The sequence below is a fragment of the Dermacentor silvarum genome, chromosome 8 (assembly GCF_013339745.2).
Source record: "Dermacentor silvarum isolate Dsil-2018 chromosome 8, BIME_Dsil_1.4, whole genome shotgun sequence".
Taxonomy (NCBI): Eukaryota; Metazoa; Arthropoda; class Arachnida; order Ixodida; family Ixodidae; genus Dermacentor; species Dermacentor silvarum.
This window is the reverse complement of record NC_051161.1, coordinates 82,422,593-82,494,681: the sequence shown is the minus strand read 5'-3', so window position 1 is coordinate 82,494,681 and position 72,089 is coordinate 82,422,593. Positions and strand designations below refer to the sequence as shown.

General features: G+C 45.4%; 2 protein-coding genes and 1 long non-coding RNA gene across 3 annotated transcripts in view; 2 read left to right on the top strand and 1 right to left on the bottom strand.

Annotated features, from left to right (window-relative positions):
- The window catches only part of LOC119462726 (uncharacterized), a 14,722-nt gene extending 1,987 nt beyond the window's left edge, over positions 1-12,735 (top strand). Inside the window, exons 3-7 of the mRNA XM_037724012.2 lie at positions 684-737; positions 2,511-2,543; positions 6,284-6,406; positions 8,171-8,212; positions 12,671-12,735. Coding sequence (XP_037579940.1) covers positions 684-737; positions 2,511-2,543; positions 6,284-6,406; positions 8,171-8,212; positions 12,671-12,712 — 294 coding nt within the window. The 3' untranslated portion in view covers positions 12,713-12,735. The remainder of the gene's footprint in view (positions 1-683; positions 738-2,510; positions 2,544-6,283; positions 6,407-8,170; positions 8,213-12,670) is intronic.
- An 8,182-nt stretch (positions 12,736-20,917) lies between these two features.
- Positions 20,918-38,904, top strand: LOC119461498 (blastula protease 10). Its single transcript, XM_037722835.2, has 11 exons — positions 20,918-21,361; positions 22,627-22,692; positions 25,015-25,180; positions 26,431-26,557; positions 31,270-31,336; positions 34,544-34,741; positions 35,164-35,293; positions 35,787-35,906; positions 36,182-36,288; positions 37,314-37,435; positions 38,045-38,904. The coding sequence occupies exons 1-11, from the start codon at positions 21,296-21,298 to the stop codon at positions 38,172-38,174; spliced, it is 1,299 nt and encodes a 432-aa protein (XP_037578763.1). The 5' UTR covers positions 20,918-21,295; the 3' UTR covers positions 38,175-38,904.
- An 11,876-nt stretch (positions 38,905-50,780) lies between these two features.
- On the bottom strand, positions 50,781-59,264 carry LOC125947793 (uncharacterized). Its single transcript, XR_007468486.1, has 4 exons — positions 59,235-59,264; positions 54,788-54,833; positions 52,794-52,822; positions 50,781-50,901 (listed from the first exon to the last, which is right to left on the bottom strand). It is a non-coding gene; the product is annotated as an uncharacterized LOC125947793 (long non-coding RNA).
- Positions 59,265-72,089: the final 12,825 nt, after the last annotated feature.

Below are 72,089 nucleotides of genomic sequence, written 5' to 3'. Positions count from 1 at the left end.
ATTTCTGAGTAATAACTAAATGAAAAAAAGTAGCCGTCCCTACCCTAGAGCGAGGACTCTACGCGTCTCTCATCCTAATTTATTTTCGTTTTATTTCCCCTCCCTAAAAGAAAGAAGCGAGAAAATTAAGCCCATTCTAGTTGTGCGTTATGGAAATATTAAGCCCAGAAATTTTCTTACCGGAACACAAAAAGCAAGAAGAAAAATACCATTTAAGAACTTCGTAGGGTCAACGCGTATCTACTACGTGTGTCAGCAAACAAAAGCAGTGCCTGGGGATTTGAAGTGCTGAAGCAGTGGTCAGAGATTTCAACCTCTACTTTAACCCTCTGCTAGTTCGATCACGCTTGCGTTCCGCTTTATCTCATTTCGTGCATGTTAACTGCTTCCACGTGCCTTTAGTCGATTTTTCCGTAACATATAGTATAAGCGCAATAGGTCCAGATCACGCACAAGCCAACTAGTTCAGACCAGCGCACTGCTGAAAAGGCCGTTCCGATGGCAGTTCCTACAGTTAGCTAGAAAAAAAGAAAAAAAAAGAAGACGCTTCAGTATAGTTTATGGATTATTGCGTGCCTGAGGCATCGAGAGCTGTTCAGTTCAGCTCCCGTGGTTTCTACCATAAAAGCAAAAGAAGCAAGCCGTCATGAGAGGTCTAAGTGTGTCTTCTCTCTTACTCGCAGGACACGGCGATTATGGATGAGTGCTACTCTAAAGGAAACAAAGATATACACACGGTAAGACAATAGCAATGCAGCAGCAGGTTTGCAATGCTCTCGCACCATGTTTTCGCCCTTGCCTGGTAAAGTTTACAGCTGTTTTTTATTACAATTCTATAACTTCTTATCCATGCACTTTCGCTTCGGGTGTGCACCTTTGTTTTGTCACCTTAAGATTTATCTAAACTGTCAACAAAATATGCTCCAAGCAGTTGACCAATTCAGTATTTATGTCAAGTTATGTCCTGCAGTGGACATAAATGTAGGCTGAAGATGATGATGTATCTAACAGCCCGCCGATTCATTAAATCTCACTATACGGTATAGAGGGTGCTGCTTGTACAAGCCAACTCTTGGCTTAATAGTTTAAAAAAATTGGGCATGCAATAATAACATATTGCAGTATTCGCAAGAAAATCGCGTCTTGTAAGCGGTCTATTCTTGTATACGATAGTATTTGCCGGGGACTTGACCCTGGGTCTACACTTTTTTTTTTCCAAGCGCATAGCAACCACGCGTGGGCAAGCTTGGAAAAGCCAACTTGACATAAATACTGAATTCTTCAACTTCTCAGAGCATATTTTGTTGACAGTATGGTGGACTTACGTACCAGAACCGTCTGTTTCGGTTTAGGGACCAGTCGGCCTGCCATTTAAAGTAAAATAGTAAAACCATATCAGGAATCGTACTTTCACTTCTAGCCCCGAATTTCTTTAATGGTGCTGCGCCATTTTGTGTTCTCTTTCTCAAACAGAAGATATATAACGCAGTTCTGAGGCCATGTTGCGATGTACTGCAGCTTGAGCAAAATTACCGTAAGAAGAAAGAAATTACCATAAATATAGAATAGCCAGAAGATTACCTTTGAGTAATTTACCATGAAAAATTACCCTTAATATATACAAGGTTACATAAATACCTGGCCAAAAGTAACAAGACAATGTGACCTTTTTGCAGATTCTGTCTCGAGAAAGAATATTCGCGAAAAAAAAGAATTCAATTGAATTATGAGATTTTACATGCCAAAACCCCGACCTGATTATGTGGCACGCCTTAGTGGGGGACTCCGGAAGAACTTGGACCACCTGGGGTTCTTCAACGTGCACCTAAATCTAAGTACACGGGTGTTTTCGCATTTCGCCCCCATCGAAATGTGGCCGCCGTGGCCGGGATTCGATCTCGCGACCTCACGCTTAGCAGCCCAGCAGAATAGCCACCAAGCAACCACGGCGGGAGAGAAAAAGAGTGAATAACGTAATAGTATAGTAACTTCGACATTACCCCCCCCCCCACCCCACACGCACACACGCACACACCCACGCACTTTGTTTTTCTTGAGCTCGTAGTACCTTTACAGAGACAATGTGTATAGTAAAAAAAAAGAAAAAAGTTATGGGGAATACCGTTTGGCGCCGGAAATTTAATGCAATCAACATTTTCACCACACCAATGTAGTAAAAAGCTACTAGGTAGTAAAAAGCTACTACTTTCTTTTTACCTAGATATATTTTTGTAGTTATAGATGTTTTATTATTATTATTCCGGCGGCACTTATGGTAGTTCGAGCTGTCATAGTCTTATAAAATACATGACTTATGATGCAACTCTTACGAGAAACTCTTAAAGCAAGCGAGTTGAACGGAGCTTTGCCTAGTTTGTTTAGCCTGGTACACATGTTAATCACTGTGATTTCGCCAGATTAAGTGCATGTATAATTCCTTGACACGACTTTATGGTAACTAATAATCTTATCTAAAGTTCACACTAATTTCTCTTTCACCTTTTTGTCAGATGCGAGCATGCTATACCGACACTACTGGAATCGTGAGTATAAAAAAATTATTATAAAGCTATTGCTATAACCTGTAGGCTTTCCTTATAGAGCTCAAAGGCGGGCAGTGTCCTTGAAGTGCGAAAAAATGGCGCCACTTCATTAACGTCGCACAGTAACTATAGCAACATCCTGGTATACTGCCAATACAACTATTGAATTAGCTTGTGCAACGCTGGCTGGTTTTTTGGAGTTTATCGGAGCACCTGCAATATCCCACCTGCATAATAATGCTGTGAAGCTTCCAGGCTGGGACCTAGAATTCAATTCACATACTAAATTGCTGTGTGTTTATGTAGAGGAAGTCGAGACCCCGTCAGGCATTGTCTGCCTTTTTTTCTCGGCCTCCTCCTAGACTATGTCTGAGTAAAAAGGATCAAGTCAAAAAAGGTACGGAAATTCTCAGAATTGTCTACTAAGGCGTAAGCAAATGTTTGGTTCGGCTGTGACTTCGTTTTTGTTTAGTTTTGCTTACTAGCTTTTCCTAGCTTATGCGCGTCTACCCATGGCCTTTCCGGTGGCAAAGAATGCCGAGGCTTTAGTAGACAATTGTCAGATTTGCTCTCCGCATCCAGCCCCTTCAATGCAATCGTACCAATTGAGCCGGGACGCCGGGCAACAGGGCACCTCAACAGAGCAGAGCGGTCGAAAGCGAACACCAGCTGGCGTATTAGCACGTGAGGCGTTGCGTGAGGGGAGAGTGCATCGCCATGATGCCATGTCACCCTCGCTGTCACTCTTGCAAGCCTCTGTTAGGCACGCGTTTCATTGTCCACGCAAACTCTCGCTTACGTTCTGACTGCGCCTCGGTAAAGCCCAATCAAAACGCGCTCGTTTGCCCGCGAGGTGTTATTAACTCGAAGGACGCTCAGCAGCGTTCAAGTGGACATTGGGCCACTCCGAAATCTCAAGTTGGCCCACAGCAACATTTCAAGTTGGCCCACCCTCAAATTTAGGTTGGCCCACCCCTAAATTTAAAGTTGGCCCAGCCCTAAATTTAGGTTGGCCCATCCCCCAAATTTCTATAGTTGGCACACCCCCTAATTTAAGTTGGTGCGCCGCCAAAGTTCAGTTGGCCCACATTCAAATTTCAAGTTGCCCCACCCACAATCTTCATGTTGGCCCACCCCTACTATTAGCTTCCACTTGCATTTTCCAAGGAGCCCTATATATATCTATGGGTATTCCCTTCTGATTGTATTTTCTTCCTTTAAATTGTCCCTTAGTGCTTAAAAGCTACCAATCATCTACATTTACACTATCATAACAATTAAATGTCTTTGGAAATTACGAATTTTTGTGCAGATACAAAGCATTACATGTTCCGCCTGTCAGGGCTGGAGAGCTCTCCAAGAATGCTTACGCCTTGAAAACTGACTGGAATCGCCATAAATTATGCATGCTCTTCTTCTTTCTGGAGTTTTACGTGCCAAAACCAGTTCTGATTATGAGGCGTGCCGTAGTTAAGTGCTCCAGATTAATTTATATCACCTGGGGTTATTTAACGCGCATTAAAACGCAAGTACACGGGCGTTTTTGCATTCACGCTCCTGCCAATGAAGGCGTAGCTAACACCACTCAACCTCACATTCTGACTGGCATTCAAAGCATATGTCCAGGCTTTCCCTCGGGCGAGTTCACTTAACGATTGTCGTGAACTTCTAGGTAACTGAGCAATAACAAATTTTTTTTCTGTATGAGGCTTGTCATACAGAACTGGAAATAGAACTTGCCTGCAAACAAACAGCATGCCGGCGCGTGTTGCTTTCGTAATAGCTTTAAATGTCTTTCAGTCTTTCTGGTGTTTAATTTTTGTTTTTACTGCAGTCGAGAGCTCGCTCTATTCGTTTCATGATCGTTCCTAACCAGGCAAACTCTCTCTCAGGCAAGCTATTGCGAAACTGAGTGGTGGGGAGGGGCGGCAAAGAGTTGGGCACTTTCTCCCATTAGCTCGCTCGCTTGTTCGCCGCACGAAGGCGAGTAAAATAACGCGTGATCCCGATCCAGCGATTTGCTGGGAGGTGCCCAAAAGGGAGAGGAGGATGGGAGGCTGTCACTCGCTCGTTCGTTCGTTCGTTCGTTCGTTCGTTCGTTCGTTCGTTCGTCAGTTTACATGCCTAATTTTTAATGCATTAGCATTCTTAAGGTGCTCCGCGCACTTTTCGGGTGCTATGTATGTTTGTAACCGTTTTCCCGCCTACCTGAGTTGCCGGGTTGTCCATGGTCAAATGGGCAGCGTGTCGGGCTACCGCGCTGCACCACAAATACTTTGGGTCACGTGACGCTTTTCACGCCAACGCTCTATCTAACTGCACCGTAAATGCACAGGGCGTGTGCCGCTCTTCAATAAACCTCTCGCGAACTCGGGTCACCGAGTATATATATGCCGCTGAGTGTGCGGCGAGCGAGGGAAGAATTCCCAACGTTCGCAGGCACCGGAGCGCCACGTGTATGATCTCGGAGACCACGCACGCACTTCTCGGCAATGCCGATAGATGGCGCAGCGTGTCCTGAAAGAAGCGTGAGAGAGGAGCCCGGTCGCCGCATGACGCGTTTCTCAGCGTTCGCACGCACCGGCGCGCCATGCATTTCGGAGGCCACGCGCAGGCTTGGCGGTGGCGGCGCTAGAGGGCGGCGAGTGTACTTAGGTAAACGCGAAAGGGGAGCAATGACGTTGCAGTAGGCGCCTCGTACTTGACTCGTTTCGGTGGTGGCAATGCTTTGGGTCGCTATATTGATTCGATGCTAAACGCACAAACCGTCGGTATAGTCATCGTGAGACGGGTTTATTTATTTTATTTAACACGTCCTTACAGGCCTCGTGAGAGGCATTGGGTAAGGCGGGCATCACAAAAAAAGGAAAGCAGCATACATAATGGGTACATAATATGCGTACACGATTAATAGGCGTAACAATAATGGGTGCTCGTGATTTCCTGCGTAGGTTAGATGATTACGGAAAAATAATTGTGGAGGTGACGTGCTCATTAGAGTATAAAACAAAAGGTACAGTTCCCATAAGAACAGGCAATTCATTGTCGTATACATAAAAATGCAAAAATAGCAGCAACAAAAAAAATAACACTGGACCCATAAACATAAGGATTACGTCAGTATTACATAAAAATATATTGAACTGGTAACGTTCTAATTATAGAAAAAAAGATACATTTCGCACAAGAGTAAGTAGTTCGATGTCATGCATAGTAATACAAGAAAAAGAGCAAAGTGATCCCATAAGCGAGAAAAAGAGCAAAGTGATCCCATAAGCGAGAAAGCTAACAGAATGCATATCATGAGGAAACATAAGAACATAAGGGTTGCGCAAATCTTCTTTTTAAAGTATTTATTGCATTTACGTTTGCTTATAAACGCTATTCCTAAACTGTCTATTCCTAGAACGATTTCCCATGCCTATGAACGCACGGAGACTAATGATTTAATAATAGATTTCTACATAAGGCGCCGCGTCAAGAACTTTCTATTCAGATGGAGTTGACAACAATGTAGTAGCAATGCTGGCTTGAGCACGAATTCTGTCACATAACTTCATTGCAAAGTCCGGACATTATTACGTCGCATCTTCGCCCGGTCTCCTGTCGCTGTACTCCAGTGCATATTCCGAGGCTCCAGCCTTACCCACCATGGGTGTCTCAGATTAGCTGTCTGTAATGTTCATAGCCCGGGTCTTAGTCTGTATGCTAACCTGTTTCCCTCGCCCACGAATTCGCAGTCTGTGAATGGTGTGTGCAACAAAGAAGGCATCGAGAAATACGTCAACAGCCGCATGGGTCACGTTCCCGAATTCTTCCGTGACCTTACCACAGACCTGGTTGGCTGCAGCTGCTTCAAGAAGGCGAGTTTGTTGTCGTATAGCGTTCGCAATAGCTCAACAATATATTGAATTGAAACTTATTTTTAATACTTGCGGAGGGGGACGACGGAAATGCTGTTGAGATAGCTTCGATATTAGTGGCTATGTCCTAGAAGAATTAACATGACAGAACTTCAGGTGTCCTAGCAAGATCCTGGCCACCTCATAGGAAAAGAAAAAAGAAAGTTGACTCATCGTCAAGTGTTCTGGAAACATCAAGGCTAACTCACAGAAGAAGAAAAAAAAATAAGTTTGACGCTAATTTTTGTGTCCTGGCAACTTAGTCGACGCCTCACGGCAAAAAAAAAAAAAAAGCTGTTGAGAATTCAGGTGCGCTGACGACATGCAGCATAAAGATCGTTTTGTCCTAGATAAAGAATAAATCGTGAACAGTATGAAATGCAAGGGTAGTTTTCAATTATAAAATTTCGCTGTGCACATCGTACGGCAGAAATGCATTTGCTGTTGTGCAGCGAAAGTTTAAAGATCGTGTGCTAATTGGGGTTTTGGGAGATAATGACTAAATACGCCTCTCGACCAATTTCAGGCGCTTACTTTCTTTACCAGAGTCCCGAGAGATCGAAACGTGAAAACTTGGAACCAGCATTCAATTTGCATAGGGATTAGGGGCATGATATGGGTTGTCTACGATCAAACTTACATCATAGAAGGTTTTCGTCATGTGCTGAAACAACAAAATGTGCCACAAGGTTGCTATCTGAAGGGAATGCGGTTGTCATGTCAACATGCCATGAAGGCATGTTGCCGGTGATGTGCGGGCAAAGATTAAATAGTGTCAGTTTTTCAGGCTTAACAAAAAAATACATATTCTAACGCTTGAAAGCAACGTCGTGCGCGATGTTTCCCACGGTTTTGTGCCCACTTAATGTGGCTCCGACTTCACATACGAATAAAATGGCGGGAATGTTATCGGTCGCATGTTAGTTATGTCTAACTTGCGTGGGCTAATTAGTGTTTGCAGTAAATGACCGATATGGACACCCCAAAGCTCTACATTCATGTTTAGGAACATCGTAGATTTTTTTAGCACTTTTGGGTTAAATAATCAACCACCGCGTTCACACAGAAACAAGGTCAACAGCTAATGTGCGCAAGAAATTTAAGGTGTGTTGGTTAATTACCGCCTTTGAAGCAAGTACTTATTACAAGAATAGGAAGGGTTATCTAAGCTCCATATGCATGTGAATGTGACACCATGTTTAGGTTTAATTTTTCAGATAATTAAAAATACATTCTAGGATTGGACGTGCCGAAACCGCGATTCCGTTATTTGGCACGCCGTAGTAGGGAACTTCAATTAATTTTGACCACCTCGTCGTCTTTATCGGGCACCAAAATGTAAGTACGCGAGTATTTTGCATATCGCCCCCATAGAAGTAGGGGTGCCGCAGACAGGATCGAACCGGCAACCTTGAGCTCAGCAGTGCGACGTCACAGCTACGGGGCAGTCGCGCTGGATTCGCAGCAAATGTTATCGTTCAAATGACATGTTATCGGTCAGATGCGATATACGGTGTTTTTAAGTACAGCTGTTCAAAAAAATACTAATACAAGTACTTGAAGAACGCAGCTTTGTCGGAAATTCAAGTGATTTAACAAGGTCGCACAAGAATTCCGGTGTTCTGTCATGTTCTTGCACCTCCTCCCGACAACAGTAAAAGTTACCCTCGGGGAAGTTTGCAATGTCAACAGTGCTGTTACCGTGTCATTTCCTTTGCTCCTTAGATGGAAGAGTGGGTCCAGTGTTCGAGCGCAGCTGTTTTCAAGGTGAGTATTGCAAGCTGGAATCGTCGCGGGACGACTTCGAACAGTTGCGCATTCGCTTTCGTGAGACCGCTAGCCTAATCGGCTATGTGTTTAACAATTACCAGCACCAAGACGCAACTTCATTTCTATTTTATACAAAGAAACTATGCCAGCTGTAAGCTTGTGGAAGTACTTTCTTTTAACTCGCTTCGTCCGCGACAATGCGAGTGAAAGACGTTCTTGGCGAGAATAGAGCGGCTACAATGCATCCTGCTTTCTACATTCTATAAATTTTGCACAGCGATACATTCAATAGGCAAAGATAATTGGCCTGCACCACTGTGAAAATGACGGTAGACTATCCTTATCGCGGCAAAAAAAATGCTCAGTATCACGGGAACCCACCTTGCTCACGAAAGGGCATGTTGCAGAAGAACGCAAAAGCGTGCATCGACCAAAATTGCATTACATTTACACATGTATGGCTCTCATGCAGTAATATTGTTCAAAATTCATTAAATGTTACATCTGGTCGTTTCTCATTTGTGTTTCTCTGTCATCTGCGTGAAAGAAAAAATCTCAAAATCGTGTGCCATAAAAAAATGTATTCTAATACCAGATGCCTGTTTCCGTGCTTCCAAGAGTTCCTGTTTTTGTTCGTTTGTTGATGGTAAAAGCTTCTGCGTCAATAAAACTTCTCAGTGTCCGGTTGTTAGAAAGATAACTTTTCTTCACTTGCTCTTGCCATGGCTCAATGAGTTTCGCCTGCTCAAAAGCGGAAGTTGTTCCGCAGACCATCGCTTGTAACAGGACTCTTAGTTTGAAGCAGGAACGATTATGACGTTCAATACGTTTACTCAAACGTTAGCGTTGTGTAAATCACAGCAAATGCGATATATTTGGAAATGTTGAATCGTCAAAGAAGCTCGCCCCTTCAGTAAAAAGGAAACCAGAAAGTGTCTCGCTTATAGGACGCCATGGCTTTGTCCCGTACCTGTGAGCTTTGCTTCTTTCTGAATCGTTAAAATAGTTTTTTTCTGCACGTTTGTTCTTTCCCTTTGCCTTTTTCCATCAACCGTAGCTCCGCGGTCCGATTGCTGAGGTTATTTTTGGGCGCGTGAATTGATGAATATGCGAAGAGTCTACGGCTAGTTTAGGAGTGCTGCTTTACACTCTATGTAGGCCTACAATTTCCGAATTGTTTGGTTGAGACAGTAAGACTGAAACTCGTCTTTTTCTTCTGAAGTTATAAAAAGACTGGTCATATGTGCAAAGTATAGTTTAGTTTAAAATTGTAATTTTCAGGCCGAGAGAAAAAAAAAAGGCCGGGGGATCCCACGCCCTGTGGGAATCGATGTTATGCGAAGAAGTGTGCCTAGGGATTAGGAGCATGATATGGGTTGTCTACGATCAAAACTTAAATCGTAGAAGGTTTTCCTCGTGTCCAGAAACAACAAAACGTGCCACAAATGTGCCATTACTATGGCCTACCATATTAACGAAACGACCATCAGAGCACCAAGATGTAGGTGGCTGTTTCATGACCTACACGACACGCATGTCATGTCATTCATGACATGAGTCCTGAGGATTCCCTTTAGCTAGGCCTGAGAGACCTTATAAGGCGAAAGCCTTAGTCATGCTCATGACTGTGACTTCGACCATCAATCATTAACCTTCTTCACATAGTACCCCATCCGCACCCATTACATTGGTTTTTCAGTGTTAATCTTCTTTTGCTGAGTCATGGTCATGACTATGGTTTCTATCACCATCCTTTAAGGTTTCCCTGACTTAGTAACCACGTGCGAACCAATTTCAGTGGTTTCTGATTGTTAATCTTTTGTCGCTGAGTCATTGTCATTTTTGCTGAGTCATGCTCATGACTATGGCTTCTACCACCATCCTTCAGTGTTTCCTTCACTTAGTACCCACGTTCGAACCCATTTCAGTGGTTTTTGAGGGTTCATTTTTTTCCTGAGTAATTGTCATTTTTGCTGAGTCATGCTCATGACTATGACTTCTGCCATCATCCTTTAGTGTTTTATTCACTTAGTAAACACGTCAGAACTCATTTAGGTGGTTTTTGAGTGTTAATATTTTTTGCTGAGTCATTGTAATTTTTGCTGAGTCATGCTCATGACTATCACTTCTACCATCATCCTTTAGCGTTTCCTTCACTTACTACCCACGTCAGAAGCCATTTCGGTGGTTTTTGAGTGTGAATCTTTTTCGCTGAGTCATTGTCATTTTGCAGTCATGCTCATGACCATGACTTTTAACATCATCATTTAGTGTTTCTTTCCCTTAGTACCCACGTCAGAACCAATTTCAGTGGTTTCTGAGTGTTAATGTTTTTTTCGCTGGGGCATTGTCATTGTCAGGAGGCTGTTTCAGGACTACATGACACGCATGTCATGAAATTCATGTCATGACCTATCATTTATGTTCGTCATACACTGTTGTCATACTATGCCAGTTTTGGTACCTACCAAGTGAACGAAACCACCATGAGAGCACCAAGACGTAGGCGGCTCTTTCATGACCTACATGACACACATGTTATGATATTCATGACAAAACCTATCATTTATGTTCGCCGTACACTCTTCTCATACTATGCCAATTTTGGTAAATACAAAGTTAACGATACAACCATGAGAGCACCAAGACGTAGGCGGCTACATAGATAGATAGATAGATAGATAGATAGATAGATAGATAGATAGATAGATAGATAGATAGATAGATAGATAGATAGATAGATAGATAGATAGATAGATAGATAGATAGATAGATAGATAGATAGATAGATAGATAGATAGATAGATAGATAGATAGATAGATAGATAGATAGATAGATAGATAGATAGATAGATAGATACTGTCACAGTGGCAAATGTTCGCCAAGAAATGCTTCGCTTAAAGAATGGTGTGGAAAAAATCACCGCATATCCACGAAGTGAATGATAATGAGTGGGCGAAGCACCGGTGGATCATTCGGTTAACTTAGGGAGCCTACATGCAAGCGCTGGTAAACAGCGCTTGCATATAGCCTACTAGGTTAACCGTGATTCCCCCGACGCCGCCAAGCGGACCCAGAAGTGGCGGCAAAACGCCGGAAGCGTTTTCTACCTGCGGTTGGTGGCGCCGATGCTCGGTTCAAGCGCGAGCTTCGCGAGCCCTCAGCTCCGGGTCCGCTTGCCGGCGTTGCCGTACTGCTGCAGCTTTGCTAGCCCTCAGGTCCGGGTCAGCATCCCGGCTTTGCCGTTTTGCTGCAGCTTCCCGCACCCTAGACCACGGGTCCGCTTGTTGTCTGCGTCGGTGCTGCAGCAGCTTCGGGAGACCTCGACTCCGCTTGCTGTTGAGCCACCACTCTCGCCTTTTCATCCATAGAGGGCGGGCCATTATCAGAAGCGACCGTTATCATCCATGGCTGAAGAGAGAAAGAGAGCGCGCGTAGGGAACGAACGCCCTTGTGCACCGCAGCGCTCCTAGCGGACTCCATGCAAACCAGAGCTATGGACAAGAGAGAAAGAAAGACTGCGTCGGGAACGAGAGAGAAAGACAGCGCGCGTAGGGAACGAATGCCCGTGTGCACCGCAGCGCCTCTAGCGGTCTCCATGCAAACCAGAGCTACGGACGACGGACGACGACGAGGGACAAGGCACGGTCCTAAGGTGCTTCGCCCCTAAAAACGCTGAGCTTCGGTCAGGCTCTTCAAGCAGGCCATCTGTCAAGTCGATGGGTGGGCCTGTATTTGTTGAGGAAAATATCGATTCATTTTGGCTGGACCATATAATGTCTCTGCGGCTTGAGGCAGCGTTTTTTCTTCAAAACTTAACCATCGCTCGAAGACAAAACGAAAAATATGGCAAAAGTGCTCTAGCAAGGATTACCCTTTACTGTTAACGGTACCTCACATGCCCCCACGGCAAGAGCACGCCGGTCATAGTGTATTTTTTAATGTTTAATTGGGTACCTACATTCGCCCTGAGGCATTGCTGTCTGTTGAGACTGGAAAAAGTACCAAACAAAGCATAGTCATTACATGGAACAACGCATGGGTAGGCACGAAAATACTGATGCAATACATAGTGTGATTGCAGTGGCATACATATAATCAATGTACACAGTTACAAGTCAGGATGAGCTGTACGCAAGTGCTGCCAGAGCGCAGCCGAAAAGATTTCACTAAGCGCATACACTATAGTATCAGGCAGGGCGTTTAACTGCGTAATTGTCTGTGGGAAAAATTACGCCAGATATGTAGTGCGCTATGAATACACTCGAATTTTCTTGCTGTTGTCCCTTCTAGGGATGTACGTATAAATTTTGAGCAGGGCTTGAGACGCTGCTAGTCAGTATGGCTTCCAACGCAACACACATTGGATATAACAATGTTTCGCCAGCAAGCTGTGCAAATGCCATGTACCGAGAACGTGACTTTATATAAAGTTTTGTTTTCGTATGTTGCAGATGCTTCACAAGGCCTGCAAGATGCTGCCGGAAACAAAATAAAAATATTCAGCTCCCTTTGTCTGACATACTGTGATTTTCGTCTACGAAAAAGGGCCCTCAGGCCACTTCACTGGACCATAAAAACTCCGAGTGTCAGAATGTTCCATAGTGTCCTGACAAATGACTGGTTAATGGTGTTCGTTACTCAGAAGCTACATGGAATCAACGAGGGACGCTGCAGAGGTGACTCCGTACTTGTTTTGGACACCCGTGCTTTCGCAAACTACACGGATATCTGATGGGCACGTTTTAGAGCGATAGCTGTTGTGGGCTCACTCCCCTAGTCACCTTGATTTCCGCAGGCGTCGCCGGTGTCCGTCGCAAAAACCACGTAGTGTTTTGTGACAAGAATATAACGAAAAAAGAAAATCTGCAATGTCCCTCGAGAATTCGACCTCCAGCCCACAGATTGTCAATCAGAAATTTAATCTCAGTCATTTCAGTGATGCTATAACACTAACCATCTCCGCTGGAAGGGGACAACGAAGGTAGGATTGTGGAGCATGGGAACTAAAAGGCCACAGCGAGACCTATTGTCTCGAGAAAGTTCAGAAGTAAGTCAAGATGCCAAATACGGGAAAGCAGGTGCACGGGAAGCAGGTTGGCGGAAAAGGGGGTTAGGCGCGGACAGATAGACAAACATACAGGAAGACGTGCTGCTGGCTGGGACGAGTTCCCAAAGTATGCCAATTGAGTTAATAGACCATCTTGGATGCAAATGAGGCGCTTTATTTTTTTTAACCCCCCCCCCTCATACTAGTGCTGTATACAATGAAAGGAAGTATAAATGTGAAGGTTGGTTTGCTCAAAGAGAGACTGCAATTAATACACTTTTGCAGGCTTAAGCCTTCTCTCCCCCCCCCCCCCCCCTTCCTTATCATGGTGTGTATCTCACCATGTTCACAGCAAGCGGGTGGGTAACGGAACCACGGTTGGCGTGGTAGAAAAATCAAAGGCTTTGTTACAGTCCTTTCTGAATCATATCTTTTTAAGCATAATTTTGCCATGCCGTATGTCTCTTACCGTGCACTTAGTGTTTTAAGTCTTCACTGCCGCTAAATCCCCGCTTACGTTATCATCGTTCTTGATCCTACCCAATTGTCCAAACAGTCGTTACACACTCCGTATAGCATAATTATTAAGTGGTTCAAGCGCTTGTGACGGGTTGATATTTCGTTACAAACCTCCAAAAGAGTGGTAAATTGATCAAGTCTATGTTTCTTGGGCTGCCCCATAATACTTATCTTTCTATCTCTTTTGTTCCAAATACAAAGTCGCAAAATAAACGCGCGCCTACATGCGAGTCAGTGAACTTACTATAGCTGTATGTTAAAGCAACCAGGTAGTGAAATCAAGGCACGTATTATACACACCATACACTATAAAACAAAACCGGTAATAACAGCAAATAGTGCAAACGACAGGAGATAGAAAAAATTTGCAGTGCCTTAGCTCGGCTATGCCAGTATAGACGTGGCGTGCGCGAAGGTTTAGCTGGTTATTCTTAGCTTTCCTGGTTTTCAATGACACACACACGGTATACGCATTATGTGACATATAAATATATATATATATATATATATATATATATATATTGCTCAACGTCTGGTTGCTTCTCTATTGCCACAAAGACGGCTCGGTGGTCAGTGTAGTAACACGCTGCCGTCTCTATGGCCCCAACGCAGTATTTTGAATTGATTGTCTGTCTGTGATACACAAGATCAATGGTGGTTCCCCATTGGGTCGTCTGTACAGTTGGAACATTGGCTAAGTCCAGGTTAAACGTGTCCTTCAAGGGAACACCAAGAGAGTCTAGAGCACGATTGAAGTCACCAGCCACCACACACAGTTCACTTGCCGCACGACTAGGTATGGACGTAGCCATTACGTCTATAGTGTCTTTAACTGAATTGTTCGGCGACACGTACACGGCTTCGATGACCACACCACTTTCGTAAAGCTGAACGGCACAGGCTTCACCCTTGGGCACCGCTACGTTTGAAAGTTCCCATGGCAGCAATAGGATCTGAACGAAGGGAATACGTGGCGAACGTGAATGTTCGGCCACATCGTTCAGAACCGGTAGACCTGGTGGCATGGGCGGGTAACAATACACATTGGTAACGCTAAAGAGTGGAGTCTTCTGCTTAACGAGAAAATTCTTGCACGTTGTACAAACCCGCGCCACGGATTCACCCCACTCAGGCGGCGCGGCTAAACTCAACATTTCACGCATGGCACTACTTACCGGCGTCAAATATTTCATGTGCTAGTCTTTCACACACGTAGGTCGCACACATATCCATACGGATTGTTTACGAAGTCCGTCTCGAAGGTCCGAGTCGCACTGGCGCTGTCGCTAAGTTTCACCGTATAGTCAGTCAATCAGCGAGCCTTGACGTCATCGACGGGGTCTTGTTGTTGCTGCTGCTGAGATGGTCGGGCAAGTCGCTCAGCCTCCTGGTGACGCCGCTTTGCTAGACGTTCCCCCCTTTGCTCCGGTGTCTCCGCTGCACGTTTTAGTCTTCTTCTGGTCGTTCTTCCTACGCTCAAACGCTAATTGCGAGGCAACTACTTCGGAATCCAATGAGTTAAGCTTGTTCGCTCTTCTGCGCCGCTGAGCAGCAATTTCGCTCTCCTTCTCCATGGCTATACCACACTGGCAAACGCCCAGATTAAACGATCAAACGCCCAGCGCAAACGATCAAACGCCCAGCGCAAACGCCGGGCAAATGCCCGGCGCGCTAGCGGTGCGCCGTGTGACGTCACTGCTCCTCGCGCATGCGCAGCACGGCTCTCCAGGAGCCACGCGAAACTGCTCAGCCTCGGCCAGTGTAGCTCACGCTACAAAAAAAAAAGACAACACCGCATATCCACGGGGTGAATGACGATGAGTGGGCGAAGCTCCGGAGGGAATCATCGGTAAACTGTGAATCTACCGTGTAATTCGCCCAGTCTCGCCGCACTAAATAGAACGATTGACTTCCACAAATGACACGCGCCATATGTGACGTCATTCCGATTTTATAACAGCGCCCTTCATTATAATTGCACCATCTCCAGCTTAAGGGGACGCTAGCACAAACGCGTTAGAAACGTGCAGTACTCTCTAGTAAGGGGGAGAGGCCACAGCGTCGTATACGCAGGCCGTTTACACATGCCGGAACGTGCACCGCGTTTGCCGACGCCATCACATGACTGCTGAGAGAGTATAACCCCCGTATTCATAAACGCTCCTCGACTTGAACTTGACTTGCCACCAGGGGCGTAGCCAGGGGGGTTGGGCGGGTTCAAACCCCCCCCCCTCCGAAATTTTTTCCGCACCCCCCCCCCCTTACCCACCCTTTGTTCGCGTCGCTGCGCGCTGACATAATTCATGAAACCGGTGCTACTATCACAATTTCATTCCTGGGCGCTACCGTTTGGGTTGGTGATTTGCAGCAAATCATGTCTGCATATGGAAAAAACTGTCACAGTTTTTGTCAAGGCTTTGACACACTGAAGTTTTGGGCGAGAATGTGGCGGCCGCATTCTTAAGCAAAAAATGTGCAACAAATGCGGCAGCCGCATTTTAGATGATGGCAAAAACGCTCGAGGCCCGTTTACTTAGATTTAGGTGCACGTTAAAGACCCCAGGTGGTCGAAATATCCGGTATACATTTCCGCCGCTTCCCCTCAGGTGCCGGTTAGGCCGCGCTCGCGCCGTGCGGACTGAATTCTTGAACTCCTGAATTCCCCTGAACGATACTCGCTGTAATGCGTCTGCATTTCCGGAAGAAGTTCCTTCTTCGAGATTTGCCCCGGCCCCCGAGCCACGCCGAGATCGTCTTAGGCTACGTTCACACTTGGTCTCGAAGCTGTCGGAAGCGGCAAAATCTTGCAAAAATCCTCCCGCCTAGGCTGCAAAACAGGCAGAAAAACAGGCTGCGAGCCAAATCGGTCTCGGGCCGAGTTTTTCGCCATGGCGAAGCGGAAACGCGGCGGAAAGTCGTTCTGCTTCACTGAAAGCTACACTAGCATGAAAAAACCGGTCGTAAAATTGAACATGGCACCAAAAGCGTAGGCTGTAATGCTGATCGACGCGATCAACAACCAGACCTTGCTCTACGACAAGAGTGGCACTAAAACGTACTGTCAGCAATACTCGCGATAGTATTCAACGTCGCGCGACCGGAGGTGCGGCAACGCAGCCTTGGCGTGACCCAACTTCTCGCGCTTTTGCAAAGCCAGGCGAACCCACCACCGCCGTTTCCGAGGTGTCCGCGTCTTCCGTTTATTCATTGTCCATTTCTAGAAAAGAAGTAGGTAGAAGTATAAAAGCCATTTCTTCTTCCACTTCCACGGCAGACAATAGTTAGGCAGGTTCCTCGTTGGCGCTCCATAATTCTCCTCGCACGTGTACGGTATGTTGCAGAAGTCGCGGGGTACTTTTCTCGTCGCGATGATAGATTGGGAGCGTAGGTCTCACGTAGGACGCGCAGGCTTTGGAAAGCCCCAACCCAAGAGCCAGCCCGGGTTTTAGCTGTGGTGTTCCCGTTGCCCTTTGGTGTCCTGGAGGCGCCGACAATACGAAATGATGAAATGTTATTACAACTTGTAAATAAAAGCTATTAAAGAAATATCACGCCTAGGCACCAGCCTGTGACTGAGCGCTACCGCGCCCGTGTGAGGAGAATTACGGAACGCCAACGAGGAATTTACCGAAGGTCGCAGATGGCACGCGAAGTTGCGTAAAATGATCACTTTTGATGACGGTACGTGGGTCAAAGAATGAACATACCGCTCGAAATAAGGCGATAATGAACGCCATCACGCCGACAAACGTACGCAGACGAGATGGATCTGGACGAAAACGGCAGCGGCGGCCGCGGCGGTAGCAAAACAAATGTGAACAACTTGGACAGGCGCAGAAAAAATTTTGCGCCCGCTTTGGCCTTTCCGCCCGCTTGCCGCTTCCCAAGTATGAACGTAGGCTTAGTCTGCGCGAGAAACTTCTCTTGTTTGCGATTGCGCCCCTACGGAAGGCTGGTGATTACTGTTGTGTTGTTGAATCCCAAACCATCAATTGCGGAAGGCTGGTATAGTTGCTGTTTTGTTGTGGAATCCCAAACCAGCAATGTACACACAAAGGGGTTGATGACAGCAGTGAAATTCCACCGACTCGCAACAGAATGCACGAAACAGACCGCTAACAAGCATGAATTACTGCTGTGCGCAGTACAGCGTAAGTAACCTCTTGTTGCAGGCGCTGGCAGTTCTCGTCGGAGTTCACGCGTCGTGAGAAATTGATTATGTGCACTATGCACTCAACAAGACCGGAGTTCATTCCGGCATCACTAGTACAATAATTAGTCGAGATTCTGTAAGGTACAAGGCCGCTTCCTGTTTGTACCGGCGTAAGTGAAGCAGAAATGAGTTGCACGCACTACTTTAAATGCGTACACATGCTATATCTATGCTATGCGGTGAAATAGTCTGTACAATTCTGAATCTGTTGACGTAAAGGCAAATGACGGCTGCACGCTCGCACACAGCGGAAGACACAGCGGCCCATGCACTTGCCGCAGGAAATGCAACACTCTCCTTTCAGGGAGCAGGGCGACGAAAGCTTGGAGAAAAAAAAAAGCATTGCGCGTTTTTGCGCGCATTTAAGTTTGCTAGTGCAAAGACGCAGCGAACAAGCTATTGCTATGGGAGTATAGGTATAGCCTGGTCACACGTGCATTTTCACGCGTGTAGCCGTCCTTGACTTCGCCCCGACGAGGACGACGCCATTTACGCTTAACGGAAATGAACAATTAATGATGTCTTCTCCGATCGCACGAGTATTCTCAATGATGCGTTTTCGAAGACTGGTCCATTCAGTGGCGCGATGAGAGACCGTTGCTCCAAACGCCGACTGTACCTGTCGTACTTACCGTATTTACTGAGCTTACTTTACTTTTTACTTAAGTTCTTCACAAGCACACGTACACGCGAGGGGTTGGGTCCCATGTCTTTGATATACATGTATAGGGTCTGCTTAAACTACGGGACATATATTAGCGATCACGTGACGTAAAAGAAAGCAGAAGTTTGCCCCCTCCCCCCCCCCCCCCGGTCGGGCCGGTGAAACCCCTCCCCCCCCCCCCCAAAAAAAAAAAAACGAAAAAAATTTCTGGCTACGCCCCTGCTTGCCACCGCCTTCAACGCGTTTCGAACGCGCTGCCCAAGGCGGTGGCAAGTCAAGTCGAGGAGCGTTTGTGAATACGGGGGTAAGGCGGAGAGGCCACAGCGTCTTACACCAGCTTCTTACACGGGCCGTAACGCGCTAGCACAAACGCGTTAGAAACGCGCAGTCTTTCGTTAATGTTGGGTATTTATTGTCATCGTGGTGCGTGTGTCCATGCGCGCTTCGTGGCGTAGTGGCTAGCGCCGCGCGTTGGGGAGTGAGGGGTCCCTGGTTCGATTCCGCGCTAGCGGACACAACTTTCGGAATTTTTTTTTTCATAAAAGTAGACCTGGCTACCTACTACTACGACGACGACTACTACTACTACTACTACTACTACTACTACATACTACAGAGGAGGGCCAGACCCACACCCTAAGGAGCTTCGCCCCTAAAACAATCTGTGAGGCGCGCCCTTTCGGATAACGAACGCGCATGGCATCACCAACGAGGCAACGCGCAGAGGTGCTGCCGACGCCGTCCGTTTTTCCCCATGTTCGATCCGAGCACGCGCGGTGTCCGTGACTACAGCCGATGCCTCTCACGGCGGCTCAGCAGGTTTCGACCAGAGAAAGATAGAGAATTTTTCTCTATGAGAGAACTGGACACTCGTCGAGTAGCGTCGGAAGTCGCTGCCTCTTCTCGCCTCGCAACGTTTCAAATGCAATGGTAAAATCGGCGGTATATAATGCTGTTCAAACCTCAGTTCTTTATTATGCAGTTCCACTCAACATGAAAGCTGTGGAAGTGCAGAGCAGTGATACGTACGCCGGTGTTTCCCTTGTGTTTATCTTGTGTTTCTGTTGTGTTTATCTTGCTTTATCCTCTCTTGCACTGCGCCGGTATCATCCGGACGTGTTAGAAGCGATTTTAAGAAATTTCTGTAAATAATTCGATTAATTCATGAGTATTCTTCTATTTGATATTATTCTAGTTAGTTTAATTTTACCCGGTTTTGCGCTGGTATTGGCATGGTGTGAGTGAGTGAGTGAAATATATTTATTTAGGTCCAGAGAAGACGCAGGGGAGACCCCGTGTCACCCGGCTATAGTCCCACGTAGGGACCGCCAAGCCAAGCTTGTGGCAGGGTGTGGCCCAGTTTTGCGCTTGTGTTTTCTGAGCGTGACGACATGACCCATGACACATTAGACGCCAACAGCCCGGGCTACTTAAGTGCTCCGCACTTAAAAGGAACTCTCAGTGGTCATTTATAGTGCTCAGGAAAAGTAGATTGTACGACAGCATTTGACTTTTTCATGGCGTGGCGTCTGAAGCGACGTCGTGTTTGAGCGATGGGCGTTCTGCCCGCTGGCTTAGCCATTCAGCGTCCGCTGAAAGTGACATCCCCGAAAGTGATGGACCGAGAATACGGCCTGGACGAACGCTGCTTCAACTGCCAGCTGTCACAACCTTTGATTTCTTTTTTTTTTTCTGGTTGTTCATAATGCAGCAAAACCAGACACCCTGCCTGCCTCAGCCGCTGGCACCAGCAGAAGGGCCACCACCACTTTTAGATATGGGGCACACGTGGCCACGTGCACGCTACGAGGGGGTCAACTCCGCGTATGCCGTGGCTCAGTCATCAACGAAAGCGTTGCAGATTAAGGGTGTCAGTCACGGTGACCCTCGACGCTGAACTGAATGCTAACTGTTTCTCGCTGAAACCGGGTCGACGAATAAGCTCTCGCCAATTTTTTTAACTACAAATGTGCGACCACTTTAAGCAATAGAAATACCGCACCCACCACCCACCCCCGAGGAACCTGGACGGCGAGCGCGGAAGCCGTCGGGGCTTGGTCCCGAGTGTGTATGCCCCGACATGGCACCTGACTTCCGCCTCCAGTTCCGCTCCTCGCCGCCGCCTTTACGCGCCGCTTTCCACAGGATGCCCGCCGAGCTGCTAAGGTGTGTCGCGGTTTTATCGCTTTCCTTTCAAAATGTCGCGCCGTAGCAGTAATACCCCTTCTCGTCCCGTCTTTCGCAGCCGTATGCTTGTGGATGCGTCCGCTCTGGCCCGACGCTTCCTGATAGAAACTCGTATAAGCTCGGCAGCGTTCCAGTGGTGCCGGTGCCCTACACGTGCGCAGTGCCGTTTCGTCGCCGGGACGTTAACCCGTGCCGCAGCAGCCGGACGGCCTCCTTACAAAACAGGGTTACGGCCCCAAGTTTTTGAGTTCTACGCGCTACTTTAAGGACTTACAACTGGAAACGTTCAGCTTCTCTTGTGCTGCTCTGCTGTTTGGAAGAAGTGCTTTCTTCCGTAGTTGTACAGCGACGCCCTCCGACGGGATTCATCTATTTGTTGCTGCTGATTCCTGGAAACGAATTGTCACTGACAAGCCCCAACGCGGAGGAGCTACTCGAAAGTCGGAATGATACCCAGAGGCGCAACGCTTTTGTTCACGCTACTAGGACTTGCCTGCGCGCAGTATGAAGAGGTAAGAAACTCGACGGGCATGAGACGTAGATGATGGAGCCTTCGTAACGAATATCTAGAGTTTCCCTGCAAATTACGCGTGATAGATTTGAAGTTAAAGCTCGCGATGCCACCTAGAAAATCGCGGTGCATACTATTTATTTTTACTTTTATGTCTCATGTTGTTTTGGATATGTGTGTGTTAGCTATGATTTTGGGATAGCGGGTTCATCAGTAGGCGTAACTTGCCATATTGTCTCAGTCAATAAACCTCGAGTTTCTCGCAAACTACTGATACAAAAAGAATCTATGCCTGATAAAACGTAATATTTTCATGTGCTTTCTCAGATAGTCTTACAGACGGGCTCACAACTTGTATTGAACTAGATCTGTTAAAGAGCTCATGACATTTCTGATTGCAAATTGAAATTCAGAACGTTGCTATGCGGGGGGGGGGGGGGGGGGGGCTATATTTATTACGGCCTCGTATGGGCTTTCAACCCCTTTGCAAATGCCCTACAACACGAGTTAAAACAGCGTGTTACAGACAAAATTGTCGAGCTCGCTTACAATAATGGTTTGTTTTGGGAGAACTGTCCTCCTTTATTTCTGCCCCGAGGGCCCCACCGTGGGACAAGCACATGAAGAGTTTGGGATTGGCCGGCGCTTTCTTTGATATGTCGTCTACTGCAATTATCGAGTGGTGTCCTTTTTAAGAATTGCTTTTGTAGAAGAAGCTGAAATCAACAGCGCACACAAATCACGTGTTCACATGCCGTCAATTCGTCTACTTCAAAAGATATTAGCCATTCTGTGCCCGGATGCTACACATGATTTGAGCGAGACGCACATGGGAATCGGAGGAGCTCGATTTTTCGTAAATCACAACCATACGATGTAATCGACAATGAAGCCAGAAACAGCATAGAGGAATTTATTTCATTTGTTTGTAAAGAGAAATGAAAGTGCACCAAAATATAACTTACCTCAGGTGGGGAGCGAACTCACGTCCCCCGAATTACGCGTGTGGTTGTACTTGATGCCTTGTTGCACTATACGTGCTGTGTTGATTGCGTTATTTTTTCTTATGCCGATCATTGTGTATGCAACCATGCTGGTTGGCAAAGTAAATATTCCTTGCCTTTGGTGCTTCGTGCACTACAAGACTAATCGTACGTTAGGTCAATACCTGCTTCACATCATGAAGTCCTTAGACAAACAAAATGTTATTGTGTCGTCATGCGATTCCAGCTGATCTTGGTGCGCTTTCACTTCTTCTCGAAACAGGCAATTCAACACCTCGTCTCCGAGCAGCCAGAGGTAATCCAAGAGGAACGAGAAAAATCGCAAATGGTAAGTGGTTGCGACGAAGTCATTTCTCTAGTTTATTTAGGTTACAAAGAGTCTATATAGGTCAAGCAGACTTAAGAACGTAGACGTGCGTAGAAACTCAGAACTGGTATCTGTGCACGCTACTATACTAAAAACGCACTGATATGGCGTGGCAGATATCGTTAAAGCAGATAATATTCAGGATATTTATAGCAACCATGTTATAATATTAAAGCCACCGCAAGCACATGTTCTCAAGCTTTTCTTTCTTACTTATTCTTTTTCTGTGAACACTAAGAAAGGAAATAGATTAGATCTGCTACTTTTAATCGACAGCGCACGTTTAAAGAAGCACTTTATGCACTGGCTTATACACTTAAGCACTTAAGCACTTTAAACACTGGCTTATGTGTAGGGAGTAAAAGTGATTTCACCACCTGACACCTTGATGCTGACGCAACATGTGCATCTCGGCGACAACAACTTACGGATTGCGGAATCTGAGAAAAAGATATGTAATATTTCTGCAGCTTTAGCACGCCGATCGCTCAGGCCCTCGCTACTCGCACCTGCCTGTAAAGCATGTATTTAGTTGCGCATGATAAACATTTTTGCGTGGCAGTAAAACGTTATCGAGCCCTTTCGACATGCATACGACATCGCTCTGCCAAGTCTTCCTTGCTGAGGATCCGTTTTATCGGCATTCTTATCCTTCCGTTGCACGCCGCCCCAATTTTCGACTAGCCACCGCAAGCTAAGTAAGGCGAAGCGGACCAATCGGAGAAGCCGGCAGCACCCTCTTCATTCGGTTGTCTATTTTCACTGTGCTTGCTCGGCCCCATCGAAACCCTCTCCACTAGAGCGTGTTCCTCGCCTCTTGTCAGCCAATTAAATAAGAAAAACCGGTGAGTGTAGACAATGCTATTGGTTTTGAAAGCGAACAAAGGTGACCTCCTACGAGGAGAGTGCTTGATTGGGTTGTTCAGACAACGCTGCGGGTCACCGCCCGATGCTTGCATCGGTGGTTACGTACATATGACGTCAGGAGTTTAGAATCAAAACAGATTGGAATCAGTTTACGTTATAGCGCCACTAGGACCTCTTTTTTCTAAAAATTGCATCATATTTTTATTATCTTTTTTGTTCCTGAACAGCTTGGCTAACGTTAGCTGGGACACACGGTATATGGCATACAACACTTATTAGCCAAAGGTAACTGGAAGTTTACAAAAACTTTAGCCCATTCATTCTACCAGCCTGTCTCTGACGCACAGCCCAATCGATTGGATAAGAAATACAAATTACTTGGCAGTAAATTGATCGAAATATACCGGATGTTTTAGCGTAGGCTTTAAATGTAGTATAATAAGGTAATCGTCACTATTAGACCTAAGGTTACAAAAGCTTTAACCCATTCCACCAACCTGTCTGTGGCACGCCGCCCGATCGACGGGACAAGCAATACAACGTGCATTTTAGCAAATTGGTTGAAATATAACGGCGACAATTCAGCGTAGGCTTTAAATTTATTGTAATATAGTATTCAATGCCGTTCAACCAAAAGTAACTCGAAGTGGTAGTAAGCGTCACTACTGGGGTATTGGGTACGCACACACGCATGCACTCACGCACATGATGCTGAAAACTTTTACCACAGCCATGTCGTCTCTTAGTAGGCCCATATTGAATACGTGCAGCGGTGAAACACATCAGTGCTTTGAGTTATCGATGGGCTCAGTGAATGACTGCTCACTGAAGAATCACCTCTTACGTTGATGTCGCTCGCTAGAGTTTGGTTCACTCGTGAGCCCAAAACTCTACCAATCTACCTTTTCTCCTCGCCACATCGGCGCTTCTGATATATGATACACTAAAAGACTAAACAGCTTGAAAACAGCGCTGGAACTTCATATTTGTGATACACTAAGGAAAGGAAAAAGACGGGAATGTCGGCTTGTGCAAAAAATCTGATTTGTTACCCTACACTGCGGAAAAGGGAAGGAAGAAGTAGAGAGATAGGATTAAAAAAGAGGGATACCGCGCACATGCACAGATGCACAGCTGCCGACATAGGTGAACGTCAGTCCGTACTAAAGCCATTTGCACGACGAGTGTAGCAGCAAGCATCTTCTACAAAGTGGAAAACCCTCTGCCATGACGTTGCGCTAGAGCGTTAGGAGCGAATGGACCCACAAAACATTACTCGCTTTTTGTAGAAATCGAATACCAGTACGTAGCGAGTGTCTTCATTCCCCCGACTTGTTTCGTTAATAGAGTAGCCGTCCTTACGCAGCCTTTCCACTCATCCCACACACGCATTGATTGTTTCTTTGCCGTGTGCAGTACCAGCAGATGCTGCACGAAGTTCCGAAGCTGGATGGCGGCCAGGCGATGTTCCAGGGGGACATGCTGATGACCGAGCGTGACCTGCTGGACATGTACGCCCTGGTGCCTTCCAGGAACATTACCTGGCCGGGAGGAATCGTGCCTTATAAGATCAGCGAGAGCTGTGAGTGTTGTAGCTACTACCACAAGGTCGTAGCACGAACAAAGTTGGGGTGATTGGCGGGAATGACTTACACCCGCAAATTAGGAAACACTCTTTGTGTGCCTGTTCGAACACCGGATGAAAATGCTCAAACACTACCCCTCACTATATTTTTATGTTGCTTTATTGGAGGACATCCAGTAAATCAAGCCCCGTCAAGTGTCTGCGTTACCTTCTGAACAATCGAGAACGGAAGCCTTAGTCGTGCGAAAAGCACAAACACGCACATTACTGACGTAACACTACACAGATTATATCAACGGTGACACAGGCTTCACAACTTGTTAGCACTGCGGAGCCTATAACTCGAATAAACGCACCTTGTGTGAGTGTCCCACGACCTACGTTTTGAAAAACTCAATACTTTCTAAACTTCCATCGAGCAAGCGTCCCGCCAGCTGGGAGGAGTGCACAACTCCCCACTAATGTTCTAAAACTTATGGTTACCACTTCTGGTGAAGAATATCAGTAATGTGCTTAACCAGGAGGCCTCAACCCACCAACAAGGCTTGGACTACAGGCCTCAGTTCCTGTGGGACTAAAGTGTTATTTTCTCATCCACAATATACTTCTTTATGCATTGATATTAACTCAAAGGTCCCAAGAATTGGAACGTTGCAGGAGGAGTGGGCAGAAAGAAAAATGGCGAGTCAGGTTAGGTGGCATGAGTTAACAGATGTTCTTCGTTAGAAACCTATAAACGAAAAATGTTGGCGATGAGGGCGATGTTAGAAGGAACGTTTTCCATTCTCTGGCTGGGTACATACAAAAAAAATAAGAACGTTGATATGCAGTGGAATGAGCGCGTGATAGACACACAGCCTTAGGATGCGTTACGCGGGAGAAGTGATGTGCTGGAATGATGATTTGGTTAAGAGGTGGGTAGTCAATGAAAGGACAGCTAAAATAAGCAAAGGCGGCATGCAGCTTTACGACGGGAGGCGAGCAAGGGAATACACAATTAGAATTTTAAAGCTAAAGTACCCGTGGTATAGAAGTAGTAAGAACAAATGAACTTCACAGCTCGGTTCTGGACTGATTCCAGAGTGTTGATCACATCAGCCTGGTGGCTGTCATAAATAGTACAGGCATACCCCAGTCTAGGTTGGATTAATATTTTATATACAAGTACCCTGACAAGTTACGACATTCACAACGTAGTACGCGGTAACAACCGTCTTAATCGAGTTTCCACTGACATTTCCACGCAGCGGTCAACGAAGCGGACCTGATCCGGCAGGGCGTCGCACACTGGATGAACAACTCGTGTCTTATGTTCCGCGAGCTTCAGAAGGACGACACAACCACGGACTTCATACTTTTCATCAGGGGCAGAGGGTATGTTGCACAGCTGCTATACAGGATGGTCAAAATGTATATCCCACTCGCGTTTCTCTTTTATAGCAGCACTGGCAATCAAGGACAGCATTCGCTTAGCTTTTAATTTGTAAGTGTATGTGCACTTAGCCATTGGCCAGCCACATACCTCGTAATATGTTCAGAATCAGGACTGGCTGAAATCTCTTAGGCACAGTTCTAGCGTAATAGCTTTTTTTTTTTTTTGCGTGTGTGTGTGTGTGTTAATACGGGGCACTAGAATTTTTGTATCAGCAGGCACCACCAATTAGGTCATGGAACCACATTATATTTATGTTTTCATGTTTGTGAGATCACGAACTTGTGACGCAATGTTCCTTAAATTACAATAATATAAAACGGCCCAACAGTAAGATGACACCATAACGGCCGAAACAATTCACACAATTCCGAAACACACAATTCCGGTATCGTTGCCCAGTTTTAAAATTAACGTCAAATATCAACGAACTATTTGCAACAAGAATTCGAAAGTCCCTCATCTTCTGATGAGCTCACTATCGCGAAATTGTGACCAAGCCTCTAAATTATTAATTGTTTACTTCAAAGTGCTCAGCTGCTGACATTGCTGTGCTCTTACCTGTGCGTAGGTGGTTGCATAAGCGTCCTCCTCTGGTCTAACTTTTGAAAATTGGTTGTCATTTAAATTTTTGCTGATCTTTTGGCAACTATTTCTTCATAATATTTTTACCATTGTCATTGTATAGGACTTCTATAATTTTAGGCGTACACAATTACTTTTTATTTTCCTCCTTGGTCACTTTAATGTACACATAATAGCAGAATTAAATGACCGTTACCAGGCTCATTCATTTGCCGCGGTTCAGTGGCGCAGCTTCCGACCTTCACGCTCCAGCAGGAAAGGCTGAAAGAAGTGCGTGACCGGCTGAAAAGTTAGAAACCTCGACAAAAGGTGCAGTCATCTAACAATTATATTTAATAACTTTTCTTTCCTGTCTTTTTTTTATGACGACAAAGGTGGGAACGTCAGTCTCTTCTCTTCCTTCTAAATATCGTTTTGGCTGGCTGTTAACCAAACGCAGATGACCATGCCGGTATGCGAGTTTACAATTGCTAGTACGTACAGCGGAGACTTCCGCTTAACACGTGTTGTCATGGCAATCGTGGAGCTCCTAGGTGCCTAGGGGCATAATCGCTTAGGGACTTTTGATGCACTGGTCTCCGCTGAGCGTGGCTCTCTCGGCTCCGGGACCGGATGCATCGACCTTGCCGAGCGCAGCTCCTACGTGCGTAGGAGCAAATCGTTTAGGGCGCGTTGACTGTCTGGCGGTGTCTGGCCCACGCCCGCCGCGCTTTATTATTGTAGCGTTTGTTGTAGTGGGGGAAATCCTTGCAGTAGTGGTGGTGTGGCTTAACGGCTTTTGATCTCGGTGAACTGTGGTGGTGTAAACAAGCGGATACTGCTCGCGTTTGTACCCCTGTGTCGCGGCGGAAGCCGCGGTGCCGGGCGCCGACGCGAAGCGGCGGTCGTTGGAGTGTTGCGGAGCGCAGCGTAGCAACACCCCACATAAAAAATACTGCTCCAGTCAGGTAGACTGCTCCCTCCCTGACAGTGAGATTATATTCGGATCATCGCAAATTCAATGGCTATATCCAAGATCCTGCGACAGACGGCCAATACATCGCGGCTGCTGAAACGGCTGACCAATCGGCGACAGGGCATGAAAGAAGCAAGCCTCATCCGCCTTGTTCACTCGTTCGTCATGTGTCACATCACCTACGTCGCCGCCTTCCATAATTGGTACAAAGCAGAAAAGACTAAATTGGACATCATTATGCGTGGCCCCTACAAGCTAGCCTTAGGACTGCCAAACAACACCAGCACTGAACTTCTACTCCAATTAGGACTCCATAACACCATAGACGAATTAATCGAAGCACAGCGTCGGTATCATCTGGAGCATCGCACCCTCACAGAAACGGGCCGGAACTAAACTCGGCATCACCTACCACCGTCAACATGAATACAAATACCCAATTCCACGCGACGTACAGACTTGGCTACACGCCGACCCTATCCCCAAAAATATGCACCCGGACTACAATAAAGAACGTCGGAAGGCAAGGGCTACCTCCCTCATTAAATCCTATGGCGACACCACGGGCGTCACCTTCGTCGACGCAGCTGAATATCAAGACGGGCACCGCTTCGCCGCGGCTATCACAGTAGGCGGCTCGCTCAAACATGCCGCCAGCATCGTAACCCAAAACACCGAGACGGCCGAGGAAGTGGCCATCACCCAGGCCACCCTTGATCCGGACTGCCACATCATCGTAAGCGATTCCCGCACGGCAATCAGGAATTACATCAAAGGTCGTCTTTCAAAACAAGCGCTACGCATCCTACACTAGAGCACTGCACGGGCTCGGGCTTACCCGAAAGCCCGGGCCCTGCCCGGTCCGTGGGCCGAGCCGGGCCGGGTAGAGCAGTTTTTTCTCGGGCTCGGGCCGGGCTCGGGCACGGCATGTGCTTTTTGACCCGGGCCCGGGTCGGGCTCGCGTTTTTTGACGCGGACCCGGGCCGGGCTCGGGCTTCCTGGTGGTGTGCATGTAACGTGCAGCGAGTTATTATCGGGCGTCTCAACTCTTAAAAACATATATTTTTGGTCTCGGGCCGGGTTCGGGCTGGTTTCGAGCCGGGCTCGGGCCTAAGGTGAAGGGGTGGCGGACCGGGCCGGGCGGGTAACGTAGATTATTTCCTGGCCCGGGCCGGGCCCGGGTCTCGCCATAAAAGTTTTGATCGGGCTCGGGCGGACAACTCAACGTAAAAACGGGCCCGGGCCGGGCCCGGGCTGAAAAAATCGGCCCGTGCAGTGCTCTATCCTACACAAAGCCCCTTACTCACTTGAAAAGCAAATCACTCTCGTCTGGTTCCCAGCGCACGCCGGCAACGTACATCCGCACATCACCAACCTCAACGAGGTCGCTTACTCCGTAGTACGAGGCCATGTCAACCATGCCGGAGACAGCGCAGGTGCACCCGCGGAACGCGATCGCCTCACCAGCTACAACAACCTTACGAAATCATTCTATCTCAACAGAAGAACCTTCCCCAGGCCTCCTCACAAGCTAAAGAGAGCACAGGCAACCACCATTCGCCTGTTACAAACACGTACCCCTCACTAACACGTTACCACAGGATCTACCCGGACACCTACCCTAGTAACATTTGCAAGATCTGTAAGACACTGGCAGCATCGCTTCCCCACATGCTATGGGAATGTAAAGTCCACTATCCGACAAATAATACCGTGACCCTCTCGTCGAGATGGCACGCCGCCCTGCGCAGCTCTCTCTTCGACGACCAACTCTGCGCTACCCAGCAAGCCTGTGAGGGGGCGAAGAGGCAAGACCTCGATGTCCCCACGTGGGAGACCTAGGTCCAGCCAACTAAACTGCTGGTTTAAATAAAAGTTTGTTCCTCCTCATCCTCAAGACAGTGATGCGTTTATTTAGGAATATCATCGTTTCGCTATCGCACCCGCTTGTCCTCGCGCCTGCGAGAGAGGAACGATGATATTCCTAAATAAACGCATCATTGTTTTGATGATCCAAATATAATCTCACTATCAGGGAGGGAGCAGTCTACCTGACTGGAGCAGTATTTTTTTATTTGGGGTGTTGCTACGCTGCGCTCCGCAACACCCCAACGACTGCCGCTTCGCGTCGGCGCCCGGCACCGCGGCTTCCGCCGCGGCACAGGGGTACAAACGCGAGCAGTATCCGCTTGTTTACGCCACCACAGTTCACCGAGATCAAAAGCCGTTAAGCCACACCACCACTACTGCAAGGATTTCCGCCAGTAGAACAAACGCTACAATAATAAAGCGCGGCCGGCGTGGCCCAGACACCGCCTGAGATTCAACGCGACCTAAACGATTAGCTCCCTACGCACGTAGGAGCTGCGCTCGGCAAGATCGCTGCGCCCGGTCCCGGAGATAAGAGAGCCACGCTCAGTAACTAGCTGCCGCCGCGCGGCCGTGCAGACCAGTGCTTCAAAAGTCCCTAAGCGATTATGTCCCTAGGCACCTAGGAGCTCCACGATTGCCATGACAACACGTGTTAAGTGGAAGTCACGTGACCCGCAGTGCCACGCCCCCGCTGTACCTACTAGCAATTGTAAAGTCGCTGCCACTATAAGCATAAACAGAAGGCACACAGTCAAGAGCACAAGTCATTTTAATGCCTATGACATCTAAGTACTCCTACAACTTGTACGATGAATGTTTCCACGTGCTACAAGGGAGACATGGTCCAGCAGCCTTGAAAACGTCAGATAGTCCGTTACCGAGTGAGACAGGGTGTAAGGAGACATATGAGCGGGTCTAAGTGCTGGTGAGTTTGAGTGGACATGCATTTCAACAGGAGTGAATGCCGGTTGGTGTTAGTATGAACAAAGGTCAGCGAGGGTAACTTTTAATGGACCTGAGTATGAGCGTGAGTGACTGTCAGCGAGTGTGAATGGAAGCGACTATGGAGGCGAGTGTGGCTGGGTATGAGTATTGAAAAGTAAGGGCCGACGAGTATGAGCGCGCACGAGTATGAGTGCACATAGCCTACAAAAATAATGGGGAGTGAGTATGAATGTGTGCCCGCTTAATATCCCGACCTGTGCTTAAGTGGTACCGCTGCTCGCCATTTATCCGGTGCAGGTGCTGGTCCCGGTTCGGCCACGTCGGCTCTCTCCAACCCATATCGATCGGCGATGGCTGTGAGACGGTGAGTGGAAGCCAATGCACCGTTGCTGAAGGGGATGCAAGTAGGCACTTTCAGACATCCCAAGAAAGTTCCTGCCTTTCTTTCTCTCTCTCTCTCTCTCTCTCTTGTTTCGCTTTAATGGGAAGCCTTACCTGGAGGGCAACTCCTATTGTTCTCGTCAAATGCATGTGAAACACAGACATGAAGTCATTGGAGAACCGCTCAACCGGCTTGAATGAAATTTGTTGCATTTAAAAGAAAAACTCAAATTTTTTGCATTGGAAAGAAAACTAAAGCTACAAAGCTGAATTTTGATTTTGTTCCTCAATTGCTTTATCAAGGTTGTCGAAATTCAGGAAATTAAAAAGAAATTCAAGCAAGAAGTTAGACATCTGAAGCTCTGCACCAAAACCAGGTATCGTAGTTTTCTAAACTGCATCCGGTAGAGCGTCGAAGTGAATAAATTTTGCATATGAACGAGATTTGTACACGTTGCACAAAATAAAGCAACAAATAAAATTAGAGTTACATCATTGCAAATTGTAATTGATACTGTCCAACAAAAGTAATCGAACAATTGTTAAAAACTGTCGATTACTTTTACATCATTTTCCTCTCAACGTTTAATAACATTGCACGAATAGAACAAGCTGGCTTGGCTGTTTCAGAGCGTCCACTGCAACCCTCACACGTAGTTATCTTCACTAACAATTGATTTTCAAAAGTTTCGTTGATCGTCTACTTTAGTTTTTCTTTTCTTTTTTTTTTTTTATGAAGGCATCAGCAATGACATTGAAACCTCGCTCTTGATACGCGCGCTGGAGGGAAGGGCGCAGAATATTTTGGTTACTCAATGTCGCGGTGCTCGCGTCTGAGTCCTCAGTGAAGCACAGTGCTTCATTGTTGCTGGGGCGAGATGAAGCCGCTCCGATAGGGCCAGTGAAAAACTGAAAAATTGTCCATCGGTGATACCTTGGCAGTAACGTCTGAAGTGGTCATCGCTATCCAGCCATAGAAACGCCGTTTCGACTTGTCGGCCAGCGTGTGGTGTGTCTTTTCGCAACTCCCTTCACTCGTTAGCCTTTTAGACAAACGACTAATTGCAACGCACGCCACCAAACGTAGCCATTATTTGAAAAGGTAGCCACATCTGTAATGTAATTTTGAAATAAAGTTGCATATTACTCAGCCATAACATTACTGTTCGCGCGTTAACATTTGAAAAATAGGTGTATGTGAGTCACGTATCAGACGGATAGAAACATCTGCGTTTAACGGCCAAAAAGTTCTATGTCAGACATGTCATTGACTGCGCTATGCGAAAAAGAATTGAACAGCAGTTCTTATCGCCTAGGAAAGCGAGAAAGAGAGACAGAGATGAGAGATAAATTTATTATTGTAACGAAGAAGAAGCGCCGATTAGCCCGGTGCCTCTCCAGCGTATAAAATTGGACGAAGTTCCGGTCAGTCAGGCGCATCACCAGCGCTTTACGCACGGGGCCGGTTCTGACTGCTCGCAGGGTTCTAACCGCCGCACCGAGTTCGACCTCTCGCTCCTTCCGTGCCCTATCAATAAGCACCTTGAAATTATAGATGAAAAGCTGACATGGAGAACTTCCAAGATAAAGAAGTGTGCAAATCTGCAAGCCTGCCCTGTTCAGGTGATCGAGGCGTAGCTGGAGGAATCTGGCCGTAAGAATGAGGTAACCCATGCAGATGTGTGCATCTTTTGAGCAGTGCCAATTGCATACCGAGGGCATTATTTCACGCGAAGCATTCTTTGTATCATTCTTGGCATTTTGCTGTAGGTAGGTCGGTGGGTGGGTAGCTCCATCTCTCGCCTCACTTTAATAAAAATAAAATGTTTGAACGATGGTGGAATCCAACCTCTATCATGGAGCACAGTGGTCCGGTGCTCTGACCACTAGGCCACGATCACACTTTTAGTTGTTTATTGTAGGCCACTATCGCACGCACACTTTTCTCGTTCCAAAGGCAGTCAGGTCATTGAGACACTAAATGCAATTGATTACAAGTAATTAATTGCATGCAATTTGTTACGTACAAGTCTGACATGAACTTACAGCCTAAGTTAAGTTGTTACAATGTTTACAATATTTTTGCGGAAGTCCTACTCAAATTGCAGTGTTGTATTTCAAAGCGGTTTATAATAAAATAATTTTGTCCGATTCAATTGTGTCGATAAGTGCAGTTTACAGAATGGTGATAATGTATTTTGTTTTACGGAGTTCCAAACATGGTGCTTCATTTTTCAATTTTCAACAATTTTCTATAAATTTAATTAACCTAAGGTAGAAATCTTAGCTAGTTGTTAAAAGATCCACTTAAAGTGTACAGTTTATTCTGCGCATGCGCAGTGAATATCCACGACTTTCCTACTAATGTAATATTACTACATTGTAATATTACAATATTACTACGTCTTCAACCATCGTAAGTCAGCTATTTTGCGTTAGTGTGATGTGCGTTGCAAATAACGATTCGTATGAATTCGGAAAAGAAGAAATTACGAGCGAAGGTTAGCTGTAGGGTGTCCCACGACTGGTTACGCAACACTTAAACGGAAAAGGGGATTATATTCGAAACTCTTAATCTTCGCCTTCAAGAGTGGAACACGATAGCATTCAAAGATCCCAGACTGCTTCTCACGCTTCCCGGCAACTGCAGCGTGTGTAGCCGTAATGTTTACCGGGAAACGCTGGCGGCGAAGGCTATGCACGAAGACGAGCTTTCTGGTAGAAACGCGGCCTCTTGCGTGGGCCGATTCCGAAGGTAGTGCACAGCCGCACCAAAAAAAAAAGAAAAACATAATTTTCAGGTTTATGTTATTGCTTCGCACGCTTAATATTTCAGTCTGAGAAAAATTTAGCATAAAAGGCATGCGCTGTCGGTGTTTCTTTCGTGACATTTGTTTGTGGGCTGTCATTCTCAAAATTCCGAGGAATACCTTTGTCAAGAATGTAAGACAAGGCATGAGCAACTTTAGCGACAGAATGGTGCGGCACTATAACCCGCACATACCTGCAATATGTCACATAGCAAGGCGTGGCAATACATATACCTAAATACATACGGAAGTTTTCGCTCACGGACGCCGCGGCGCCGAATTTTCTGCGACACAGGTTCCTTAACGCTTTCGCTTTTAAAGTTTTGGAGTCTGGGACCCTGTAGTAACTACTTTCTTGTTTCTCTTCGCTCTGCCGGCAGCTGGGCACAGTGGTGCACGAGATCGGGCACGCCATCGGGTTCCTGCACGAGCAGTCGCGCGCCGACCGCAGCCGATACGTGGTGGTCAACTACCCCAACATCCTGCAAGGACTACGCAGCCAGTTCGACCCGGACCAGAACAAGCGGGAGTACGGCGCACGATACGACTACACATCCGTCATGCACTACTCGCCGACGGTAAGACGCTCCTGCGTGACGCGTGGAAGAATGCTAAATCCAACGTCATTGTATTGGCACAGGTGCACATTCAACACTGGAATGAGATGAGTCATTGCTTCTGATACATACTGATTGGCTGTAACGTTCCAAAGTGAATATTTGGCGATGACCGAGGCTGTAGCGGGAAGCCTATATCAGTTGTCATTTCCCACCAACGATTATTTATCTCGCACTGAGTTGCACAAGAATTGGCATTTTCTTTCCGTCGTAAAGTGGCCACTGTGACTGGGACCTAGAGAGCATGCGACATTGTGCTCAGCATAGCCGCATAGCCGCGGCTGTGGGTTGGGATATTAGGCGAATCTCGGGCGAGACCTGCTAAATATACGCTACTGCTTTGTGTAGATGTGTAGTAACACAACGCAACTGTCGCTGTGCAGGCGTTCGCGGCGTCGCCGGAGATGAAAACCCTGAGCCCAGTGAACCCGCTGCTTGCGCCGCTGATCCGCAGGCAGAACGGGCTCACCTTCCGTGACAGACGAAAGGCAAACTTCCTCTACCGGTGCGATGGTAAGCCGACAACCAGACGCCGCAAGAGGAGCTGCAGGCCAGAGATCCCTTACGAACACGAGGCTTTTATTTAGCGCCCGCAAATACTGCAGTCGAATTCGACACTGCTTCTGTTAACATGTGCCACTGGTGACGATGAATGCGGGCGCGCTTTGATGTGGTTGACAAGCGTAGTGATTGCGGTAACAGATTTTTAAAACTTGGCTTAGTGGAAACGCTGATCATGAGCATGGATGGAAAGGGTGAGCTGCATGACGTCGGCGCTGGGCCCGAAAGATTGCCACCAAGTGTCGTAAAAGCTATGCGACACATCTCTCTAGTTCTCGAACTGGAATTCAAGGAAACAGAAATAGACACCTCACTGATGATTAAGCGCCAATCCAAAAAGTGGCAGCTAGCGATATATATATATACGGAAGTATTTAGGCCTATTTTGAGCAGCCCTTCTTTACTTATCCTTCTGTATCCTTACCTTCTTTTTTTTTTGACCTAGCCGCATGCACGAGCAGACCAGTGTGCGCCAACGAAGGGTTCGTCGACCACACCTGCAAGTGCGTCTGCCCACCCAACACGGAGGGCGAGCGATGCGAGAGGCTGCGTCGTTCTTACTACAGTGAGTATGAGCCGAGGCAGTCTTTCTCGCGAACAAAAATGTCCTCAACATGAAGCTGGGCTTTGATTTCCCAAGTTCGCTTCAAGGCATATTTCAGAGGGATATGTTGAATCCGAAGCTGAGGAAACAATGTGTCGGGGCCCATATCAGCACGTTAGCTTTCCCTGTCCGGTCACAATGAAAGCAGCGTTAGGTGAATGAAAAAATGTACAAATGCATGAACGTATGCTTGTGGAACCGAAGCTAATCAAGCGCTTCCTTCGTTTTCTTTGCAGCTCGACCAAACTGTGGCGGTCGCGTGATTCGAGCGAAGACGATCGCATCTCCAGGCTACCCGAGGAGCCAGAGACCGCAGGATGGTGTTTGCGTCTGGTGGATACAAGTAAGCTACCAACCCGTACCTGCACAGACAGCGGCGCTGCGGCCGGAGTTTGTAAATTATTCGTAGCAGCGACACTTTGTTGCCCCACCATCCGCAGACGCTGCCTCACCGCCCATCCTTCAAGTTTGCCCTCGCCACTACGCCACAAGAAAATTTCATACATAGCGATGAAACGATCCAGTATATTGGTGGTGTTCAAAAGACTATAATATAAAAATTTCGACGCACCAGAAACACTAGATGTATATTCTCAACTTGACCTTTTTCGTTTTCTTTCGCACATTTCCGCCAACACCCCTACGTGTTAGCGTAACAAACTGGACAAAGTCTCGGACAAAGTCTACCTTCACCTCCCTTTAGTCTCTCTCTTTTTGTCCTGGCATATCATCATTCTTTGAAAGGCAATTCTGGTATATGTAATGGAAAAGTGTCATGAATGCGAACAACGCTCGCTAAAAGAAAATGGCAATGAATGACGGGCAACTCAGGAAACTGGTAAATTTCGCAGACGAGCAAATTGACCGCAAAGGAAACTTTAAGGTGAATTAGACTTGCTCACAGTAAGGTAGGTTCCAGTCTTTGGATTTCTCGTGCCAGCGTAACAGACGCATTAATTGCACAATTACAGTACATCGTTCACACAGTGTGCTTTTAGCGCTTCGGTTTCCGATAAGAGTTCCAAAATAATGTTACTCCTATTGATAGAAGTGCTAAAGCATGAGAGAGAGAGAGACAGTTTAATATGATAGAGAAGCTTGGTGGTGGTGAGAATGGTGGTGAGTTAACTTGAACACTAAAGGCAATTTCGAAGTCGCAAATCCAGACCACTCCCGTGCAAGTATTTCATGCGAGCATTTAGAACATCACCCCGTTGACAAGGGTCCATTCAAGCTCTTGGCAAAATCTTTTCAGGTAAAGGTTGATTGGTAAACTTAGCATGCTGCCTTATGTGTGATATGACGAATAGAACTGCGTAAAGCACAGTAATTAGCAGGTGGAGCCACTACAGCCTTTCATGTTTGCAGGCTCCGCCAAACAACAAGGTACAGCTCACGTTCCGGGCATTTGATCTCTATGGCCGAGTTCGCAAGTTCTGCATCTACGACCGCTTCGAAATCCGACTGCAGTCACTCTACCTTGGACAGACGTGAGTACAGGCACCGAGCACGCTGCTTGGTCGCATTGAATATAAAAAGGTTCTGATTCGGTTTGTTCCCAAACAGATTCGGTACTACCGATGTTGACCTATATCTGCCGTCACAAGATGCTCAAAAAATCTCCAATGTCCGTAGCATCATTTGCTCCGAACTGGAAAATTTTACGCAGCCGCAAATGATCAGAGTGTTCTTGGAAATACATTTGCAGTCATGTCGGAGAATAAAAAAAAATCGAACTCCATGAATGCTACCAGAAGCCAGATAGGTTTTCTGCAATGTGTCCGTTATAGGTAAAAATACGCTCGTATGTTCCTGTCACGGACTGATCATAATTACTGTACAGCGGGGTGCGAAAGTCTCATCTACTTGCATTCCTTCCTGTTCAAGAAAAAGACACTGTTTTTCACAGTCTACACAGGCTCCTTTACGGCTGACTGTTTCCCCCTTTTTTTTAAAGAAGAAATAGCATAAATATAACGTTTAGATTATGTCTACAATATATTTTATATGACTACGCCTGGCCTTGTTTTTGTGAAGTTGTTTATTCTGCTCACCTTATTGCTTGACAGTTGAATATCACTTAATCTTCGCTTGTGCAGGTTCTGCAGTGACGAAATCAAGCCCGGCAACGTGGTCACCTCGGTGGGTCGAGACGTGGTCATCGAGTACCGGCCATACACGAGATTCAAACGTGGTTTCGCAGCCGAAGTCAAGTTTGTTCCGGTTTAGACAAGACGATATCGACAATTACTTGCGCATGATTTGTCGAGCTTCCACTATTCATATACCTGAGTCATAAAAATGCTGGCAAGGATCCGAAGATGGGTAAAAAAAAAGAGCGACTCATCCGTGAGAAGTATCGCAAAGAATGCATACATGTCGATTACTCGTCAAATGCGTGCCTGGCACGTTTGTGTACGCCTGACACGTCAGTATGCACAAGAGTATGCCACTTGAGTGTGCACCAATATTACCTTTCCAGTTGAAAGTATAACCCTGTTACGCTCAGCGTAAGTGATGAACGGCTATGGCCTCTTGCATGCAAATATGTGTGTTATTTACGATATCGCTCACAATGGAATGACTTTATCGCGTAGTACCTACGCCAGGTAATACCCTTACAAGAGCTAGATGATCACTCATTCATACATTGACGACCACATTGAACCTATCAAACGCCTACACAGCCGTTGATTCAAATTTCGTTTATTTTCTTGAACATATATTTTTCTATCATCTGTCAATGGTATTGCAATCTTTCGACATGCAAATGACTAAAGTTCAGTTTTTTTTTTCACTGGCTCAGCGCTTCCTATGCGCTGTACGAACGCAGTTTCTTATCAAACAGTAGATGTACGGATTCCATGCGTTGTAGTGAAAACATTAAGTACGTGACATCTACAACATAATGAATAAAGTGATCTCTGCGAGATCCGAACATTTAATAGTGTCTCTATAATGTGTGCTCTGTTGACTTCTTTTTCGATAGCATGACAGATAAACTGGTGCATTACGTACAATATAGTGCCTACAGACATGTTCTTTTTTACCGCATATACATCGTCCCCGCGTGTTCCAGGAACCATAACGCAGCTTACTCGTCAGTTAGATACAAGGCAACCTTACAAGGCCATTGGTGCGCCTACATAGCACAAGAAGACCTTTGGCCCATTGGTGAGCCTTCGGGACACTTGAAGCGCGCCGCAAAATCGGCTGTGTGCCTCAGGGGAACATTCACGCCATCTGCCGGAGAGAGCCCGCGCGGGAATGCAGCATTACACATGGCACTCGCCCACTTGAGATAAAAAAGTCGGCCCTCCGATATGGGCGAGTCCGCTGCTAAAAGGCCCTCCCGCTTCCACTTGATCGTGTCAGCAGCTTCGACTACGGTGCCAAGCGCGGCCGCCCATTCGGCCAGACCGTCGTCTTCGTCAGACGCGACACTGCCGTTGCCACTGTGAAAATGAGCGCGCCGGAAACAGTCGCGGAACGCCACAATGTTCTGCGCTGTCTTATTTGACCAGGCGTCCACTCGTTCGAACAACATCGACCACAGTTCTTTCGCCAAGCGAGCTGCCACGACTGGCAGGTCCATGGTTTGTGACTCGCGTTTCCAGAAATAGAGTTCTCCGTAGGTGCCGGCGTAGACGAAGATCTTCGAACCTTGCCGCGTCACGTCCGGCGACGACGAAGCGCTCTGAGTTTCACTTAGCTTGCGCGCAGTGCGACGCCGGATGATTTCGAAGTCAAAAGCGCGCGCGTGAAGCAGGTTCCAGGCGAAAGAGAAAGTCATTCTCGGCGGGGGCTGGTCAATGACGCCGGCGACGTCAGGCAGCGCAAGTGCGATGCCGTTCAGAAAGTTCGCCGCGGAGCTTGCGTCTTGCTGGGTGGCGAACAAAGGGCTGGAAGACACCTGCGTCGAAACTGTCTTCCTCACTCGAGTGAAGACATGCCGTAAGTACTTGTCAACCGCCTCCCTGCTGACGACCTGCGCCCGGAATGCTTCCTCCATAGCGGAAACCTTCAACATCTTGACGGAGCACTCTCGTCTGTCCTTCACCATGTCGTATGTGGTGTAACTTTGCAGCTGAAGGTATAACTCTGTAACGGTGTGCTGGATGACGTAAGCGCCACCTAAGGAAGCGTCAGCCGCTAGACGTCCAAGGACGTCATCAAGCTCGTTCGGTTTCTTGCGCGTCAACACTCGGACTCTGGGGAATATTGGCCAGACGAGGTCGTTCAGCACGGCATTCCACACCGCCACCTCCATACCTTTGAACGGCGGTGAGGCCGCAATGCTGACTCGTTCTAGCCCGCCTGGGCCTTCGTCGTCGTCGTACTGAGGATGTGGCAGCTCGAGGTTTTCAAGTCGAGATAGCGTCTCGTTGACACCAGATCCGTTGTTAAGCATTCTCAAGACCTCAGTCAAGGCAGATACGACAGGCGTCCATTCTTTCCTTCACCGGGACACCTCGCCACCTCACCGTCAGCTCGGAAACGTCGCTCGCAACGCCCCGGTTACCGTCAGTCAGGGGCAACGCTACCGGCGCATTGAACCTGAACTCCATGAGGGCCATAAAATGAACTAGGCTCGTGAGGCTCTGCAGAGGCATTTCGGTGCGAGAGAGGTTGGCAGCAGCAAGTACGGCCGTGGCAAACTCCGGCAGCGCTTGCTCTGGCCACCAGTCTTGCTTGCTGCAACTGCGACCAAGATGCCACAGCGTGATCCCGATGGATGTGTTGGCCACGTCCGGTAGCTTTTCGACGAGACCCCACTGGATCTTGAGACTTCGCAGACCGGGCGACATCCTTGACGAAACGGCATCGTGAGTTCTGTTCATGCAAACGAAGTCGTGCAAGTTGAAACAGGGGTCGACGCTGGCGTTCAGGTCGTCGAGCAGAAACCTCGCCTCGTCTGGGCAGCAGAAATCGAAGAGACCCACAAGTTTTACGTCTCGCTTGCTGAAGACCACTTGGACGATGACCAGTAGGACGGCGAGAAGGCCAAACAGCACCACGGCAGCGATGATGAAAGTATTGGCGCGCTTGTCGACATACGTGTTTTTGTGGCCAACGGCGTCCTGCGAATTGGCCGATGGAGCGCTCATACCAGCGGCGTTGTTGATGATGATGATGATGATCCTTCACCATGGCTCGCACCCACTGAGGGGGATAGGCCAAGAATCGGGCGGCAGTAGGTAGCTAAAAAAAAAATTCTTTTTGACAATGAGATACGCAAAGTAAAGAAGGCACAATCAAAAACAAAGAAAATTTTGTATACCTAGAGTATTGTGCCAACGAGCAGTCAGACTAACCGAAAGGTGAAAAATATAGTTATTATCAAGGTCAGAAAAATACAATGTTACTAACGAATTTGGAGAAACAAATTTCAGTGAAATGAATACTGATCTGATAGGTAGAATAAGGTTACTATAATTAACAGGGTAATCGTCTTGTTTCTGTTAAAAATTGAAAGACTGCGCAACAAACGTCTCTGTGACAATAGCCGAGGGAGGAGGCCCCAAATGATAATAATACTGGTGTACTTAATCTTAATCCAATTTTGCAGAGTGGAGCTTCGAGTAATTTCGTTCGCTGGTTTGAATAACGTCGGCATGATAAAAAGTAGTGGTCTATTGTTTCAATTTCCTTACAATTTTGGCACAGAGGGGACATCGTCAGACCAGCTCTGTGTAAATAGAAATTCAATTCCGGGATGCGACAACGTAATTTGGAGAATGTAACTTCTAACTGCCGAGAAGGACACCACTGATTATTCCAGCCAAAACCGAGATGCTGAAAGTCTGTAGATGGGATCAGCGATAATTTGATTAAGTCATTTCGTAGGCTAAACGTTCTGAATCTCGATGCAGTGACGTAAGCTGTATCCGGTAAAATATGAAGCACAGGTCCATTTAAAGATGTTCTGGCTAATAAATCTGCCATTTCGTTTATGTATAAACCGCAGTGTCCAGGAACCCAGAGTAAATTAATTTTTTGTAACGTTGTAGGGATTAAATTTTGAAACACATTTAAGATAGTTGAATTCGTTGCCGAGGAAAGCGACACACATACCGACCGAGAGTCTGTTACTACGACAGCTGATAATTGATTCGGGGGTAGTTTGCGCAGTGCTAAAACAATCGCCAATAATTCTGCTATGAAAATAGTCGTGTAATCCGGAAGGCGAATAGAAAAGGACCAACTAAGAGAAGGAGAAAAGATGCCTACGCCAGCCTTTTCGTTTAACATTGAAGCGTCCGTGGCTATTATATTGTTTGTTTCCTGGTGAGAGAGGTAATCTTGTAATTGGTCATTTAAATATTGGAATGGCATTAGTTTAGCATTCGAGGGGAAGATATCGTCAAATTCAATTTGGAGGATTTTCTTGGATTGACTTATTGGGTGAATACATTGAATTTGTACATTCAGTGGTGATAGCTGTGCCTGTACGAATACGATCTGAGGGGTGTGCAGTCGCGACCAATGAGTATTAAAAAACGTACTTGGTTCATTAATGAAAACATACATTGATCTTCTTTGGGGAGAATCGTAAAACTTTAGGTACGTTTGGACAGTAAGGATTTGGAATCTACTAATTAAACATGGTAGTCGCGCTTCCATATACAGAACGTTGTTTGCAACAAACTTAGGGAGTCCAAGGCACAAACGCAGAGCTTCCTTTTCTAATAGTACCAAAGGTTTAATTTTATAAGCTGGACACCCAGAAAATAAGACACAGCCAAATTCCATGATTGGTCGGACATACATTTTATATATCATAATTAATGTGTTTCTTCGCAGCCCGTATCGTCGGTTACTGATTTTACGCAACCATCCTACAGCCCGAGTTGCCTTAAACGCGACGTTATCAATGTGGCTTTTCCAGTTTAGTGTTCCATCATATGTAATTCCCAGATATTTAAGAGAATCCACCTGAGGAATGAACTCTTGACGATACATCAGTGAAATGTGAACGGGAACATCTAAAGGAAAGAGAAGGAGTGCACTTTTACTAACGTTCAGAGACATATGTATGGTTTCAATCCAAGTTTCAAGCATAGATAAGTAATTTTGTAACATTTGATAAAGTGAATGTAGATCAGCATTCGATGCAAAAAAAGCGATGTCATCAGCATAAACGTACACATGAATGTCCTGGAGCAGCGGGATGGAGCTTAAAAATATATTAAATAAAACAGGAGATAATACTGATCCTTGTGGTACTCCCCTCTGTTGCTTATACCTAGACGATGAACATCCGTTTTGAAAACAGTAGAACTCTCTTTCCCTTAAAAATTCTGACAACCACGCCGTGATGTATTTCGGAAACCTGTAATTCTCTAATTGCTTTATCAGTATGCTATGTTCCACGGAATCATAAGCTTTTGCTAGATCCAGGGTCACTAATGCTGAATATTCTCTTCGGCGACGAGCAAGTTTTATGCGACTCTCTAAATCTACGTGCGCACACCAAATCGAGCACCCTGATCTAAAACCAATTTGACAGGGGCTAAGTATTAAGTTTTCAGAAATGTAGGTCGTAATTCGACAATTTAAAATTCGTTCAATTAGTTTAACTAAGTTTGATGTTAGGGAAATTGGTCTAATATTATCTAAATCATATCGACCTCCCTGTTTTTTAAGTATCGGAATTACCTTAGCAAGTTTCCATTCTGAAGGTACCCACGCATTTTTTAAAGAGTAATTTACCATATTCAAAATTTCTTCTGGGGACAATTCATACAGAATTTTTATCACGGCTGTGGTAACTCCATCTGGTCCTGGCGCTGAAGAAGGCAGATAGCGAACAACATCCGCCAGTTCTTGTGTTGTGACTTCCCTAAATTCCTCTAGTGGTAACGGTTTCACTATGTACGGTGGAATGATTGAAGTGAACCTATCTTTCAGTCCTTTTCCAATATTTTCTAATAATTCGGATAATTCACGTGGCGAAAGCACGGAAGAGTCAATATTTGCTGGAACTGGAATCATTTTTCGAGAGCGTAAAAACCTAAAAAGGGCTTTTTTGTTTTTTGATTTAGACAGATGATTGTATTTATTCATATCATACTCCTCTTTGGCTTTACCTATCGTACGCTTGAATGTTGCAGCAACAAATTGGTAATCACTCCAATTCTTTGGACATTGATTACAAAGAAGTTGCTTCCAGGCAGCTTTTCGTTTTCGGTGGGCCCTCGCGCAATCTGAATTCCACCACGGACTTAATGGTTTACCTGTGTTGCAGGTTAAATTAACTGTTGCATTCTTCGCGGAACGCTTTAAAACTGCACAGAGGCTCAGAGCCCTAATATCCTCTTGCATAGCCGTACGTGAAAGCATCGTAGACTTCAAGTCTTTTTGAAGTTTGTTATAGTTTATAAATGAGTTATTTTTCCTTCTAAGAGAAATCACAGGGAAATCAATTTGAAAAATAATTGGGAGGTGGTCGCTGTTCGTAGCACAGTCTATAGTATTCCACGATGATATAGCTAAAGATGAGCTGGAGAAAGTGAGATCTATAGCCGATTGAGACTGTCCGCGAAGAAACGTAATAACTTTTGAATTTAGACAAGATAGATTATTATCAAGAGTCCATTCCCACAGGCGTTTTCCTTCTGAATCAGTTTTAAAACCCCAAGATACATGGTGTGAATTAAAGTCACCAGCGAATACTATGTCTTTTCTGCAGGAAGCTAATACGGTGTCTAGAGAAAATGTATCCTGCACTCCTGCTGGGAAATATAAATTAACTAAGGTAAAAGGGGAGCAGTCTGGGAGTGAAATGTCTAATGCTAAAATTTCACATTCGGTAGACATTCTTTGAAACGATATCGTTGCTTTGTGACTAAATTTATTTGAAACCAAGAAAGCAACGCCACCACCTCTGGCAGGCCGATCCAAACGAAACATTCGATAATATTTTAGAGAATATTTTTGACCATTTGAAAGCCAGGTTTCTTGTAAGATAATGATGTCTGGAGAAAATTGAGAAGAAATATACGATAGATCTGTAGTAGCAGAAACAATTGAACGACAATTCCACTGCAAGATTTTTAGAGACCCTATGGTGAAGATAGAACGGTAGCGGAAACCGCCTGATCCAAAATAGTCTCTTTCAAAAAGTCCTTCTTGGAAAGGTTCACTTTTTCATATTTTTGAGTTTTTGACTTTGAAGAAATTTTGTGGGAGGAGATCGTGTGCGTTTTAGACTTTTGTGTTCCATGTCTACATCCTGGTAGTCTTCATACTCTTCCGTTAGGGGTTCCGGTTCCGTCCGTTCTACTTGAGTAGAAGGTCCTGCGCAAGGGGAGTCAGCTGACGAGTTTGATGACAATGTTTGTTTTTGAGTTATGTTTAGTACATTTGCAACCTGGTATGCAGGAGATTGGGTAGAGGCTGCACCAATGACCTGCGCCATCTGGCTAGTCATCATTTGTGTCAAGGACTCAAAAAGAGTTGTTGCAAGTCGTTCCATTGCCTTTTCCATAGCTTTCTCTACTGCCTCTGCTATGGCCTTGGATAGAGAAACATCCATACTAGCGGTGTGACGAGCTGTTACGCCTGCGTAGCCCTGGGATCTTCCCTGAACTTCTGTAACTGCTTCCCTACGTGAGCAACGCCTGCGTTCCACCACTTCTAGTATTCTTAATTCTCGTTCCTTTGCAGAACAGTTTGAATAGTCTGCAGGGTGTGCTTCATTGCATAGGCAGCAGTTTTCTTCCTGCGACTTACATTCTGTGCTGTCGTGATTCTCTCCACATAGGCGGCATCGAGTAACCGATCTGCATCCTTTTATAGTGTGTCCGTAGCGCCAACATTTCAAGCACTGTAGGGGTCTTGGGGAAAGTGGCTCTACTCTGTATATCAGGGGCCATGCCTTGATTTCAGTTGGACGAACTGTTCCCGCGAACGTAACAATCACCGACTCCGTAGGTGACTTCCTGTTCTCAATAATTCGGCTACACCGGTATACGGATACAGCTCCAGCAACTGAAAATAAGTCTAGCACTTCTGAGGGGTCCAGGCTCGCGTCGACCCCACGAACTAAGCCTTTCGAGCATGCAAGGTGTGGTGGAATAAACGGGCTCACCGGATTCGATGCGAATTCAGAACAGTTTAGAAGGTCTCGAACGCACTCCTGATCCGATGAGCAGCAAAGAATACCACCGCGACCAAACTGGCGGACCTCGGTGATCTTTTGGAACTGGGAGGAGGCCTTTCGAAGCTCCACCTGAATCGCTTTCGGATTCTTCATCTGAATCGATCCCCCATTTGTAGGCACAAGAGCCACAGGGACACTTTTGTTGCCACTGCGTAAAAAAGAGTCTATTGGCCACTCTCGGGAAGGGATTGAGGCTAGCCAAGGGGAATGCCCTTGACCGGGGGAAGAAAGAGACATCAGGTTAGTCTGACTTTACACTCGCGACACAATAATCCTAAAGGTGAAGAAAAAAGATCAATAAATGAATCAAAAGAACAATCGAGACGTTAAAAGAGCAATAGATAACCGCCGCCCGATACTTGACCACACCCGAGACAGGACAGCAGACGAAGACAGCAGGCGAGCGGCTGATCTGGAAGGGCGACTGGCGTTGTTGTTGTCGTCGCCTTCAACTTCTGCCTCTTAATAGTTGGTTGGTTGGTTGGCTAGTTGATGATGAAGATCATCATTCTTTATGGCCCGTACTCACCAAGGGGGATAGACAACGAACCGGGCGGCAGAAGGTAAATGTAGAGCCTAGATGTTAGGGGCCCATGCCCACTCTGGGGGATTGGCCACGAACCGGGTAGTTTGACATAACAAGAAAAAATCATTATAAGGTAGTTGTTGTTGTTGACCTGAGTGGTTGTGGCGCATCCCCACAGTGGGGGATTGGCCATGAATCGGGTGGTTTTATTCGGTGTATAAAAACAAGGGAATTGACGATTAGAACACTGGATTTTAAAAAGGAAGATTTTGTGAGAGGAGAAGAAAGAAACTAATTAATAATAGGTTAAAAAAGAAATAAATGAATAAAAGAAAACTATGGTGGGAAGGGTGACAATAAGTTTAGCATGGTAATCGATTTGATTCAATTAGATAATTTTGGATTGCCAAGCAAGCATTTCTCTGGCTGAACCCAATAATAGAGGCGCCAAAAGGGTAGAATTACAGGCTCCGATAAATCTAGGTCATTATTGCGATGCGGGGTTTCCAGTAGTCTTTACCTTATTGCAGAAAAACGCCTACAAGACAACAATAAATGGTCTATTGTATCCGCGTCGCCACAGAATGAGCCTAATGGTGAGGGGACCAGACCAGACCTGTGTAAGTAAAAGTTTAACGTAGGGATACGGCAGCGCGGCCTCGTGATGGCCACTTAAATTTTCCGGCTTTGGCAAAAATATATCTGCCAAGGGTATAGAAAATGTCTGTAATCCAAAGAATTAGCTAGAGCAGAGCCTGACACTGCCTGCATAATGACACTCCTGCGAACTCTAGCAGCAGTGACATGAGCAGTCAAAGGATAATACGGAAAAATAGGTCCGGTTATCGATGCCTTGGCTAGTGAACCTGCTATTTCATTTACAATGAGTCCTTTATGACCAGGCACCCAAATTAAATGGAAACTTCTCATATAAATAAGCTTGTTTGATTGGTTTTCTCTACAAGTGGCTGATACCCACTATGGGAGACTGGCCTAGAATCCTGCCTTCTTATTGATCATGATGACGATATAGCAGTCATCGGACAAAGATTCGGATGATAAAGACAGCAGACAGTCAAAACAAAGAGTGAAAAAAGCCTTAACTGTTAAAACAAAGCCAATCAAAAGAATCGTATAAGGAAATGTGGACATTAAAGAAAGAATGGTAAAATCATGGAATTTAGCGAGGTAATCATACGCCCGACATTGAATCAAAGCATCGATTGAGCAGCCTGCAAGTTCTTGTGCGCTTATTATTGTTGCGATAGCAATTATATGGACACTCAAAAGCAGATTTCTGCCGTCGGCGTCGCCGTCGCCGTGAGGTTCCGTATGACGTCATTTGGACAAGAAATCGTCGCCGATGATGATGATGATAAGTGGTTCTTGAGGGAAAGGGAAAGGTTGGCGCTATCTTCTGCAGCCCTTGAGGGAGCACGGCTCAGCGCCAACGTCGCCGCGTGCCGAACGCTGTATGTGCGAGTGAAAGGGCGCGAGGGACGCGTCTTTCACGGGGAGTGAACGCACGGCGGAGAACAAACGCGCGTTCTGCGCCGTGCTCGCTTAAGGGCTGCAGAAGTAGGCGTCTCTGTTCTCCTTCACAATCATCATGTATGTAGAGCAAACGCGCCTTCTTCCGACGAGCGAGAGGCCGTGGGGGAGGGGAAGGGAGGCGACGTTTAGCTGCGGCACGCAGTGCCTATTTATCACTATTTATATCAGAGGCTCCGGCAACAGTCACCAACGCCGCACGCATTTTGAGCGAACGCGGGCAAAACGCCGATGGCGTCGACAACAGTTCTGCGTGTTGCCGATGCTGCTGCATGTCCAAGTTTATACAGCTGATAAAGCTAATATCATTACTCCGTATAGCTCTCTACAAGTTTGCTATCGCAATTGATGCTTCGCCTTTCAGGTGAAACTGCGACAATTTTTATTATTATTATTATTATTATTATTATTATTACTACTACTACTATTCACCAGAGAACATGGTCCGTTTCATGTTCCTGCCTATCGTCACCAACAATCAACCGTCCACAGAAAATTTGTAACGCTTATCTTTATCATCTTGATATTTTTCGTAACTCGCTGCCATTATTCTTTTCCGAGCTTTGCGTTGTTGTGTCATAGTTTCAGACATATTGTTCAACTGCCCTCGTCCAGCTTTTTCTTTTGTATTCATTCACCTTGCGCCTTTATGTACACTCTTCTTTTCAAGATTTTCATTCAGCGTTGTTTTTGTTTGCTTATATTTCCTAGCCACTTTTTTCTTCTAATGTATGCGCGCACCAGCACTTAGACCTCTTGGTTGTTCCTGGGCACTGTAAATAAATGACTGGTTGATTGATTTAAATGATTCACTATTAAGGCTAAAGTCTTAGGTGTCTATGTTGGCGGTGACCTTGCGGTGACCTTGGCAAACGGTGCCTTGAAGAAAAAGGGCCTACGCAGCCAAGAGTCTAAAAATGCTCGGATTGACGTCGCATTTCTCAGGGAGGTTCCTGTAAACGAAGTAAATTAGTGGCTTTGTAAGAGAATTTTGGTAAATTTTGGTCTGGGTGGGAATCGAACCCGGGCATCCGTGGTGCGACAGGAGCACGCTTCCCTGAAGCCACGGCTGCTCCGAGGTTGTGGCTTACTAAATGTGCGCCTAGTGCGTGCGTGATTGCACACGTCACCTGGTTACAGAGTCGCGCTCGAGCCACTGCTCGCGCGTTCGTCCTCATCTTCTTCCGCAGCTGGCAGGCTTTCGTCTTCACGTTTTTCAAACATGTAACACTTGCTTATGTTTTATTATTATTATTATTATTATTATTATTATTATTATTATTATTATTATTATTATTATTATTATTATTATTATTATTATTATTATTATTATTATTATTATTATTATTATTATTGCGATAGCAATTATATGGACACTCAAAAGCAGATTTCTGCCGTCGGCGTCGCCGTCGCCGTCGCCGTGAGGTTCCGTATGACGTCATTTGGAGAAGAAATCGTCGCCGCGCGCCGAACGCTGTATGTGCGAGTGAAAGGGCGCGAGGGGCGCGTCTTTCACGGGGAGTGAACGCACGGCGGAGAACAAACGCGCGTTCTGCGCCGTGCTCGCTTAAGGGCTGCAGAAGTAGGCGTCTCTGTTCTCCTTCACAATCACCATGTATGCCGAGCAAACGCGCCTTCTTCCGACGAGCGAGAGGCCGTGGGGGAGGGAAGGGAGGCGACGTTTAGCTGCGGCACGCAGTGCCTATTTATAACAGAGGCTCAGGCAACAGTCACCAACGCCGCACGCATTTTGAGCGAACGCGGGCAAAACGCCGATGGTGTCGACAACAGTTCTGCGTGTTGCCGATGCTGCTGCATGTCCAAGTTTATACAGCTGATAAAGCATATTAATATCATTACTCCGTATAGCTCTCTACAAGTTTGCTATCGCAATTGATGCTTCGCCTTTCAGGTGAAACTGCGACAACTTTTTATTATTATTATTATTATTAGTAGTAGTAGTAGTAGTAGTAGTAGTAGTAGTAGTAGTAGTAGTAGTAGTAGTAGTAGTAGTAGTAGTATATACCGCATCTATAGACACCTTCACCGAAAGATACGACAGATTTGGGACTAAATGCCCCATCGTGTCTCGATATCGGGGCTCTTATTCACAAAAAAAAAGTTCATACACTAAAACTATTCATAAGAGCGCATGTCGGTCAAGCGTGATATCGAGCCTATTATTAGCGTATGTGGTCGGCCAATCGCAAACAGCACTTACGAATGAAAAGCTTTGTGAATTCGGGCCCTCCTCTTCATTTGGACCCCTATTCACAAAAAGTTATTACGCTAGAATTATTCATTATAGCAAATCCCAGCCAATCGTGAAGCGGGACATAGCATTAGCCAAGGCGGCCGGGCAATGACAAATGTTACTTGCGAACAAAAAGCTTTGTGAATTCAGTACGTGCCACTGAGACACGTGGTCTGCGCACCCAAAGAAGACAAACTTTGCTCCTCAAGTGCTCTGAATGTATGCAGTCGAAATTCAGCATAACATTGCTGATATGTTGGCGAGCTAAGAGCGAGGCAAGCATGCATGGTGTGATGAGGCGGAAATATGTTGCGTGTCCCTTCAGTCTATTACGCAAGATAACACCCCGTTGGTGTGACATGCAGTAATAGAAGCTGTAATGGCGCTGTGCATTACTGCTTCCTTGGAGGATCGTATACAAGTGCTTCTTCGACATCGCCGGTCAATCATCCAGGATCCTCTGAAAAGCAAGAGACAGGAAGAGCACTTTATAGGTGAAGCAAAAGCAAGAGAATGTATAATGAATTTGACAATGTTCAGATTATCGGGTGCCACGCCAATTGCCTCTTTGAAATTGCAAGCAGGCAGACTTATTCTATGTGTTTTCAGTGTTCAGTGAGCGCATAAGTATAGGACTGAGTCTGTAGGAGGTAAGTTCATCGCGCCAATACCAATCCGTGCCATGATGTTGCAGAAAATGCAGAGATGTCGAGCTAGTCATAATTAAATCAATTAGAATATGTTAAGCAAACCCATCTCAGGTAGCAGAGCTAGGAAAAACCAGGAAACCGCGCAGCGAGTTCCGCATTACTTCCCTAACACGGAGGGGTTTGTAAGAAAAAAAACGTTTCCTTGCGCCATTCGTGAAGGTGGGCGTCGATGATAATCATTTACAAAGTTTCACGAACACTTTCTCACAGAAATTACACTTAAATTAAATGCAGTGTGCCGGGCCACACTCTGACTCCAGTTTTAGTATGCCGACTGTAAGTACACCTCGACATTTCTGCCGAACAACTGGTGCATTGCCAAACAACTTGTCGCGGGAACTACAGCAGCTAATGTTGAAGCTAAACTTACAAAACAAGTGCTTTTTGTACTTCTCTTCTTAGGAGAAATTTATTAACATACGTGCACCTTTCCAAATGTGATCTGTTTCTAAAGCTTTTAATGTTGAAGCGCTGTTGTAGATCATAACTTCTCACAGTTCAGTTCAAATGGTATGAAATTATTTTTTAATGTCTTTTTTTATTTGTACACTGCGAAAGCTGAATATTTGCACTCTTGCAATGTATTAATACTGTCGCAATTTGAAATGCAGTCACTGAATCTCGTGTATGTAAAAAAAAAACACACAATTTACCTCTCGTTCCCGATGCATGCATTTCTGCTACCGTTTTCTACTTGCATATAGACATTTTGCCCCATGTATCCTTGGTATCGTTGCAGCGTTAATAGGTCACCACGTAAGTGTCATAATCCTCCCTACCGCTACATTATATGCCAACTAATACCATATGACTCCTGGAGCAACACTAGCTATATCGAGGAAAAAATGCCGTTTGTTGACCAATGTAGCAGGCTACATTGGTCTGCTATGCTATGCTATGCTATGCTATGCTATGCTATGCTATGCTATGCTATGCTATGCTATGCTATGCTATGCTTTGCAATGCCGGCAAACGGCATTTTTTTCCTCGATATAGTTAGTGTATAGCTCCAGGAGTCATATAGTCAGGCTACAGGAGTGTCTTTAGCTAGACCTTATGGAGGGTTCATGGCAGAGGATTACCGTATCATTTGGTAATTACACCCCTCCCCCTTTCTCTCATTTACAAAAGTTTAGCTGTGGCAAGAGTAGTAGTGCATCTCGTTATTATGTCTACGGGACCTGTACCCTTTTTAGGCAAAGGACTTGACTCCCAAAAAATTGCTTGAAGTAAAAGTAGGCAGCACAACATGTCCCCACCCACAGCAATTTTCTGTGCTGCTGCACCTCAAGATGCCATACAAACAATCACACACTGTATACACAGTTTCCAGACCATCGATATATAAGAGCCTCGTTTTGGGTAGCTTCGTAAAACTCGATTGCCGGAGCGAGAAGGTTTAAGTATAATGAAGTAATGACCTCTGTTTATCGTATTTTCCTTTTTTTACCAATTTCGATTTGCAAATTGCGTTGTAATCTACTGCGCGCTTAAAGAATTCCTCATCGAAACTGAAAGTCTGACGTCGGCAATGAACAAGACATTTGGTATCCTTCCGAAAAAAAAAACTGTTCTAGACAGTAGCCGTACATATAGAATTATAGCATCCATTAAACGTTAAAGAAGGAACATCAGGTCTCACCATGATACTGTCCATAGCTTCAGCGTAAACTGAAAACAACACGAACGGTTGACAATGAAACTCGTATTTTGCAGGAGTCTATACTAACGTCACCGGCATGTGATCATACTGTAAACGTGCGCTGCGAACTACGTGTACAGTACGTGTACAGTACAGTTCCGATTTCCTAAATAAGGAAAATTATTTATTTTTGCGTGCAGATTATAAAGAAAATATTCTTTGTTTGTGGCAAAGAATCAATACGTAAAAGTACGCCGGTAATAACCTCGGCATAGATTCAGACAAGTGAACTTCTGGTGGTACAATCACCTGTGCTACTCCAGCAGTGTCACCTCAATCAAATTTTAGTTTGCTTAAATAAATGCCTTCACTTTACAACATAATGAAAATAGTGTGTCAGTGTGTGTTCACGTGTAAACGTGCGCAATCTTTATTAAATGTTTCGACTCAATGAACTCATGTATGACAACGATGACATTAAGCATTGACAATTTGCCAGAAATGCTAGCGAACATGGGAGGTCACGTCAGCTCATTATGCTTCCATTTGAGTGTTTCTCAATCCAGCAACAACATACGCATGCGCTCCCGTTCGTAGCAGAAGGTTTGGGAACTGGACCCTCTTGTCAGTTTTTGTGGCCTAACTTGACGAAGACAATGTTAGAAGTCATTTAGCGCCTTTGTCATTCGGTGACCAGCCTTACGTTCGAGGCTTTCTCATTAATTTGTCAAAATCTAGAGCCCGGTCACTGATTGAGTGGTTGACTTTTGCCTGTTAACCTTATGCAAGTGCTGTCCTTTATGACTGAGGGATCGCCGAGCTGGACCAGATCCGCTAGCTTGAGAGATACTGGCCGATACTGGGGTTTTTCTTTCTACCTTCGCTCTCTCTCCTTACAATTACATGAAGTGTCAGACAATGAAGCTAGGGAGAGCACGCAGGGAAAGGTAATTGTTATGGTTAATTGTAATGTTGAAATTATCAGGTAAAGCAACAATGATAGTGGGCGAAAACTTAACTCGCCGCAAGTAGGGGTCGAATCCATATCCTCCCCATTACGTATGCATTGCTTTACCGCGGCCCCATATCTCCGGCTACTTTCTTTGGTATTTTTGTCTGTGTACAAGATTAGTCCAGGTAGTGCTATATATAAATTATTTCATCACTGGTGTTTGTTTTTGATGTCTGGGACAGTGGCCTATTTTGCAATAATGTCATTATTTATTAACCAACAGCAATAGGTTGGCTCGGCCCACTGATTTAACTAGTTACAAGTAAATACTGACTAATCGGGTTGGCCATTTGCAGCAAGCACCGAATGTCCTGACATTTCTGCCAGTGAACAGTAAGTTCTGGCCCATGCGCAGGGCCACCCCTGAATATCGGTCCTCCAGAATGTAACTCCTGTTTACGCTGTCGTGCTGCGCCATCTCATCCAGACTCAGAAATTGGGAGGTCAAGAAAAAGTGTTGAATTACAATTCAGATTACGAAATTTTGAGGCACATGATAGAGTCGACTACTGCCATGAACAGGGGTAACCGAATATGCTGGGGCATGCATTTGTCCGATTTGAGGCTTAAATAGGCCGCTGTTGTCTATCATGATGATTGTTTCACAATGCGTCAGTATACAAGATACGATTGTGAACGTATTCTGAGCCAGCCATGTGGCTGTGAAGCAACACGTCTTGTCAAGCTACTATAGTTGATTCACAACACATGAAGTACTCGCGACGGTTTTGTATAGCGTTTATAGTATGTCTACTGTGTGATATGTGTAACGTGATAAATGCAACCCTTTGTTAGTTGCTGTGCAATGATGCACGTGAAATGTATGCCAGTTCTTAAGACCTGTATAAGCAAAGTAACAAATACTGGTGCTTAGATAGGGTGTAGTCTACTTCAAGGCTCATCATTTGCATTTCACGCACTACCGCTTCATTCGGCAGAGGGCGGATTGCGATCGAATTCGCCTTGAGACGCCTTCACGCACCTTTGTCAAAAGTGTCCACCACGGCGCTCGGTGCGACACGCTGGGCCTGCAGGTATCGAAGACAAAGGCGACATCAAGGTCCGGTGATTCGCAAGCCTGCATGCTTGTGACATACCTACGTTGTATCTAGGTCTGATGGTTAACCACTACTGTTCCAATTACGTCTTTGAAGAAATGTAGGGAAACGAAGAGGAAGAAGTGCCCAGGACCCATAATAGAAAACTTGAAGTCCTCTTTACCAAATTCAGATGTCGCATTCCTACATTAAACTTTTATCTACATCGATCTGGTCTGGCGCCCTCCTCCTTGTGCTCATACTGTGGTGAAGGCGAAACAATAGAACACTTCTTCCTGTCATGCCGCCGTTTTTCCTCATTAAGAAAACATGCTTTAGAAGAAAAATTTAACAGTGCTGGATTAAATATTACGATACCCAATATTCTATCTTTTGGTGCCTCTTCTCTCGGACATTGCCATAGGGATGTTGGTTCAGCTGTTGTGGGGTATATAATTGAATCAGGACGATTTTCTTGATAAATTCTTAAATTTTATATGAATAAATTCCTTTCGTCATTCAAAATTTTCAAAAATGATCCTTATTAGACTCCGATAATTGTTTTCCTTCAATCAACCGATTCTTGGCCAATCCCCCATAGTGGGTGCGAGCCACTCTTGAAGGCAAGCAAGCAAGCAAGCGAGCAAGCGACTCACAAAATTTTCCTTTCTAAACTCCAGTATTCTATTCGTTAATTCTCTTGTTTTTATGCACCAAATATAACCACCCGATTCATGGCCAATCCCCCGCTGTGGGTATGCACCACAACCACTCAGGACAACAACTACAAGCGACTCACTGCAGCTCTGGGCCTCTCCTGTTGTGCAGCTTCTTATGGCTTTGCCAGTTTAGTGAACGCACTCTCGTCAAGAATGGGCAAGAACACGCTCGCACGACCCCCTGAACAAGGTCAGCCGTCTACATCATCGCGCATGTTCAGGCGACGTGACCTTGGCTGCTCGGACCAGCTCAATGCCCGAAGCTATGGACTCTGACAACGGGTATACCGTTGCCATGGGTCTTCCTATGGAGAAGAAGACGCTCCAGATGTCGAGTGAGCAGACTTCATCTAACCATAGTGAGCAGCAGTCTTTCGTGGTCTCTTACGTGCTGCTTACGGCGTCCTCACAGCCTTAACTCCCTAAGTAGACTGTTTTTAACGGAACGGCCAGTCAACGAAATACGGATGATCAACTCTCGAAAAAACATCTCCACGGCAGATGCAATGTGTTCAAATATAATAGAGAAGTTAGAAACTATATTGAAAATAGACGTAATTCCCCTCCGTTCTTTAATTAATTGCGAGAAGGAGTCAACGAGTGGTTTAATTCGTGATGTCGACCTTGAAATCAAGAATGTATACCTCAGGAATCTGCTGAGTTCATCGGTGCGCATTCGTGAGATTCACTGCTTGGCGAACTCCCGGTGCATCAAACTAGTATTCGCTTCGTCGACTATGCCAGCCTCTGTAAAAGTGGGATACGTGATACACCACGTCCGACCATTTGTCCCGAGGCCTCTGTCGTGTCGGAAGTGTCTCAAGATAGGTCATGTAAGCGCTATGTACAGAAAACAAGTGACCTGCCCGCGTTGATGTGGGCAACATGATACCGCCGACTGTGATGCACCTTCATTGAAATGTCCCAATTGTCCGGGCTCTCACGAAGCAACGTTGAAGGATTGCCCGAAGATGCAGCAGGAAGATCGTAATTTCCGGAAAATGGTAACAGACAAATCTTCCAATAGAGAGGCTGCAGTGCTCAATCTGTTCGCCAACATATGCAACGCTCGCGGTAGAAGCGCCACCCAATGATTTCAAGAACTGCTCTGCGGAGTGCAGAGGCCACGGCAACCACTCCCTGTGCCCGCATCGAGGACGGTAACCGCGCCTACTGCAAATTCAGGATCTCTGAGAGCACAGGGAGAACATTCGTCAACCTGGGCGGCACAGACACGGAGTGGCCTTTGCTGCCCTGTAGACCCACGGGCACGACACCATACCGTAGTGTTCGTCTACGTCAAGGAGTGGATGTTAAGGCTAGTGACGCCGATTGTCATATAGACAAGCAAGGAGCCGAAAAGAATGGCAGGGAAAGCGTTGAAAAACTGCTGAAGCACCTGCTAGAATCAATGCGCGTGATTCTCTGTGGTCTTCAGACTCCGGCCGCTAAAAACGCCGTGCATCTCCTCGCCGTAATGGAGCCGCTTATCACTCTTTACATAATTTAAAGATCTTTCTTGGTACCTTTGCTGCTCACACAGGAGAAGCCCACGCACAAGCTTATTCGTTGCGGTTTTTTGGGGAACTTTCAATTGTATTCCTGACTTCGCCCATGCTCAGGGTGGTAGATTACACTTTTGAATGACTTTTTTGGACTTGTTGATAACCATAAGAATGCTGAATTTGCCTTCATCATTGTGCATCCTTTTTCTATGTCATAATCACCCCTCATTCAGCCTTTAGGTACCCGTTTTCCCCTCCCCTTGTGCAGAGCAGCAGGCTAGAGCACGCTAGCTCAGGCCGACCTCTCGGCCTTCCTTCAAATAAGTTCTCTCTCTCTCTCTCTCTCTCTTGAAGAAATATAGCAGAGGTGGTTCTCTCGATTGCATCCTTACTTTGAGGCAAACTTATACTATTGTCTATTAGGTTCTTCGAGAATTCTAAAGCCCAAGACCTCCTGCTTACCTCAGCTGATAGAGCGACTGTGCGCCCAGACGGTGGTTCCTGATTTTACTCCAAACAGGAACGAATTTCTCAAGAATGAAACTTTTAATGCGAAGCATTCTTTGCAAACTTGATGCATGTTGAGTCTATCCATCTATCTGTCTATATGTATGTCTGTCTACCTATCTCTCTATCTGTCCGTATATCATCTATCCATATATCCACCTATCTATCTAGCCTCCTACGCCGGCGGGGCTGGCGGTGACTACCAACTTGAGCTGCTGGGTATATGCTGTTGTTCGCGTTGCCGGCGCGGTCGCAGCATCATCGGCATTCGAGCTCCGTCATCCGGCTCTCGCCTCTGATTCTCGCATACTACCCGCGCCGAGTCAGCTGGCGCGCGTAAGAACATCCGGGTATGTCAGCTGCAGAACACCGGATGGTGGTTGCCTCCGCACAAACAGCGATTCAGAAGCAAGTTTCCCACCCCGTGCACGCCAACCGGCTCCTGACGCTCGCAACGAAGCTCTCGGCAGACCGCAGATTCGTCGAGAAATGCGTCCACTCGGACATCGCGTTCCTCAGAGGTTTACTTGTGCAGCTTGCGGATGGCTTACTAATGGAGTACTGCTTGGCGCAGAGGATGGGGAAAGTGCTCGCGATGACTAAGCAGCTAGGCAAGCCCGCGTTCTTTCTGACTATCAGCATGTCCGAGCTCCACTAGGAGCGCCTGCTCGAAGTCATCGAAAGAGTCAAAGAGCCGGTTGAAGCATGCCGCCACCGGGTCGATATCATAGCCAGCTACCTGCCAAATGCTACGCATAACTTCGATTCCCACAGTAAGCGGGATCTACCCATTTTTTAAAAGAAAAAATACTATTGTTTTCTCTTAATTAAAACTTTAAGCTGCAATCTATTCGATGACATCTTTTTTACGCATATGCTCCTGATTGAAAGGGATAGCTTTCTTTTTTTTCATCTACATAATGATAACCTGAACATTTTTATCGGGCACCGTTCACTGCGATGGGAAATGTGAAGTTAGAACGCTGCCTTCGCACCGATATTGTACCTTCAATGAAATTCTCGGTGTGAAATTATGAACTAAAGTTTCCGTAGTCTCACGTCCAAACAAGCCGCTCACTCATATTTCATTGTGTACAATACAAGAAAATGCAGTGATCGGATTCAACAACTACTGACACGTAATAGCATTTCCTCATTAGCTGGTGACCGAATGCCAAGCAGTCACCATACAGGCCGACGGTGTAGCAAAATAATAACCTGTAGCGAGGGCCAATCGTAGAGGCCACTCACGTCAGAGACGTTTTGTGAACACTGTGCCGAAACGACAATTCCCATCCATTTGCATATTGGCAACTCGGCCTGCTCATCCACTCCTTCCCTTCTCCTCTCCTCATCGGGATTCATCACTATCACTCCCCGCTTCCCTCTTCCCAAGTGCTGGGTGGCAGATTAGAGTGCGCCAGTTCAGGTGGATGTCTATTCTAAAAATTAAATATCTATCTATATATATGTCGCCCCACGACACTGCTTCTTTTATTATTATTATCATGCGAACATTATCTAAGTATTGAAGGTCACATCGCTATGGGAGTGCCGTGAAAAGGAAACACGTTATCAACTTTGCGTTTAGAGTGTGTTCACCTGAGAATAATAATCAACGATTGCTGGGAGAAAGAAATTAATAAAGCGTGGTTTCTTACCCTGAGTTGAGCGAGTGTACTCAAGTAGTCTGGGAAACAAAATAATAATAATAATAATAATAATAATAATAATAATAATAATAAAATAATAATAATAATAATAATAATAATAATAATAATAATAATAATAATAATAATAATAATAATAATAATAATAATAATAATAATAATAATCAATAATCATCATAATATAAGAAGAAATCGTACGCACTTTTTCAGTATCCCAACGAGAAGATATCTTTGTTTGCTTATAGGAAATTAGGAACCATTCCAGATCGGAAAAATGTGTTATACTTCACTCACCAAGCAGCTTTCGGTTGACCTTCAGGGTGAAAAAAAAAACAATGTGGAGCAAAATAATATTGGGAGGTATTAGGGCATGTTTTTCTGGTCCATAGATAAGCTAAATTTGTTACTTTTAGTAAAGAAGCACGAAATGCCGCTTACGTCGTCAACGCTATATTTTGCTGAAAAAGCAGAAAACACATGTTCTCGACTTCAGATGTGTCAATTGCATGTTTTTTTTTTTTTTTATGCAATGCAAAATGAAGCTCGGAGCACTGCGCTCGTAGTGAATGTGCAGACATTAGTGAACTTATACTTACTTCTCACGGGAAAATAGTAGATTGGAAAGAGGGCACTAGTGCGGCGTACACCCTATCGTAAAATAGAAAATGGCGAGTTAATAATACATGATTGAATATTATAGCGAATAAGCGAGGAATCTATAGAACAACGCTCACAACTAGCTGATGAAGTTTGTGCCTTTGGTTCAACTCTATTTAATATAAAAGAAAGCAAGTGCGTGAGTCTGACTGATGAAGTGACTCAAAGGCGATGTCAAAAAGCTATAATGTGCCAAAAGGGTAATGTTTGTGCCACTGCACTCGTGAGTTAGAGAAAGCATGACTGATGGTGGGACCCAGTGAGAACGTGAGTGTCTGGCTATTAATGAAGTCGCTCAATGGGTGCAAGTCAGCGAGCGCGTGAATGTGCGAATCATTGTTGCAGTGAGTGAACGATCGAGTGTGCGATGGATTTAATGAGCGTTGAGAAAGCAGATGAATCATTGTGCAAATGTCCGGTGGACTGTGCGCGTAGATGAGTCATATGCGCGTATGACGGAGAGAGGCCGGATAGTGTGATCAGGCACATAAGTGCTTGAGTGGTTGCGCAATCGTGACTGTCAGCGTGGGACAGAGTTCGCCCGATAAGGTTGCACATCGGCACACCGAGCACGCAGTGCTCTGAATGACGAACGAGTGTTGAAGTTACGGTTCGAGGAGGAACATAAGCTTCTGAGCAAACGAGCGAGCTTGCGTTTGTGTTCGACGTGAATGCCCTAATGGCGTTTAGTCAAGTTAGACGCCGATAGCTCGGCTAAGAGCTCCTCTGTGTGCGAGCAACTGTAATATGGCAAGCGAGTGAAGTAGAAGTAGTCAAAGGTAGTAAGTGAAATAGCAGACGGCTTTTTTCAAGTTGGCAGTTATCAGAGTGTGCATAAGTAAAAAACGTAATGTGTCAGCGAAATTGTGCGAAGTTGTGTGGTCGAGTAGTACATAAAGTGTACCATGCCGCAATGTCTGTATCCTGACTATTTATAAAACGTTACCTTGATGACGTACTTTGATCGCAGAAACCCCTGGAAACAAACGAAGCAGCCAATTAGCCTGTATTCCGTGCGTGCATGTCGGGTACTGTATACTGTTAATATGAAACGTTATGCGGTACACAGCTGTTGCGATGTAGTAATGTTCGTAGCCACCCTATACATTTATTTATTTCCGCGATTAGTTGAACGCTCCTCCCAACTTCTATGTCCAATGGTTGTGGATTAAAGAATTTATTCGTTGATAGATTATTTATTAATTAGGTGAGTGAGTGATTACATATTACTTAATTTTAAAGGAGCGTGTTTCCATGATGCTGTGTTCTGGCCTATATAATTTGTCACAGGCAACTACTTCACTGTGGCTTATCAGTTGGCCACTCGGCCCAATTAGATAATGGGTGCTCCTATCTGCGTATCTTGTATATCAGCTAACAAAACATTACTTCATAGTTCATCCACTGGCCTTAAGTCGTTCTGAGATATAGCAGTGCATATCTCTGTGTGGCACATCAACAAACACATACTTACTTCAAGAGTCTTTGCCATGGTGATAAAACCTTGGTGACGTGGAATGTAAAAGACAAAGGGAAAAAAGCACATATGTTATCTCCATCCGAAATGCACCGTTTGCCAAGCCTGCGATGGCGTTTGATGAATCACACAGTTTTCTTAAGCGTATCGCAAATGATAAAATTCCTATATGAGCACCTATGCTCCAGTCAGCACCTGAGAAGCCTTACTACAATACAGACAAATTCATATATATATATATATATATATATATATATATATATATATATATATATATATATATATATATACGTTCAGCCCTTGGCTTATAGATTCGCGGGGCAAGGAACAAATATACTGCTGCGTGTTTTTGATCGTTTTGCGTTCTTTCCTTGGATGATCTTTGAATTGTACAATAGTAGGCTGCACTTAAACTCGAATGTTTACCGTCGTGAATAAACTGAAGCTGGTAGTTGAAGCACATGCTGTCACTGCGTCTCCTTGTCCTCGTCATTTTGCGCCGCTTGTTTCCCCTTCGCTTCTATCGTAACTCCGCGAAAAATATTTTTTTTCTTGCTCTCTTTCTCGCTCTCACGGAGTTACAGTCTAAGTACGGCTGCTCTCTGTGGTGCGCGCACTATGTGAGAACGACAGATGCGCTGCAATTTTCCCAATGAGGCTGATTTACCCCATGAATGGTGCGCACAGGTATTGCATTCATGGTACGTCATCGTCAGTTTGAATGCTGAGAAAACACTTTTATTATATTCAAGTTTCATTTTCTTCCCTTCCACGTTTCTTAGGTTAATCGACCCGCAAGCTTATGCGGCACAGCTGAATTTCAATATTGCTACACAATCCGCCAGTATGCTAGAGAACAGGATTACTAATTATGAGAAGGAGGGGAAACTCCAGGCTATTGATGAGCGGGGTAGACGACGCTTGCACGTACCGTACGCGACCCACTTGAATCATATCGAGCCGATATGATGCTGGAAATTGAGTGTGACGATGAGGTAGAGACAAAGACGGCTCGCTCACTCAGGCTTCAGCACCAGCCACAACTGTGCAAAAGGATTTCCATATCGCTCTCATCACTTTGCGCTTGCTTCCGAGGAGGCGCTCTGTGAAAAGGTGGTGTGCAACCACATCTCGTGCAATGCGCAGCCAATTTGCCTGTGCATTTACTGGGCTGAGAGCACATCTGTGATCCCAGAGCTTCTGATTCCAGCACCGGTGCATAACGTAAGCGCATTTGCATGTCAGCAGTACCTTGTAAATGACTCCCGCGTCGCACGCGACATGTGTACAAACTTGTCGTGTGTGAAGAGGCAGTTTACAACATACCGCTCACATGCAGCCATGGTTACGTAGGATAAATGGGCTGGTGCTTGAATCAGACGCACGGGGAGCACAGATTACACTCATTCTAGTAAATGCACCAGTCAACTTGGCTGCGCACTGCACGAGATGTGGTTGCATACCGTCTTTTGAAAGTACGAAAATCCTGCTCAGGAAGCAAGGGCGCAAAGTGATGAGAGAGATACAAGAAGCATTTTGCATGGTTGCGGCGGCTGCTGCAGCCTGCGTGAGTGAGCCATCTGGGTCTCTATCTCTTCACCGAAACTCAATTTCAAACATAATTTTGCCTTGATATAATTCAATCGGGTCATCTTGTCGGTTCTGATTCATTCTTATTAGCTTTTCTCTGCATTTTTAGTGCATGTAACTTCCAGCTAAAGCTAGCAGCTATGAGTATAAATCCTTATTCATTAAACTCGACGGACAGTTTGCGCTTCACTTGTCGCGTTTTAGATTCCGCTAACTTCGCGTGTCACAGCGCAACAAACGATGAAGCTAAACTATAGCCTTTTTAAGCTTTGTTTACCTCCCTTACTTGAAACTACGTTCCTTGGAAGACATATTTTTGATTCGAACCAGGCAGCCATGAAGAGGCCACGGACAAATAAAGAGCGCAAGGAATACGATTGCGTCTGTTATTTCTTTGCATGCGTGCATGCATGCCAGTTCCCGATAGGTGGGCTACACAGATTCTCCCAAATGTCTGCTCATTTTCTGCATCCTGTGACCACAGTCTCGACAGACTTTCTGCAGACATGCTGCATCCTGCAGCTACACAGGCTGAGCAGACTTTCTGCAGAAAGGGTGTACCAATTGCCCGCTGGGAGGTGACAGGGGGTGAGAGAAAGTCTGTCACCTGTCTGCACGTATTCTGCATCCCGGGTAACTCAGAGTCTGTAAGATTTCTGCACCAAGTCCGCAATTTTTTTTGTAAGGAGTCACGGAAATTTGCCGCATTTTCGCCAAGTAAATCAACTCACTCTAGCGCGTTTGAATGACCCATAAGTTACCCGAGGTGTAGTACTTTGTTCTTACACATAATGCAATTTTAATACCCACAATTGGGCAGCCTCAGCTATCCACTGTCAAAGAGGCGGCGTGAGAGCCATCTGCTTCAGGATTCTCGACGTCGCAGGGCCACAAGTATTCCGCTTCCACGTCGTTTTCTAGCACAGCCAGCATCCGCTGTCACTGAGAATCACGTATATGCATCTACGAAAATACAATATTCGAGATAACTTTATAAATTTGTTTCTCAAACGGTCAGAAAAAGCTCTGCTAAAATTTGTTTTACGTGTTGGCACTGCGCAACATGCTCCGACTGTGATGCATTCTTTCCTGTTGCCTGCAGGGCGAACCATACATTTGTTCTCTACTAACAACATCCTTAGGCTTGTCGGCGGCTTGACCGCTAGGCTTTTTCTTTTTTACCCTATAATAGCGCTACGTTAGTTGTGCTTTGTTTTTATGACTGCAGCAAAATTAGTTTTTTTTTCTGATTCGTAAGGACACGAATGCGAAACCAGAATTCATGAACAGAATGGTGCGTATACTCACGGTTGATCAGCTTCTTGAAGAGCTCCTCCGATATGGAAGACTGCGTCACGAGAATTTTAAAAAAATAATTCTGGGATTCTACGTGCCAAAACTACGATATGATTACGAGGCACGCCATAGTGGGGAACTCAGGATAAATTTCGACCCCCCAGGGTTCCCCCTTTAACGCGCACCTAAATTTAGACAAGCGAGAGTTCTTACAGTTGGGCCCCTATCGAAATGCCTGGTTCGAACCCGTGACCATGGCGGGTGCCACAACAATAGCGAAATTAGTCGTGCTGAATAAATGAATTTCCGCGTTGAATATTTAGGTAACAAGATGTGCTCAGCTTACCACTGACCCTGTATGTTGTATTTAAAGATTGACTTCCCGCTTTCAAATGATGCATGACAGTTTAATAAATAAATTAACAAACCGGTTTTAGCTAAGAAGCATTGGTTCGTTCAATTATTTGATAACTTGATTTTGAAAATCCTTAAAAACAAGCGTCTCTGGTGCTTTTCGATTCGATTCAATTCAATTTATTTACTTTGCGAAATATGCATACAAAAACGGGCGACAAAAGCATCTGGGCCCTTAGCAATTTGCTAGTTCGGGCTCATGCAATAAGTACACAAAATTATTGCACCCAGGCGCCAGTAACAAAACATGAATATAATGTTTGAACTTTTACATGCATAAAATATGGATTACATGAAAATAATAAAATAAAACAAAAGATAGATTACATGAAAATAACAATCAGCAGAAATAATCATAATCATATAAGTGACCAATAGATAAAAAATCAAACGGGTTTTTTTTTTTTTAACCTTACCTCGTACTGGTCTGTGAATCTGTAGAATCCTGAGGGAAAACAAAATAAAATGCTGGCATGGTACAGTTGCCTGCTTACATTATTGTTATACTGTTCGAGCATTGATTAATTTCCCAAACTACAACTATAATTTCCCAAACAATAATTACAACAATATATGTAAGTTTATTACAATCTATTACAGTCTATATCAATATAAAAGAGATAATTATATCATAAAATGAAACCGCAAACCAAATAACTGGGAATTTCGCCTTTGTGTTATGAAAAATAGGCCACTGGTACTAAGCTGGTCAAACGTCTGATCTCATATATCTAAAAAGAAATTCATTCGAGATTGTGAGTTAAGTTAGATTATAGTTATGTAGCGCGAGGTAGCGGGTGGCTCCGGATTAATAATTTAGACCACCTGGAGTTTTTTAACGTGCAGCCTAAACCTAAGCCCTCGAGCGTCCTTGCAGTTCGCCCCCTATAGAAATGTGGCTGCCGCGACCAGGACCGAACCCGTGACCTCGAGCTCAGCAGCACAACGCCGTAGACACTGGGCCACAGCGGCGTGTAAAGAGAATGTAGGTTAAGCATGCGTTCACTAAATGAAAAGCATTTTTACCGTATATACCATATCTAACAAGTATGCACTCTGTGTTTTCTATCATGTGGTATATATCGTCTCATTAAAAATTCATATCAAGCTTATTCCCTGCCCTAATGCCGCAGCGTTCTCAAAACGGAAAGCGTGTGAAAATTTAGCTAGTGTGAATGCAGAGGCAAACATGAGTTCTTTTGTACTCGAACTTGTTTTATTACAAGACAATTACAAATGCCGCAAGGTTTCGCCTATTAAATGTAGGAATAAAGACGTTTAAAAAAACATAATAATGCTGGTACTTACGATATAGCTTGGCATAGACCTGTCACATTAATCAGAAAGGGCAATCAGCAGTGACACCGTGAGAAAATGTGGAGTTCACCACTGGACAGGTATTCATGCACTTACCTCATCAAAAAGCTTTTCGGCTAAAGAAGAAATTACATAATCAATCAATCAATCAATCAATCAAGTTTATTTGAATTCTGTCGAGATACAGAAAGAAGGATTGTGACAAAAAGCAGTTTTTCAAAACAGCTTGACTAGTTCACATAAGCCTGTAAGAACCAGCACAATATTACAATACAATAATGACAACCAATGTATAGCACACAGGTTGAAACGATGACAGTTGGCTTAGGCACGATCAGAAGCGAAGGCCATGACTCTATTTTTCTTACTCTTTTTTTCGTGACTGCTTTTTCTCCCCCTATTCTTTCCGCCTTTCATTTCCCCTTACCCTTCCCCAATGCAGGGTAGCAAACCAGAATATTTTCGGGTAAACCTCCCTGCCCTTCCCTACCCATTTCTCCCTCTCTCTCTCTCGAACACCGCGATTACAGAAGGGCAAGACAAACCAGAAGCGGTTAGAGATAATTGCCCATTATTAACAAATGTCGTCCTATTTTATACTAACGCCGGCTTAGGTGTTAGCATAAATTGCTTCATTATTTTGTTACCAGCATATTTCGTTGCGCGCAACCTTTCTTATATGATGGCTCCCTTTTTGTCAAGGTCTCGGTTTCGAAAATGTGCCTATGAGGGAAACACCTGAGACAGCAGCTGTGGCGACTGCAGCAGCATGGTCATCCCGCCTGTAGGGCTCGACAACTTACTCAATCACTGGGATTCGTACGTATACTGTAATCATTGAGATGCTGCGGAGATGCGAATGCCTTCACCGCTAGGTTCGCGTCCTGACCATAACTGTTGTGTGATTATCTCGCCAGCGTCTACTTCGCCGTAGTAAGCACAGTGGCATCGAGAACGTGTTTGCAATTATATTCAATTTCCAACTTGCTCCGTAACTTGTAAAGCCCATCGTACGACGTGCGAAACGCTGCAAGCACCACAACTGGCTACGAGATTTCAATGTTTGATGTTTCTTCCAAACATGAACACGTATAGCACTACACCGTTCTCGAAGGCTACGTCAAGCACGTCAGCCAGAAGACATAATGTTATGCGCTGTGCACTTGGGCGATACTTGGATTATCACTACGTCAAGCGTTGGCCGAGTTCGCATGTTGCTGCCGGTGAATAAACGGACGACTTGTGTTCGCTTCGAAATAATTGCTTGACTTCCAATTAACTCAAGGTCGAAATCGTATTCCACGTGAGACCGCCTACTAAGGCCGGTGGAAGCATCTTATGCCTAATGATAAGTTCAGTATATGTAACGACATGCAGTATACCCAGAAATATGAGTAATCGAGATCTCCAAGATTCGGCGTACTTTATGTGCTGCTTCGGAGTAACACCAGAGATGTGCTTTAGCGACTATAGCTTGAACGAAGAGTCCTGTGTATATATATTGCCAAGATCCAACATGCCGAAGTGAATTATGGCGTAAGCTCAGTCTAGGTATACCACGATGATCCGTATATGAGAGCGCAGAACGAACGGCCATTTGGTATTGGTACACAGAGCCAGAGAAGCATGTTCAAGATGTGCACGAGTACTACTAGCAATCGTAAGAGACACGCTTTGTAGTCAGGTGTGCCTGTGTTGCTTGCGTTAAAAAGTACGGGTTTGTGAACAGACCACCATTGTTCCAAATCGTTGCTCATGACTCCCACTTTTGATATGTGCGTCTATTCATAGTCCTAACCACACGTTGTAATTAAATTAAAAATTACACGCTTCCTTGTCCTCTCTCGTCCAATCACACAATATTCTATTCCCGTAGAGAAAGGCGTGAAATTCAGTCGAACTATCATAACACAGCGAGACATTAGTAGCAAGAGCACGTTTGTGATCTTGTTTATATTCTATCCAAGTGTAAGAGCTTAGCTTGCTAATATAAACCTCACGATGACTCCCCGGAAAAGCAGCCTTGAAACTATGGTAAGCGATTACGCCCTCACTTCATCGCACCCTATGCTGACTCATCAACCACCCTCGAGACAAGGCTATTAGTGTACACCGACCATCGTACACCGGCAGGAACCACCAACTTTCGCAGGCGGCACTTTATACACTGCAGAGGGGGAAAAAGACAATATCTACGCGCTGGATTTCCTCTCGATCATACATAGACTAGCGGGTTACAAGCACGCGTTAAACAAACTATGTTCTCTGCCTCTCTCTACAGCGCTTCCCATTCATGCTTTTCATAATTGGCGATGTAACTTCATCACACACTTTACGAGCGTCGTTAATATCCCACAAGCACGATGATAATAATTATTGAGCACTAAAACTAAGATATTACTGAAATAAAATACGAAATCTACTCCTGTACTCATTTCACATACAAAAGAGAACAAAATGACGTGTCATGAAAGAGCAATGGGGATTTAGCTTCACGTCTCACAGAATCCAACCGAATTCCCTGCTAAATTCTGTATTTTCCCTTATTTTGTACTTCTAAATTATTACTCATTCAATATGACTTTCCAGATTTTATTTTCACAGATAATTCAACGCTATTCAATGCTAATTCCATAGATATTCGGAAATTTATGCTCCATATTAATTTCGAATAATCCACCCATTTCTTGGCCAATCCCCCACCGGGGGTTGGAGCCACAGACGTGATAGGCAACAACAACAACAACAACAACAACAGCTCCACGTATGCAGAACTCCGACATTTGCTACTTCCCCGCGTAAAATAGCACTTGTTAATAAGCATCCCCGCGTACAATAGCACTTGTTAATGGCGCACGTAAGTGAACAACGATAAGCACTGATGGTATATGAATGAAAGTACTTACGTAGCCTTCGCTTTATTGTCTGTTTCACGGGGAAAGAAGAAGGAGACAGGTAGAGAGGGGCTTTCGTAGCTTTCCATGTACAGTATAACCTCGTTTTAGTGAAGGGGCATATGATTGTGACATTAGCTGTTGTTGGTATTTAAAATAACATTAAAGTGCGAGTGCATGGATTCCCTATCAATCATTATCAAATGGTATATTCTTGGCTGGCCATGGTGGAGCGGGGGCTACGGCGTGTGAGCGCCAATGGTCAAAATAATGCAGAAAGACACAGAAAGGGTTTAGTTACAAAGCATGGTCACTGAAAAGAGATTTTTTCAGCATTTCGCCAGCCGATCGTTTTCGCCAAGACAACAGGCCCCTCCATTTTCAGCGGTCTGCTGCTTATTCACTATTACCAGTGCCCTTCCTTACAACTTCCGATTACAATTAGAACAAGAAATGTAGCAGGCAGAACAAAAGCCTACCTACGAACACTATGTGACGCATGAAAATCACGTTTGCCCGGATAGCAGGGAAATTCCGCAAACCAATACTCTCTTGTATTTTGTGACTCACACATCCCGAGCGCAACATATTTTAGTCTTGCACTTAAAATCAACCTCCGCGCTGAGGCTGTGCTTATAAAGCTGCTTAAAACATCGAAGTGAACTAACATCTGGTCCGGTCTACGACCTTCTGTATACACAATCCACCTCTAAACAGGTTAGCTCGAAAATTTTGTTTGGATGAGGCATTCGCTAAATAATATATGTAACCATCGTAACCAAACACAGAGCAAAAATGTTCTTGGATTACTCACGCTTACATTGCAGACGTAGCACGACAGAATGACTGCAAGAGTTCGGAACAAGCAAATAAAAAGTTTCAGGTCGTCCGTACGTGCCAGAAATGCTTCAAGGGTTTAATGAAACGTGGGACAAGCATTTTGCATGCAGTCATAATGCTCTGTTCTTTGTCGATTTCTTTTAGCGCTGTTAGTATGTTTCGCGATTTCAGTAACTGGACGAAAGATCAATAAGCAGAGGACATTCGCTGTTCTTTTTCTTCTGTCTCTCTCTTCTTTAGAGTGAGTCTGGTTCAGCTCTGAATCCGCACTAACGTGGTCGTTCTCCAGTTAAACTGCAGTGAAGTACGCCACAGAATAACTGATTTTGACAAAAGACCAGTCTTTCCGTTCCTGATGACTAACCACTCACGAAAACAAGGTTCGCGCTCGACGAGCCGTAGAATCTGCCGCGTTGTGGTATCCTAACGTCCAATAACCGTCGGACATGTTCGAGCGTACAATGAAAAAATTTTAAGAACCAATCTTTGAAAGAAACAAAAGAAAACGAGGTATGTAATCGTGGCGGCTGATAACGTCAAGGCGCACCCCTGGTCGCCATTCGCCGAACGTGTGTCGCACGCGGCTCAACGAACATGTCGCAGCTGCACGACTGAGCGCACGCTCGCACAAAATACGAAGACGTGCGCGAACCAGCACAAATGAAAGACTTCACGTCGCTCACCAAAACAAATTCCGACAACCCTGGGCACACGCCGGACGACGTCGCACGGTTCGCTGATTCGCATGTCGAACAGAGCGCGTGCGCGTAGTACGCCGACGCGCTATTACCGCTAAGCGCCGAATGTCTACCAAGAACGCGAGGCCAAACGTAGGCCTCTTCCTCGCGGCTGTTTCGCAGCCTCTTTCCCCCTTGGCTCTCTCTCTCTCTCTTTCCTACGGCCCTCGTTTGCTTGTTAACGTATTCGACTGAGCTGCCGGTCAGTCTGCGCTACTCAAACACGCGGCAGCTGCCCCTCTGCCAAAAAGAAAACAAACACAAGGATGCCAAAGCCGATGCCCTGAACGCCGCCTGTGCATATGCTAATTCACGACGACGCGGCGGATCACGATCGCACGGGCCTTCAGCCACGAGTGACCGGCCAAACTGAGTGACGTAGGAAAAGGAAGCTACGTATACGTGTATAAGCTAGCTAACAAGTGTTGCCGGTAGCGGCACACGCAGCAAGCAATAAACTGTCGGAAGAAAGGCTTGTAGACACTCACTAAAGATGACTGTCCATGGGACAGTTCCGAAGAGACAGATTCGCTAAAGAGCTATTTGTTGTACGGAAAGCGCGGCCAACCATTGTTCTAGAGTTTGGAGAGGTGTATGCAGAGAGAATAACGACGCATACGTAATACACCGCTCGCAGTGCAGATATGTAAGCATGTGTCACAGGGGCACATATCCATTCGGCAGGATTGACCAGGAATGAACACATACGAGGCGTGTTCAAAAAGGAACTGAACTTTTGCTATAACAATTTTATTGCTTACTATGCAACAATTTAAGGACGGCCCCCCGCTACTGGCAGTGCACTGTTCCCGTTATTTCTTCCATTTTTGGAAAGCCTCCAGGAACGCACTTTCTGAGATGGCGCGCAGGTGTCTGGTCGCATTGTCCTGAATCTCCTGTATGGTTTGGAAACGACGTCCTTTCAACGTGTTTGGGAAACAGGAAACAAATTCTGCTGGGGCTAGGCCCGGAATATACGGTGGATCGAGAACAACGGGAGTGTAATGTTTCGCTATATAGATAGCTGCCAGGTCAAAGAGCGACGCGCGAGCTGGAGCATTGTCATGATGCTACATCCAAGTCTGGTTTTCCAACAATTCAGGCCTCTTACTGCACACAACATTCCTCAAACACGCTAGAATTGCATGGTCGGCTTCCTTGTTTCATTCGGTTGTGTAATGTTTTGTCATTTTCTTATTTTGGAGAGATATGGTGGCATATGAATTTGCCGTATACGAGGGAACATGGCATCTGGTATTGATTTCGTTGCTTCGTTTGCCACGGTTCGAGTGCTTTAGTGCGTTAACGGCGGGAAAGTATTTTGCTTGGCCGCCCACTACGTCGTTTCATTTTGAAAATAGCGGGAACACTGGACTGCGTGGGTTGCTGGTGTACTACCTGCGCATTTTAAAAGCACAAGGGAGAAGATGCCAGTACCCATCAGCGACATTTCTTGTTTGCCAACTATTCGATCATCACGATAGAAAATTGCCTTTAAACATCAAATTTATGTACCGTGGAATAGAAAGAAAGGTGAAGTAACAGTAAAAATATCAACAGAAAACAGAACTTTTTTCTTTAATACAAAACAGATAATGGTATGTAAACACAAAATGTCTGTTAA

Excerpts from the sequence above, each read along its gene's own strand:
- LOC119461498 (XM_037722835.2), top strand. The coding sequence starts at position 21,296 with ATGATACCCAGAGGCGCAACGCTTTTGTTCACGCTACTAGGACTTGCC. Across the intron at positions 31,337-34,543 it reads TCGGCGATGGCTGTGAGACG|CTGGGCACAGTGGTGCACGA; the intron begins GTGAGTGGAAGC and ends CTCTGCCGGCAG. Across the intron at positions 35,294-35,786 it reads CTTCCTCTACCGGTGCGATG|CCGCATGCACGAGCAGACCA; the intron begins GTAAGCCGACAA and ends TTTTTGACCTAG.